This window comes from Podarcis pityusensis (assembly GCF_964106645.2).
Source record: "Podarcis pityusensis genome assembly, chromosome: 2".
Lineage (NCBI taxonomy): Eukaryota > Metazoa > Chordata > Lepidosauria > Squamata > Lacertidae > Podarcis > Podarcis pityusensis.
Genome location: NC_138029.1, coordinates 19,259,865 through 19,331,953, shown reverse-complemented (window position 1 = coordinate 19,331,953; position 72,089 = coordinate 19,259,865). Strand labels below are relative to the sequence as shown.

Sequence of the window (72,089 nt, the reverse complement as noted above, 5' to 3'; positions counted from 1 at the left end):
CACCCAGCCCAAACCCCCTGATGATCTCTTCCAGAATTGAGAGTTCTCAAGTGCTGTCCTGTCCTGAGTGTTCCTTGTCAAGTGGGGCTCGCTGGAAGTGCCAGCAAAGAACACAATGCAACATAAAACTGAGCTGTGTGCTCCCTTCACAGTGCGGATGCTGGCTAATCAGGCAAGCAAAAGGCATGTGGTCTGGTTTCCACATTCTCAGCATACCCGGACTTGAACCAGTGCTGCTGGCCATTCTCCTTTGTGCTTTCCACATTGGCTAGACTTTCCCTTCAGATGCCAGTCTGCCCTTTACATCCTAATCATCTCAGACAGGATATCCTCTGGGGAAAAGGCTCTACACTCGAGACAAACACATTGCTTGCTTAAAGTGCGGGCAGTTTTAACCGGAGAGACCCTGCGGTCTCCAGGGACCTGCATCTATCTGCTGCGTAAACAGCTCCACCACGTCTACTGCTGCCTTTGGAACATGCTGAAGCTGAACCTCTTGCCACCAGTGGCAACTACCAGCTGTATCAGGGCCCCTGCAGTCTGGTTTGTTTTTTGTTTAACCCAATCCATCCATCAAAATCAACGGACCAAAAATAAAAAGGACACAGCACATAAGAATCACAGAGCAAAACAGATTGTGAAGCAGAACATAAGAACAATCACATAAAACTATAATGATCTCAAGATGGCTTTTCTAGTTTCAGGTGGTGAAAGGTGATCCATGTCCTGCCCAGGGTAATAATAATAATAATAATAATAATAATAATTTATTATTTGTACCCTGCCCATCTGGCTGGGTTTCCCCAGCCACTCTGGGCAGCTTCCAACGAAGATTAAAAATACATTAAAATGTCACACATTAAAAATTTCCCTGAACAGGGCTGCCTTCAGATGTCTTGTAAATGTTAGGTAGTTATTTATCTCTTTGACATCTGATGGGAGGGCATTCCACAGGGCAGGCGCCACTACTGAGAAGGCCCTCTGCCTGGTTCCCTGTAGATCTGTCTGGTTCCCTATAGATTTATCCTGCATCTTCTTTGCAAAGAGTCAGATTCCCACTCCAAACCACAGACCCTCCAAGTGTCCCTGTTTTCCAGGGACAGTCCCGGATTTACAGAAGCCATCCAAGTTTCTGATTTTACCCCGGAATGTCCCACTTTTCCTTAGGATGTCTCTATTTTCATTGGAGAAATGTTGGAGGGTATGTTATAGACACAGACCAATAAAAATGATATGCAGTTGTACTATGGTTCTCGACGGGGATCCGTTCCGGAAGTCCATTCGACTTCCAAAAATGTTCGCAAGACACGGCAGCCGTGTCGGATATTCGTCTTCCAAAAAACATTCACAAACGGGAACGCTCACTTCTGGGTTTGCGGTGTTTGGGAGCCAAAACGTTCGAGAACTAAGCTGTTCAAAAACCAAGGTACGACTGTAAACAGAATATTGTTAAGTTGTGGGCGAACATATCAGACGACACAGCGATTCTTCAAACAGCTCTTGTTTATTCAAAGGCCAGAACAGAACTGAACTGAAGAGCTCAGTCAGCCTGCTTATATAGAAAAATGGTAACTGTAACAACTTTCTAAAACTATCCAATCACTGAACGTCACTTTCGATCCTTCATTTGCATACAACTATCCAATCACTGAACGTCACTTTCGATCCTTCATTTGCATAACTATCTACAGTATCCCGCTGCCGGCCCCGGGTGAGAACTTCAGTACATAACAAATATATTACATAAAAAGAATACATCTCAATTTGTAGAGGAGCAGAAATGTATTTCCTACTTGTTGATAGTTTGTTAGTCACAGCTAAAATTTGTGCCTCCTTAGAACCTGGAATGTTGCAATCATGCCAGCGCCAAGAAACTGGGTCAAACAGTGAGAGGGCCCAGAATCTCAACTGACATTGTGAAAGTAAAATGGCACCCGTGAAAACAAGATGCACAGGAATTGGGTTTCCACAGTGTTGTTGCAGATACTTAAAAAAAAGGAAGTGGAGTTAGGAACTTGCCATGATGAGAGCTGTGTGCATCCACGCAAGAAGCGAAAATGGCTGTTCTAAATAGAAACAAGGCCATTTTAACAAGCTGACATTTATATGGTTCTCGGATGAAAACCAGCTGAAGAGGAATCCATATAAATAAGCAAGCTTTTTGTTTGTCTGATAGCAGACAGTGGGGGCAGCCGGCAGCATTACACAACAAGCTTTCACTCAGTTCATATACTATCCCAGAGGGACCATTATAAACTTTGCCCTAATATGTCATAGAACAATAGCCCCAGAGTCAAAGGAACACATCCAACACGAGTGAGCAAGGCTAAGGTCTTTGTCAAAATCAGATACGACCAACACACAAAAGCTCCTCAAACTTTGCGATTACCGTATTTTTCGTTCTATAGGGCGCACCGGCCCATAGGACGCACCTCGGTTTTTTGGGGGGGAAATGAATAAAAAAAATTATTTCCCCCCCCCGCCGTGGCTGCTGCCCCAAGCCTTGTGCACACCTGCAAGAAGCACGGGGCACCCTCCAGAGGGCTCCCCGTGCTTCGGGCGACAGGCTGCCGCCCCAAGCCTCGCGCGCTCGGCGGGACCTCCTGCCGGGCGCGCAAGGCTTGCAGACACTCGCCCGAAGCACGGGGAGCCCTCCGGAGGGCTCCCCGTGCTTCGGGCGACAAGCTGCCGCCCCAAGCCTCGCGCGCTCGGCGGGACCTCCTGCCGGGCGCGCAAGGCTTGCAGACACTCGCCCGAAGCACGGGGAGCCCTCCGGAGGGCTCCCCGTGCTTCGGGCGACAAGCTGCCGCCCCAAGCCTCGCGCGCTCGGCGGGACCTCCTGCCGGGCGCGCAAGGCTTGCGGACACTCGCCGGGGCTGCAGGCTGCTGCCTGCAAGCCTTGTGAGCCCGCGGGAACTCCCACCGGGCTTGCAAGGCTTGCGGATAGCTTCCTGAAGCCTGGAGAGCGAGAGGGGTCGGTGCGCACCGATGCCTCTCGCTCTCCAGGCTTCAGCGAAAGCCTGCATTCGCCCCATAGGACGCACACACATTTCCCCTTCATTTTTGGAGGGGAAAAAGTGCGTCCTATGGAGCGAAAAATACGGTATGTGTCTGAATTAATATTCGTAAACACAAAGAGCCCAAGACTCAGAACACTCAGAGGAGGGCAGAATTAAGCTACAGAATTCACTACCCTACAAGAAGTAGGGATAGTTTTTAATAATAATAATAATTTTTATTTATACCCCGCCCTCCCCAGCCAAGGCCGGGCTCAGGGCGGCTAACAAGCAATAATAAAAACAAGTTGAATGAATACAACTTAAAAATAAGATTAAAATACAACATTAAAACACTGAAACATTAAAATGCAGCCTCATCACAGGAGGAGACAGGAAAAAAGAAAGCGGGGGAGGGAATCAAATGGGCTCCAAACCAAAGGCCAGGCAGAACAACTCTGTCTTACATGCCCTGCGGAAAGAAATCAGATCCTGCAGGGTCCTGGTCTCATGAGGCAGAGCGTTCAACCAGGCTGGAGCCAGTGTTGAAAAGGCCCTGGCTCTGGTTGAGGCCAATCTAACTTCCTTAGAGCCCGGGACCTCTAGGGTGTTGCTATTTATGGACCTTAAGGTCCTCCGTGGGGCATACCAGGAGAGGCGGTCCCATAGGTACGAGGGTCCTTTAAAAGGGGGTTGGACAAATTCACAGGGGGCGGGCGGGTAAGGCTTTCAATGGCTACCAGACACAATTCTACCTCCACTGCTGGATGTTGTCTGAATGGCCGTTGCTGTGAATCACAAGTGGGCACAGAGATACTGCATTCATGTCCTGCTTTTGAGCTTCCCATGGGCATCTAGTAGGCCACTGTGAGAACAGGATGCAGGACAAGATGGTCTTTGGCCTGATCCAGAAGGGCTTTTCATATGAATGGCAGTGGGCACCCTGCAGGGGTGTCTATAGATCCTCCAAGTGCCCCTATTTTCCAGGGACAGTCCCGGATTTACAGAAGCCACCCCAGTTTCTGTTTTGATCTCTGATTCTCCTGCTTTCCCTTAAAGGTAAAGGGACCCCTGACCATTAGGTCCAGTCGTGGGCGACTCTGGGGTTGCGGCGCTCATCTCGCTTTATTGGCCGAGGGAGCCGGCGTACAGCTTCCGGGTTGTGTGGCCAGCATGACTAAGCTGCTTCTGGCGAACCAGAGCAGCGCACGGAAACACCATTTACCTTCCCGCCGGAGCGGTACCTATTTATCTACTTGCACTCTGTTTTCGAATTGCTAGGTTGGCAGGAGCAGGGAGCTAGCAACGGGAGCTCACCCCGTTGCGGGGATTCGAACCTCCGACCTTCTGATCAGCAAGTCCTAGGCTCTGTGGTTTAACCCACAGTGCCACCCACGTCCCTTTTCCTTAGGACGTCCCTATTTTCATTGAAAAAATGTTGGAGGGGATGGAGTTATGCAACTTCCAAGCCAACGAGATAAGTACCTATACAGCCTTTAGAAGACATCTGAAGACAGCCCTGTATAGGGAAGTTTTTTTAATGTTTAATGTTTTATTATGTTTTGATATATGTTGGAAGCCACCCAGAGTGGCCACGGAAAGCCAGTCAGATGAGTGGGGTATAAATATTATTATTATAACACTGGTACATTGGTTCCCAGTACATTTCTGAGCACAATTCAAAGTGTTGGTGCTGACTTTTAAAGCCCTAAATGGCCTCGGCCCAGTTTACCTGAAGGAGCATCTCCACCCCCCATCGTTCAGCCTGGACACTGAGGTCCAGTACCGAGGGCCTTCTAACAGTTCCCTCACTGCAAGAAGTGAGGTTACAAGGAATCAGGCAGAGGGCCTTCTCGGTAGTGGCGCCCGCCCTGTGGAACGCCCTCCCATCAGATGTCAAGGATATAAACAACTATCTGAAGGCAACCCTGTTTATAAAAGTTTTTAATGTTCAATGTTTTATTGTGTTTTTAATATTCTTCTGGGAGTCGCCCAGAGTGGCTGGGGAAACCCAGCCAGATGGGCCGGGTATAAATAATAAATTGTTGTTGTTGTTGAATAGGACATCCCTATTGGAGAAATGTTGGAGGGCATGCGTTTGCCTCAATACGTGCCCAATAATGCCTACCTCTGACTCCAGTCCTGGAGCCATTCCCCATTAGCTCCTCCTGAGGAAACTTCAGCCAATCATTCTCGGCTCCTTACCAGCACTCTCCCTAACAAAAGTCTCAGCTAGCAGCTTATTTCAAATCTCTTTCATCCACAGGATTCTAGAATTGCATAGCACCACTCACATATTTTGGACCACGGCTGAATGGTATGTCTTCATGACATGGGTTTGATTCGGGCAGATTTCAATGTGCGCAGAAGCGATGTGTGAGAGGTGAATGGGTTTTAGTCTCCAGGCCCAACCTACGCCCATGTGTGATTATGGTGCTTTTCTGCATGTACAAATTCCAGTACATGCAGTGGTTGTGACTGTTCCCTAGATTTTATGAGAAGTTCAGGCATCCATGCATTGTATTTTATGCCAAATCAACCCCATGCAAATGATCTGTCTATATCTGAATGTTTAGGGGGCCTGGAGATGGTACAAACATACCAGACTAAGAAGGCTAGAGGGACCAAATAACTCTCCTCCTGGCTCCTGACACCAGTGGGCTTCATGGCTTGAGTGGCTATTTGAATCTGGGTCTCATTATTCCTGCTTTGGAACTTTAATCATTTTATACCCATCTGTGGCGTTTGCCCTCCTAGGTGTGTGACATCATGCTGGGTTCATAAGGAAAGGGTTAACTAATTGTAAAATGACTAACCAATGGGAACCCAATGGGCAGAGTTAACTGTGTATAAGGTTTAAGCACAGAGGGTTTTGGGGGGGAGTTAGAGTTAGGGTGGTTGAGAAGACAGTCTGGAGTTAGAAGAGACAGAGAGGATAAATCTGTGGGTTGGGCTAGTCTGGTGTGAGAGAGTGAGAGAATTTGTTAAGAGGAGTCAGTCAAACAGTTGAGATAATCAGTCAGAGGGTATTAGGAAGGTATAGGCCGGTAAAGAAACTAAAGTTAAGATACTGACAGGAATATTATCTGAGAAACTTGTTAATGTTTGTAAAATAAACTTGTTTAATTGGTTCACTTTTAACAACTGTCTGGACTCAGTGTTTTACCCGAGAGTAACGGGTTGGTGGCAGCGGGGGAGCGAGCACAGTGGTGGCACAGGGATCAATAGACCGTTAAACGTCCGAGGACCCTGTGTGATCGCCACAAAATCTTTGGTGAGAACAACAAGATGCAGCGGGGGGCTTCTGTTGACAAGGGGGGGGGGACTAAGAGCTCACGCACCTATTCTCAGGCCTGGAGCCCCACCCTCATGCAAAGAGGTGTTGCTTCCAGATCAGGGAGGGAGAGGCTGGCAAGAAGCCAAACAGCTGCATTTCGTAGGAACAGATCGTAAATCACAGCTCAGCAGGAAGTCCAGCGGGAAAAGGGATTGCAGTAATTGCGCCCGGGTGTAATAAAAGCAGGAATGAATTTCTCCGGATCTCCTCATCCTTATTGGGCTTTCTTTGAGGTTTGATCATGTCCCCAGTTGGGAAGTCTGGAAGGAATCCTTCGATGGAGTCACAGCTCTGTCCTCATGTGTGTAGGGGAGAATGGGTGTGAAGCTTTCGGAGTAACATTTCTCCGGTGATGTTAAGCGGAAGATGAGCCAGAAGACTCTGTTGTCCAGGCAATGATTTCCCATTTCCCAAATGTATTTCAGCTTTTCTTACAGGCAGATTTGTGGAAGCTATGTCCACCGGCAGCTGTAAGTCGGTAGGGACCAGCAAAAGTCACAGGTCTGGGTTTTGTGTGTGGTAGCTTCTTCATGAGACAAGCTGCCATAGATTTATGACTGTGAAGGCAATTTAATGTGAGTTCCCTGTTGGGCTGCAGCTTTAATGTGAGTTTAATGTGAGTTCCTTGTTGGGCTGCAGCTAACTCCTAAGAGCAGGAATAGCCAACATGGTGCCCTACAGATGTTGCTGGACCACAAATCACATCCCTAGCCAACATGGGAATGACAGAAGCTGAAGCCAAGCATCATCTGGGGGTACAGAGTTGGCTACTTTAAGTTTCTGCTTTCTCCTAGACCAGAGATGTCCTCCTTAAAAAAGCTCAACAGCTCTGGGCAATCCACCCACCCCACGCACACTCCTCTTCCCTCCAGTGACTGGGTAGATCACTGCCCATTTTTTTATACAGTGGACCCTCAGGTTACGTTACTTGAGGTAATAGTCTTCGGGTTGTGAACGCGACAAATCTGGAAGTGGGTTTGCCACTTGCGCATGACCAGAAGCACTCTACACACCTCACGCATGTGCAGAAGTGCTCTGTGGCACCGTGCATGTGCGCAGAAGCGGTCTTCCGGTTATGAAATCTTTGGGCTATGGCCGGGCCTCCGGAACAGATCCTGTTCGTAACCGGAGGTACCACTGTACTGGGAGTAGATCACAGTCTCTTGGGAGTTGGACGTGCCTCCACCAAGAGGTGGTGTCAATAGCCATCCTTTGTTACCCCCTAGGCTTTGGGCAATTATTTTCCTTTCAGAAGGTGTGGCTATTAGTTAGAAGGCAGATGGCCTTCTCGGTAGTGGTGCCTGCTCTGTGGAACGCCCTCCCCTCAGATGTCAAGGAAAGAAACAACTATCTGACTTTTAGAAGACATCTGAAGGCAGCCCTGTTTAGGGGGGTTTTTAATGCTTGATGTTTTATCATGTTTTTAATATTCTGTTGGGAGCCTCCCAGAGTGGCTGGGGAAACCCAGCCAGATGGGTGGGGTATAAATAATAAATTATTATTAAATTATTATAGTGTTTCTTCAGTTTCAAAGCTTTTAACAGGAACATTGTCTCACTTCACCTGACATTATTACTTCATTTGATGCAAGTTGTTTATTTTAAAGTTATATTGTGACTTTTTGTATTGGATCAGATTGTTATAAGGCGTGTGATCTTTGTTGAAGGTTTTGTTGTTGCTTCAGCTTGTAAACTGCCTTGTGGATAGCAATACAGAAAGGCGGTATACAAATTAAAAGGGAAACGAAATATGACATGGGGCAGAAATTAGGTTCGGGAATTGGCACTTCCTGAAGCAATATGTGAACTAAAACATAGCGGTCCTTTGACACTTGCACTTCTCTGCATTTTGGGACGCCGTTCTCCAACCGAGAAAACGTGTTCAAAAACACAGGGGAAAGTGTGTGCAAAATTGCACGTGTTAACGAAAATAATGCATTGTAGTCGGGGAAATGGCTTGCCAAAATGTGTATATTAGCCACCATACAAAAATGTCCCTGTTAGGAGAAATGTGCAGTCGAAGGCTAACAAATGTTTGTGAAGGTTGTTTTTTAAAAAAAATAAAAAATAAAAATGCAGACTGATGTGGAAATGTGCTGAACTGAATTTAAGATCGGAAAAATGGGATTTGTCCATCCCATGCCAGGAGACCTAGGTAGTTGTATATATATTGGAATGAAAGCCAATGGCTGCATGGGCATAGCCAGGATTTTTGCTAGGTGGTCAGGTCTTTTGTTGGCGGGGGGGGCAGAACCTCCGTTATTTTTCTTGATTTCTGTTGATTGGGGGGCAGCTGCCCCTCCCTGCCCCCCTTGGCTACGCCCATGGATGGCTGTGTGATACGACGTACTTCTCTTCATTGTTCCCTCCCTCACCTGTTCCCTCCCGCTATGAAGCGAGCAGAACAAATGCAAAGGGCCTTTGGCTCTTTGACGCAGCTGCGTGGATTTATCCAGTCATTCCATGAGGTGCTCGATCCGAGTGCCAAGTGTAATACTCTAAATGTCAAACACTTGTAATTATGTCACAGCTGAATAAATCTGGGAGGAAGCAAGAGGAAGGGCAGGTCTGTTCTTCTGGTTTACTGCAGGCCGGAGCCAATTTGAGGCATCAACAACACGTTCCCCTGCTCTGGGGATAACATTGCAGACCTGTGTAATCTACTGTTAACATATACAGTAGGAGGAATCTAGAGGTATGCAGCCAAACATTTGGCAGGCTATTTCCAAATTAAAACATGAACTTTTCTCCATGATGGTTGAGTTCTTGGTCACGTGTCTCTCTCCTTTGGCCTGTTCTTTCCCTCCATTTATTTCTCCTCTCAAGACACCTCTCTTGGGTCTTTTCCACCCTTACCCCCATCCCTCTGGGCCACCACCTCTTCCAGATCTCTCTTCTGCCTCCTTGCCCTGCCGCCTTCTCAGAAACTGACTATTCTTCTTTTACCTTTTGTGATGGCCTGGGAATCCGATTCAGAGGCTGAACCTGAGGAATCCCAGCCTGCACAGGAGTCCCCGCCTCCAGGACCAGCTGAGCCGGGGCTGGGGCTTGAACCTGAAGGGCCCTCACCTGTGCCAGATCCTCAGGAGCAGACACCAGCTGAATCCGCTCTGGCTCTGGAGGTGATCAAGGACCCATTGCCTGCAGGTGCTCCTCTCCCAGCCCTGTCAGGGGAAGGTGAGGTTGCCTCTGGGTCCAGTAACCCTCCAGCCTCTCCGGAGCTGCAGAGGCTCAGGGCAGAGAGGCAGAGGGAACTAATTTCTCACAGAAGGAGTGCTTGCCTTAAGGCCAGGAGAGGCGAGTTACCTGTGGGCCGGGACCGCCCTATGCCTCAGAAGAGATAAAGGCCAGTCAGCCCAGTCCCAGGTTGCGGGAGCAACATTGTTGGTAACCTGTTCCTGCCAGCACCCTATCCTGCTCTTCCAGAGTTCCTGACCACGCCCGGCTCCTTGCCTTGGACCCCACTTCGCCCTTGACGGACAGCCTCCATACCCTCGACCTAGGACCGGACTCGGACCACACCGCACGGTAACACACCCCCCCCCAGGACCAGCACACCGTTCCAGGATCTGAGCAGCTCCACCAATCATTGCCTGAGGCTCCGTCACTGTGCAGCAGTTGCTTGATGTTTTGGGTACTGCAAGAATGGGGCCATCTCTGAAATCAGCAGCTACGGAATCAAACCACAACCTTCCTTAAAAAAAGCTTAACAACTTGGGTCTGCACCAGGCACTAGGCTGCTGTGTTTACCTGTGGCACTGCCATGTTCTATGGAAGAAGGATAATAATAATAATAATAATAATAATAATAATAATAATAATAATAATTTATTTATATCCCGCCCTCCCCAGCCAAAGCCAGGCTCAGAGCGGCTAACAAGAGTACAATAATACATTATAAAATCATTTCATTATAAAATCAGTTCAAATCAAATTAGTGGCAACCATTGGGCTAGAGTTCTGTGAGGATTGCCAGAGGAGGGGGTCAGGCTGTGCCTTGGCCAAAGGCCTGGTGGAACGACTCTGTCTTGTAGGCCCTGCAGAAAGACGTCAACTCCCGCAGGGTCCTAGTCTCTCGTGACAGAGCGTTCCACCAGATCGGAGCCACAGCCGAAAAAGCCCTGGCTCAGGTTGAGGCCAGCCTAACCTCTCTGTGGCCCAGGACCTTCAAGATGTTTTTGTTTGAAGATCGTAAGGTCCTCCATGGGGCATACCAGGAGAGGCGGTCCCGTAGGTACGAGGGTCCTAGGCCATATAGGGCTTGAAAGGTTAAAACCAGCACCTTAAACCTGATCCTGTACTCCACCGGGAGCCAGTGCAGCTGGTATAGCGCTGGGTGAATGTGATCCCGCAGCGAGGACCCCGTAAGGAGTCTCGCCACGGCATTCTGCACCAGCTGGAGTTTCTGGGTCAGTCTCAAGGGCAGCCGTTTTAGAGTCTTGCTTGCTTCCCATCACTGGAAAAGTAGCAACTGACCTAAAAAAAACCACCCACCTCCAGCAGATTTGTTCTCCCTCTCTAGATTCCACCATATAGCATAAAGCAAATGCTTGTAGCAAGGTGCAGCAATGAAGATCTGCTTGTGAAAGCAAGTACACAAGATTTGGCCCATTCATCAGCTGGTCATACGTGAAGGATTTTCCCCTCCCTGTCCCCTGCTACAGTTAAAGCCCCAGGACTAAGAGTATCCTCAGTCCAAATGCTACCTTTTTGTCAAAACTCAGCGTGTGATTACATTCCCATCTTGATGTCAGGGTCCAGGATTTCCTGCTATAAAAAGCATTTGCGTGAATGGGCTGGCTATCAACCTGCGACAGCAAGGGACTGTGCAGGGAGCATTGCTTTTTCCAGTACAAGCGTCTATTGAAATTGGCATGTCTTCGCACTGTTTGACTTTCTGTGTCCATTCACAAGCCAAGCCAGCATAATACAGTACATCCAAACCTTATCTCTGGTGTAGAATTAAATCAGTATCTTAGAAATACTCTTAAGATGAATCAATGAGTGTTTATCTCTCCATGTAGTCAAGTGTAGATTTCAGTTTTATAATTGTCTTTTTATTCATCTAAGAGGCGGCTGATTAATTCTCTGCCTCCATATTGAGTGATGATATATTATCAAGCAGAGAGAGTAACTAGGAATCTGGTTGAGACTAACCAAACAGTAGGGACGCGGGTGGCGCTGTGGTCTAAACCACAGAGCCTAGGACTTGCTGATTAGAAGGTTGGCAGTTCGAATCCCCAGAACGGGGTGAGCTCCCGTTGCTCGGTCCCTGCTCCTGCCAACCTAGCAGTTCAAAAGCATGTCAAAGTGCAAGTAGACAAATAGGTACCGCTCCAGCGGGAAGGTAAATGGCGTTTCCGTGCGCTGCTCTGGTTCGCCAGAAGCGGCTTAGTCATGCTGGCCACATGACCCGGAAGCTGTACGCCGGCTCCCTCGGCCAATATAGCGATCCCAGAGTCAGTCACGACTGGACCTAATGGTCAGGGGTCCCTTTACCTTTAACCAAACAGTGGAGCAGGGAGCTCAGCCTGGGTTTTTCAAATTAAAAAATCAACATGGATTACAACCACTGGTCAGGATTTAGCTAAGTTACTGAATGTGCAATGGGACTTGTGCAACGAGACTTCCCCCCTTCTCCCCTCTGGCCCCCAAATCTGCTCTGGAGGGTTGCGGGGAAGCTGAGAACATGTTTAGGGAGACCTATGGGTGCAAGGAGGGAAGAGTAGCCAGGACGTCTCGTTGCATGAGCAGATCTCATCCTTTACTCCAGGCACCCCCAAACTCAGCCCTCCAGATGTTTTGGGACTACAATTCCCATCATCCCTGACCACTGGTCCTGTTAGCTAGGGATGATGGGATTTGTAGTCCCAAAACATCTGGAGGGCCAACTTTGGGAATGCCTGCTTTACTCGTATAAGCCCACTTAGTGCAACATTGAATTAAACTCAATATATTTATTCATTTAGCAAACTGATGGGCCACTTTGCAAGACAAATTCTTGCCAATTTTATTATTAAACCCTTCTTTTAAATCATCATGGATTTGTTGGAATAGGATTAATCTTGTCACAGATTTTGCCCAATTCATAATCTGTTTTAATGATCCATTAAAGCTATTAACGCAGGTTAATTCTGTGTCCAGGGCAGCTGTCTACCAGCTCCATCTGGTACGCAGGCTTTCTCTTTTCTGTTGATATATTTCTTCTCTCTTTGGTGACGTGTAAGCAGCTATCTTACTTCAGCAAAGATGGGATTTGGCGAAAGGGCTTGCTCCTCTCTGATCAGCTGCACATATCCCTTCCCGCCTGCCTGACAGGAGGCCTGCCTCACACTTACAAATCCTTTATACTGGGAGATGGCAGAAAAGAGCCCCTTTCCCCCCTCCTCATCCCATCACAGCAGGGTGCACTGAGCTCTTCAAACAAAAACAAGAAAAACTTTGCCAGAGAAATTTTATTTCCATTTCAGTACAGATTTCTGAAAGCTTCCAGCCAGCAGCCCTTCAGGCCAAGTGTGTGTGCACGCACACACGCACATCGGTGTGCACAACGAGTGAAACATCTGGTGGAGGTTTAGGGTCAAACATATAAATGAGGGAAGCTCAGCACATTTCTCTGAAACGCGCTGCATCGGTGACGTCAATCGAGTGAATCGAGCTCTTCTACACGGCAGTTAAGGGAGCCATTAACTCGAGCTAGTGGTGGGAGTGTTTAGATGGAAAATATGAAGCCAGGAAGTTTCTCCTGATTGCAATGTTGAAGCTATCAAGTAGCATGCACTCCAAAGTGTTTTGGTTTTTTTCTGGTGCGCATCGCCCCCCCTGCACAACCTCCCTCTTGCCATCTGTGATTCTGCAATCTCCTTCGCTCCAGCAGCAGGTCAGGTCCGAACCATGCATTTAGTGTGTTTCTGAGCACAATTCAAAGTGTTGGTGCTGACCTTTAAAGCCCTAAACAGCCTCGGTCCAGTATACCTGAAGGAGTGTCTCCACCTCCATCATTCTGCCCAGACACTGAGGTCCAGCACTGAGGGCCTTCTGGCGGTTCCCTCGCTGCGAGAAGCCAAGTTACAGGGAACTAGGCAGAGGGCCTTCTTGGTAGTGGCACCCGCCCTGTGGAATGCCCTCCCACCAGATGTCAAAGAGAAAGATAACTACCAAACTTTTAGAAGACATCTAAAGGCAGCCCTGTTTAGGAAAGCTTATAATGTTTAATAGGTTATTGTATTTTAGTGTTTTGTTGGAAGCCGCCCAGAGTGGCTGGGGAAACCCAGCCAGATGGGCGGGGTATAAAAAATTATTATTATTATTATTATTATTATTATTATTATTATTATTAAAAGCACAACCAACATGCATTTCATGCAGGGGACCTCCCCCAAAGGATCCTGGGAACTGCGGTTTCTTAATGGTACTGGGAACTGGAGATTGCTGATTAAACTACAGTTCCCAATATCCATTTGGGGAACTGGTGTGTAGGGTTGCCGTATTTCAAAAAGTGAAAATTTGAACACAAAATTGTAGAACTCCCTCCTCCACCATATCTCAAATCCCATACGTCTGGATTTTCCTGTGCATTTCAGCGATTTCTGCTTCTGAGAGCCAGTGTGGTATAGTGGTTAAGAGCGGTAGTCTCGTAATCTGGGGAACCGGGTTTGCTTCCCCGCTCCTCCACATGCAGCTGCTGGGTGACCTTGGGCCAGTCACACTTCTCTGAAGTCTCTCAGCCCCACTCACCTCACAGAGTGTTTGTTGTGGGGGAGGAAGGGAAAGGAGAATGTTAGCCACTTTGAGACTCCTGAAGGGGAGTGAAAGGCAGGATATCAAATCCAAACTCTTCTTCTTCTGATGATGATGATGATGATGATGGCCGGTTCCCAGCTATGTCAGGGAAGTTCCAGGCATATGGCAGCCCTACTGGTGTGTTTTGAGTGCACTTCAAATGTGCAGTGTGGTTGTGCCCTAGCAAGTCAGGGCTATTCAAGGATACACAGCAGTGACTCGGCTATTCCAGGATATTTCTCCCTTTTTATAACATGGCAGTAGAATTTAATCTACTTTGTCCTTTGAGGCCCTTGTTCAACAGACTAGACTGGGTAAAGTTTTCTAGCTATTCACTTTTTTAAAAAAAATGCCAATTTCTCACTTACGTTTTGAATATGAATTTTCAAAGTTCAGATTTGCATTCTGAATGTGAATTATTACCTCAGATTTTCGGACTTGACGTCTTTTGATGTCTTTGGCGTTCACAAGCTGCGAAACACCATTGTATGTCACCTATACAACTCTGTCCCCTACTGCACGACAACTGTCCAACTGGCAAATGCTGAAATACAATTTCAAATACAGATAATCAAATATATTTGTAAATTCTAGGTGAATGTCCAAGGGATAGATGCATGTTACCAACATTCTTTGAGGAGAACTTTAGGGGAGCAAATACATTCCTGCCCTTATCCAGACCCGTGAAAAAAATGGACTTCTGTGGAGCTCTCTCTCTTTTTCCAACATAGTTTCTTCCCCCTGCTGCTGCTAGTAGCAACAAGACCCTCTTGCTGGGCCTACTCATACTTTTGTTTTGTTTCTTAAACCCACTCTTGGCTTTTAGCGACCTCATTTCAGGCACAGTCAGCAGCTGGGAAAACAAGGGCGGCTTTTAAAACAGCTGCTGCCTGAGACCAGGCTGGAAGAGAGTAAAAACTGGGAGGGAAACAGGGTTATTTGCCCTTGTAACTGGGTGGTCTGTGTACAATTGGCCATGTCACAGGAAGGAGCTAGTCAAATTGAACATACTCTTCAAAACAAATGACTCCCAGGGAGGTGTTAGCACTTCATTTATCTCCAACTATTGCACCAGTAATAATAATAATAATAATAATAATAATAATAATAATAATAATAATTTATTTATTATTTATACCCAGCCACCAGTTGCCCTAAACACACACACACACACACACCAACACTGCCATCACCACAAGCAAATATTTCTGGGTGCGGCTTGTAGGAGGGCAGCTCAGTATGTGTCGGAAAGTAAGATTCAGTTCACCTTTTAAAAATGTGTCTGATTTGCATTTTCCAAAACAAAATTCAAAACACTGAACAGAAACACAGGCATCCCTTATTTTCTTTCCCATTTCATAAAATGTAAATACTGCTCGATTTTGGAAAAAAAACCTTTGATTTTCAAAACCCTCCGAAAGTCGCACGTCTCTGAATTTTGCAATGTAGTTCTCCCACCAAGTGCAAAAGGGCATATGCTGGTGAAAAGTGTGCATATAGAGGCCCATATTAGTGAAAATGACATGCAAAAGTGCTTTATATGAGAGAAAACCGCTTTGCAAAATTTGTTATATTGAATGAAAAATGAATACAAAAATGTGTGTACAGTGGTACCTCGGGTTAAGTACTTAATTCGTTCTGGAGGTCTGTTCTTAACCTGAAACTGTTCTTAACCTGAGGCAGCACTTTAGCTAAAGGGGCCTCCTGCAGCCGCCGCACCGCTGCCGCACGATTTCTATTCTCATCCTGAGGTAAAGTTCTCAACCCGAGGTACTACTTCCGGGTTAGTGGAGTCTGTAACCCAAAGTGTTTGTAACCCAAGGTGTTTGTAACCCGAGGTACCACTGTATTAGGAGAAATTCATGGTAAAATGCTAATGAATTTTCATGAGGACTCTTTTTAAAAAACAAACAAATGCACAAACCTATGTGGAAATATGGAGGATTTAAAATAAGTAAGAAAAATGGGAAACTGAGATGAACAAACATGGGCACATTCACCCTAGTGTCTTCTGTGCAAGATGTAATTTGTCCCTTAGAGAATTAGCAACTACTGAATTTTAGTTCACATGAATTATATTCTGCAAATGAACATTCTTTTCCTGTACATACACACGCTCACACATGGGCCACAACAACCTACAGCTCATCATTGGGGTGGAAACTAGGAAACCACCTAGTTCAGTTTATGTAATGTTCCCCCTCCTTTCACTCTGAAAATCCATTTCTCCACAGATTTCAATGTACTGTTCCGGGAAGCAGTCAAGAAAACATTAATCCCTAAAGCCAAAACATGGCTTCATTATTATTGTTCCACCCCTCTGTACCAAACTGCCTCCAAGTGAAACCCTCTTGAGCCTTTCAGAGGGAATGAATCAGTTCCATGATAACAATTTTTATGTTATTTCCATGTCTTTTACTTTTTTAAAAAAACATTTTTATGATTTTAGTATTAACTGTTTTGAAAGCTAGAGCAATCCATTTGTTTGTTTCAGGTCCTCTGAATTTCTATATTAACAAGAGGGAGAGTGCTTCGTTTTCATGCAGTGAATAAACTTTTGTTGTTCTCTCAATTTGTTATATTTCTTTTTTAAACATCTTAAAAATAAATAAATTCAGGATTACTCAGAGTGAGACTTTGATTTGCTGTTTATTCAATGCTGTCGAACTTCCCAAAGAATGATCTGACAAATCTAACATTGTGGAAAGAATTCAGCGTTGCTAACAGAAACGTTCCTGAATTCCTGACTGCCCAACGGAATGATCTCCCCATCTTCATTTCAGTTCTGGGGGGTTTTCATGACCTGCCCTCTGAGTCAACATGAGTGGGGAGCACAGTAGGAGGAATGGAGAGAAAGTTCTCTTGTGCTGGCAGGAGTCCTTGCTCTGGTTCCCAGTGTGGGCTGTGGACTCTAGCTTCAGTCCCACACCCATGTGCCCCCATCTCTCAGGCTTGGCTATAGTGTGTCTGTCTGTGGCAAGGAAGCCTTTGTGCCTTCACCTCTTTGCATGGAGTCTTCTCCAGATTCTGGAACCCTGTGTGATCTGGAACTCTAACCATTTTGGATACCGTGCATTGTTTTACATGCTCGTTCTGATCCATTCTGCTTCTGGCAGAGCTTGTGAGAGTTCCATCTCAGGTTTTTTGTTTTAAATCAAACCCGTATTTTGAAATCGCAACCTCATCTATGTAACCTGCATGAAATCTATCTGCTCTGTCGATATATAAAATCTGCAGGTCTGTCCCAGTTCAGGTTTGAGAGAGGCTTGCAAATAATGGTTCAGGTTTTGTTGCAGTTCAAGAAAATAAAAGTTCATTCTGTGCTTTAGCTCATGTTTGATTTGACACTCCCTCATCCCCAAGCTTACTAGTAAAGCAAAGGGCTTCCTGGAAAAGAGGTGAGAAGAAACGTGGAAGATGATCAAGATATGTCAGTCTGAAGGCAGCAGTGAGCATATTATTATTTATTTATTATTATTTATTGAATTTATATACGGCCCTATACCCATAGCTGTCAACGTTTCCCTTTTTTAAAGGGAAATTCCCTTATTCCGAATAGGATTCCTCGCAAGAAAAGGAAAAAGTTGACAGCTATGCCTATACCCGGAGGTCTCAGGGCAGCAATGACTGTTATTTAAGAGAACAGGATTCTTTCTGGTCAATGCGGTGGACCAATGTGTGTGTGCGATGGGGTTGGGAGAAGCTAACAAATATATAAAATAATAATAATAATAATAATAATAATAATAATAATAATAATAATAATTTTTATTTGTATCCCGCCCTCCCCAGCTGAAGCTGGGCTCAGGGCGGCTAACAACAATCAATAATCCAACATTCTAAAAAAAATTCATTATAAAAATTAATTAAAATCAAATTGATGGCAACCGATAAGCAAAATTCTGTGCAGATTGCCAGAGGAGGGAGTCAGGCTGTGCCCTGACCAAAGGCCTGGTGGAACAGCTCTGTCTTGCAGGCCCTGCGGAAAGATGTCAGGTCCTGCAGGGCCCTAGTCTCTTGTGACAGAGCGTTCCACCAGATTGGAGCCGCAGCCGAGAAAGCCCTGGCTCTAGTTGAGGCCAGCCTAACCTCTCTGTGGCCTGGGATCTTCAAGATGTTTTTATTTGCAGACCGTAAGTTCCTCTGTGGGACATACCAGGAGAGGCGGTCCCGTAGGTAAACTGCAGAAGAAATATTGAACACAACTTATTAGGCCTTTTTTGTGAGCAAAGCATTTAATATCCCCCCCCCCCCCCGGAAATATAGTTTAAATAAGCGATTATAAAAGCAAACCCTATCTCAAAGTACTGTCTCCCCAGAAGAAAAAAATAGCCTTAAATTGTCCTGCAGAGAGTGAACAGATGTTTTTGTTCTTTTAGAAAAAGATAATAAAGAACAGATGTCTTGCAATTACTGTATAAGCCAAGTGTCATTGTTGTTTTTTTATTTCTCCTGTTCCTTCAGGGAAGGCAACTTGGAGAAGGCCACCTATCAAGTTTAATGTATCAAGAGAAACAGCAGTTTGAGAAATCCCCAGGAGGACTTCTCAGCAGCCTAGCCCAATTACATCAGTGCAATTCAAGATGATACTGACTCGAATGGTTTTCAGTATTATGTTTATATTAAAGATTTTAATTGGAAACCAGCGGCTGGTTTTGAAACATGGTGACCAGGCTTCCCTTACATCAGCCTCAGTGTGGATGCAACTTCCTTTTCAAAACAGACTTTAGGTAAGGCAATTGGTAATAGAAGAACAGTCCCACCATTTTAAGCCTAAGAATAACATAGCTAAAGTGCTTGTTAGAGTGGCACCCATGGGTGCCAGTTTACCTGCCAATACCCCTTACAGGGAGACTCTTGAGAGTCCCATGGACTGCAAGAAGATCAATCCTATCCATTCTGGAGGAAATCAGCCCTGAGTGCTCACTGGAAGGACAGATCGTGAAGCTGAGGCTCCAGTACTTTGGCCACCTCATGAGAAGAGAAGACTCCATGGAAAAGACCCTGATGTTGGGAAAGATGGAGGGCACAAGGAGAAGGGGACGACAGAGGACGAGATGGTTGGACAGTGTTCTCGAAGCTACCAGCATGAGTTTGACCAAACTGCGGGAGGCAGTGGAAGACAGGAGTGCCTGGCGTGCTCTGGTCCATGGGGTCATGAAGAGTCGGACACGACTAAACAACTAAACAACAATAACCTCTTACGGTGCCCAGGAAATGTCTCAGTAAACATCCCTTTTAAAATTCCTAAGTGCACCAGAGACTGTTTGCTTTTCCTGCTTAGCTCCTGTTTACATCAGCTCAGCCTCTTCTGCACTAAACACACACCTTAAACGCGCCCACATTTCACTGGATGCCAGGACTGGATGCCCACCCTCCCAGCCATTCTGAATATAGGAGAGGTGCAAAGAGCTTTTCTCTGTGAGTGTCAGGGATCATGCTGAGGAGGAATGGTGGGAGTCTCTGCCTCCCCCTACTCCTGAATTTTCCCAGGAGCAGGAGGACAGTATAGATTTGGTACAGTGGTTTCCAGAGGGGCATAGTTCAGAAGGCAGAAGCTGGGAAATACTGGATGGGGAGCAGCTAGGAGAAGAAAAACTGGGAGAGAGAGTAAACAGATTCACAGTCTCTGAGCATTCCTCCGCTCAGCCCAAGGTCAAGAAGAGCTCAGAAAGTGTCAGCACAGAAAGCACAGAGGGTACAAGCTCAGATTACAAGACATAGTAATGACGTAGATTAATAAGGATGGAAGGGGGTGTAACCCTTAATTGGGAGCACCTCCATTTCTAGGAGATGTATTCTTTGTTCTCTCACTGTGATTATTAAAGTTTCCTAACTGGTAAGACGTTCCTTTCGTTTGATCTTCTTATTTACTGCCACGGGGGGGGGGGGGGGAGAGAAGCAAATTCCCCAAAGCCTGACAGTGAGCAACTCTGGTGGTGACTGACCTTGGTGCCCTTTTCCTCACTGATGGGGTGGGGGCACTTTGTGGTCCTGTCTCTCTTTCTGTTGGTTTGGACATGGCAGCCATTTTGTGTTATGCCACACAGCCACAAGGCTTTCTCAAAATATCAAATTTGCCCACTGGCTCACAGCCCCTGCTATATAGATTACCATACCGTCTGATGAAAATAGGGATGTCCTATTCTATTATTATTATTATTATTATTATTATTATTATTATTATTTCCCATCCATTTGACTGTGTTTCCACTCTGGGCAGCTCCCAACTTATATAAAGACATAATGAAACATTAAACTTAAAAAAAAAAAAACCTTCCCTATGCAGGGCTGCTTTCAGGTGTCTTCTAAAGGTTGTATAGTTACTTATCTCCTTGGCTCAGGGGTCCCATAATTCCATACCCTCCAACATTTCCTTGATGGAAATAGGGACATTCTAACATACTCTCCAACATTTCTCTGACAAAAATAGGGACATCCTAAGGGAAAGCAGGGACGTGGGTGGCGCTGTGGGTTAAACCACAGAGCCTAGGACTTGCTGATCAGAAGCTCGGCAGTTCGAATCCCCGCAAAAAATGGCATTTCCGTGCACTGCTCTGGTTCGCCAGAAGTGGCTTAGTCATGCTGGCCACATGACCCAGAAGCGGTACGCCGGCTCCCTTTGCCAATAAAGTGAGATGAGTGCCACAACCCCAGAGTCGGTCATGACTGGACCTAATGGTCAGGGGTCCCTTTACCTTGAAGGGAAGGCAGGACTTTGCAGGATCAAATCAGAAACTAGGACAGCTTCTGTACACCTGGGACTGTCTCTGGAAAATAGGAGCATTTGGAGGGTCTGGTATGCAAATTACCTACTGAGGTAATAACTTGAAACTTGTCATACACGATCTACCTGATGAGGTAGCCTAACTTAGCTCACAAAGTTGTTCTGAATGTGGGCAGGGGGTGAGGAAGAAGACCAAAAACAAAATCTTTTGCAAAACAGTTAGAGGATGGAGTGGTTGCTTTTTATAGCGTGATTACATCATACCGTGCTTTTCCTTTATTTCATTTTTCATATGTCCTGTTGTGCGGCAATCACCGTCGTCGTCATCTGGAGGAACAATCCCTTCAGTATAATTTATTGCAGAAGTGTGCACAGAACTTAACTTTATGAGAATGTTTGATGACAAAACTAGCCGATGGAGAGCGCAGCAACTCACAGTTTGTTGCTGTAACAACAAATATTTAGTGTGCCCAGTTTTCTGTCCATTATGAGCCTCATATATAAACACTTCACAATACAATCAGGTTTTGCAATAGCTTTTTAGAAGAAATGATGCAAAGGGCAGTCTTCTATTGTTGCACAACTGAAATCCTGTCTGGGTACGACTTTTGATATATGAGCCCATAGTACCAACAGTGAGGAATGTGCCAAAAGGAAAGGTTAGGTTTTCGAAGGAAGAATTGGGTAACAGCTCCCTGGAGAAATTCTTCAGCATGGGAGGGATTTTTTCTCAATATGGGCTAAGGAGAACGCTCACATTGTTCTGGTTTTAAATCTGTAGGAGAAATTCAGTATCACACTAAAACAAGCATTATGTCAGTGCAAGCATTTCTGCTTATCTGATAGAATAACCTCCTCTCCCCCATATGTTGTTCTGGGACCCTCCCACTAGAAGCACTACTTTGTTGAATTTGGCCCTCTGAATCTCAGACTTTTTGATGGGCCCATGGCTAACTTAAGCCCCATTTATTTTAATGGGTTTATTCAAAGGGATGTGTATTTGGGTTTCTATGAGGCAAGACACAGTTATTGCAGCAAGAGACTTTATTTCAAAAATGTATATACCTTGTAACCCTATGGGAGACAGTAAAGTTTAAAATATGCAATAAAGTTAAAAGTAGTTAATACTAACCTTAAAATAAGAAAACCTATTTGAAATGCCTGCTGAAATAAAAAGGTATTCATCAGGTGCCAGAGGTATCTGTCAGTTTGCATGTCTTAGTACAGAAAGTATTGATATGATGTGTAGAGATCTTTCCTAGTCTAATTAATTCAAGAGGGTTCTGGAAGCTACTCTGTGTGAAAGAGACAAACAGAAGGTTCATGATGTTTGGGTTATTCCTTCAGAGAAGCTGAGTACAGCTGGCTTGAACTGGTGCTGTTATCTCTTCTGTCAAGGTCATGCTGACTACAGTGGTACCTCGGTTGTCAAACATAATCCGTTCTGGAAGACCATTCGACTTCCGAAACATTTGACAACTGAGGCTCAAAGAGCGGTCGGCAAAGTCAAGGGAGAAAAAAGAAGCCGTTCAACTTCCAAGGCACGTTCGAAAATGGAAGCAATTGCGTTCAGGTTCTGAAACGTTCAGCTTCCAAGACACTCGAAAACCAAGGTACAACTGTATAAAAATAGGCCAGGAGGAGCTTGGTTTTCACTTTTCTCTTTCTATCTCTCTTCCTTCTGGTGTGGTGTTCTGTACATAGTATGCTTGGTGTTAAAGCTTATGATGAGTTATTGTAAGTTTAGTTTAACTCTGCTGCAACTGGATTTCTTATGGACAGTGCCAATCCTGAATGTATTGGATGTGTGACCATTATGCTTATTTGCCTTCAGTAGCAGTAAAGCTCTGCTGGATGAAATACAATTGCCTCTGGTTTATTTTTTAGGAATCCTGCAACGTGTTTAAGTTTTTACTCTGCTAACTATACATTGGAATCTTTTCTGGATCAATATTGAGTAGAATTCCATGACAATATCTTCCCTCTCCTGTCTCCAGGAACCCCAAAAATCAGCACTGGAGAGAGAAAACAAGGTAAGCAGTGGCAAAAATTTGCCACCCTCTTCTTCCATTAGCAGGTGTCTCTGCTGAAGCAAAAATGGAAGAAGCATCCTCTAGATTTCACCCCTGTGCTTAAGGAAAGGTACCCACGGCAGGAACAGATGAGAGGAGAACCACTTACTCTTAATCTGGTGGGTTTGGCTTCTGAGGAACCAGGAAGCAAAACTCTGAAGGAAGTAAAGGTGCAACCTGAGTCTTCAGGCGTGCATGACAAGAGTGTGTTTCACGTTACGCTGGAAATCTCTCGCAAAACCACAAGAAGCCTCCGTTAACAGCACCTCTGGTGGACCAGGGTGTTCTTCCTGGCTCCAGAACACAGTGCAGATGAGAGGATCAAAGTTTCTGCTCCATACAGCTTTTGGGGTCTTTGGCCTGTGATCCCCGGCCAATGGTTTTCAGGGTCAGATCACAGCCCCTGTCACTCGCTGCTCCTTTGTTCTCAAGCAGAAAGGCTTTTGCATGTGCTATTGAAAAGATGAAACAATTGATGACATGCATATGGCCATTTAGTCTTTGAGAACTTCAAATAAATTTACTCCGGCAACTTCAAGTGCAATTCAAGACAGCCACCCTAAAAAAAATGGAAGTGCACTGTTTGCTTAAATGAGCCAGCCTCCCAAAGTCCCTTGAAAACGAATTTAGCTGAAGTCACTGGTGTTATGTACTGAAGTTCTCACCCTGGGCCAGCAGGGGGATACTGTAGATAGTTATGCAAATGAAGGATCGAAAGTGACGTTCAGTGATTGGATAGTTTGTATGCAAATGAAGGATCGAAAGTGACGTTCAGTGATTGGATAGTTTTTGAAAGCTGCTACAATTATGTAGCAGGGTGACTGAGCTCTTCAGTTCGGTTCTATTCTGGCCTCTGAATAAACAAGAGCTGTTGAAGAATTGCTGTGTCGTCTGATATGTTCACCCACAATTTAACAACTACGTTCAGGATGAGCTTTTTTTTAATCCTAAGATATGAGAACAACTGGGTCTCCAGTAAACAATGAAACGTTACGTGTGTCTTAACAGTTCTACGGAACTGTTGCAAGAAGGTACAAAATGAGTTATTCTGCAAGTGTTTTAAAAACTATGAAGACTAAAGTCTCCTGTTTCTTATAACGGCAAAAACTGACATATAGATAATGTTGCACACTGGAAATTGAACCATAATTATTTTGATTTCTCCAGAAGCAAGATAAAATCTTTGTCCTGCAGCATCCACCGCCAAATGCTTGACGTCTATGTTTCTGCCTTTTTCATTGATGTAATTTTTCAATTTCCTGTTTGCGTCCAAGCTTGATTTATTTTCCATTGGTTTTTGTATGACTGAGAACGTTTAAAAGCTTGGCACTTGGGCCTCTCTCTCTCTCTCTCTAACAAATTATTTTGTCTGCATAAGTCTATTTTGCTTTTTGATCACCTCATTGTTTTCTGGAAACAATGAAGCAAATGAGATTGAAAGAACAGCTGTGAACAGCTGGGCTCTTTGACCAGGTGTCTGAGGTTTTGAGCTTCCAGCCTTTTAGGAGTTAGTCATTCTTGGGAGACTCCACAGAATTAAATCCAGATGGACATAGATTTCCCCTGTTGTATAAACTGGGTCAATATAAGGCGTATTTGCTTTACAAGACATTGGAGAAAACTTTAGTTATTATGGAATTAGTAGATATACCACAGATATGTCATGTGGTCAGCCAGATGGGTGCGGTATAAATAACTTATTATTATTATTATTATTATTATTATTATTATTATTATTATTGCCTGTGGGGTTCTCTGGACCCTATGAACACTACCAGAGTGCATTTTTTCACCATATGAAACTATTCTTTTCATACACAGGGAGCTGTGTGCCCTGTAATAATTGGTCAATGTGTTGTTGTTGTTGCTGTTGTTGTTGCTGTTGTTGTTGCTGTTGTTGTTGTTGTTGTTGTTGTTGTTGTTAATAAACCACCCATCTGACTGGGTTACCCCCAGCCACTCTGGGCAGTTTCCAACAAATTGAAGCACAGTAAGATGTCAAACATTCAAAACTTCTCTATGGAGTGCTGCCTTTAGATGTCTTCTAAAAGTCAAATAGTTGTTTACATCCTTGACATCTGATGGGAGGGCGTTCAACAGGGCAGGTGCCACTACCAAGAAGGTCCTCTGCCTGGTTCCGTGCAAATTCACTTCTGACAGAGAGGAAAAAGCTAGAAGGCCCTCAGAGCCGGACCTCAGTGTCCAGAATGAATGACGGGGGTGGAGACGCTCCTTCAGGTATGCAGGGCCAAAGCCACTTAGGGCTTTAAAGGTCAGCATCAACATTTTGAATTGTACTCGGAAATGTACTGGGAGCCAATGTAGATCCTTTAAGACTGGTGTTATATGGTCCCGGCGGCTGCTCTCAGTCACCAGTCTGGCAGCCACGTTCTGGATTAGCCGTAGTTTCCAAGTCAGTTTCAAAGGTAGCCCCCCATGTACCGTGCATTGAAGTAGTCCAAGCGGGAGATAACCAGAGCATGCACCACTCGGTATATGCATTACAAGAAAGCAGCCACTGTACCTCTCATGGCTTTTCCTCATTAAAGAAAAAAATCATTACTTTCTGAGATGAGCTGTGACCCCAAATACGGTGTCAGTTGTCCAGCTATGTTCAGATGACCTCTTCCCTTGAGCCCCATGTCAAAACTTCCAAATTAGGTTGGCCATGTTAGGCCTTTTGAAGTCAGCTGACTGGTTCTCCTGTTCCCCACCCTTTGCCACCACAACCCATGGTTAACTGTTTCAAAATGAAATACAGTGGTACCTCGGGTTAAGTACTTAATTTGTTCTGGAGGTCTGTTCTTAACCTGAAACTGTTCTTAACCTGAAGCACCACTTTAGCTAATGGGGCCTCCTCCTGCTGCCGCCGCGCCGCCGGAGCACGATTTCTGTTCTCATCCTGAAGCAAAGTTCTTAACCTGAAGCACTATTTCTGGGTTAGCGGATTCTATAACCTGAAGCGAATGTAACCTGAAGCGTATGTTACCTGAGGTACCACTGTAGGCCTTTAAAAGCCTCTGGCTCTTTATATGTTATGGGTACATTCAGGAAATAGTAGCATGCGAATAATGGCCTATAAAAATTCACTGGAGTCTCTGAGGGCAACTAAAATGCTGCCAATTGTCCAAAGGCAATGGTCTCTTGAAGTCCAATCCAAAACAAATAGCCCGTGGAAACAAGAATGTGGACAGGCCAGACACCATGAGGAAAATCATCGTAGAATGTGATAAAATCAGGCACCTAGAACAGTGGCGGAGATTGTGCCAGTGAACCTGCGTATCTATAAGTCACCCTGTATTTAAACTGTTTATACATGCTCTCTCACACAGTTTAAAGTGGATAATTATCAGAGATAATTAAACATAATTTGAAAAATAGCAACCCAGTGCTGAAACCCCAGTCAGCATCAACGACAGCGGGACCCCCATGGACATGAATGGGATATGGTACAGCAGAAAATACACTCTCTCATGTTCAGAAAATGAACATGGTCAATTTTGCAGAACTACATATGCGGAGAAGCTGAGATTGACTACGGTTGTGCAGTATACATGCCTCGCATTATCTCAGGTCGTCTTGCTATGTTTCCAACTTCCATCTGCCCATGTATTTGTTTTGAGCTTCTGACAGGGCCCCCAAACATTTTCAATGAAGGGGCCGTGCTCCCCCGAAGTGTGACGGCGGCCGCGGACGTATGCTGTGGTGCATGGTGACATTGTGTACACACAGTGTGTTGAAGTCATGTGGCCCCGGGCCCCTGCAATCATGGGAGCAAACTGGAACCACTGGATAGGCCACTATGGGTAGCTATCCACATCTGACAATATTTGAACCAACTGGATCATGGGGAGCAGTCATGGAGCCAGAGGTCAGCATCATTGTGAGGAACCTGCTGAGGCACAGGACTCAGTGGGAAGCTCATGGCCAATCCCTGGAGCCCTCCTTAGTGCTGAGGCTCCTCCTCATTGCCCTTGCAAAAGCATCATTCACCTGATGTCACTATGGGATACAGGAATATAAGAATCTGCCTTTAAAACCAATCAGATTAAACCAAATAAACAAGGAATATTCAGTGTTATGTTGTAGGGGATGCCAGAAAACCAGGAATTATGTTCACATGTGGTGGGATTGTAAATATGTTTTAAGGGGGGGGGGAATGGTGTTTAAGGAGATAACAGAAATCAGTGGGTTAAAACTGACCGAAAGTCCAGAGGTAGCATTATTATCAATTTATGATGGGGTGGAGGGTTTGCAGGCTATGAAGAACCTGCTCACAAATTTATTGACAGCTGCATGAATTATGATAGCTACAAAGTGGAAGGGGCAAGCAGAATATAAAATGGAAGAATGGTATACAGCGGTGTGGGATATAGCTATTAATGATAGATTAACATGTGCCATTAAGGTAAGACGGGGAATATGCAGGATAAGTGATTTTGAGGAGATATGGAAGGTGTTTGTAGAATTTGTTGAAATGGAAAAGGGTCAAACCATCGCAAGAGGTGTTGAAATTTTGGGAGATTGGATAGTTACAATGGAATGGTCTTGGTGGCGGGGTGCACAGTTTTATTCTTATTTATTTGTGATTATTACTTTGTCAAAATAAAATAATAATAAAAGGAAAAAGGAAAGGGAAAAAGAAAAGTCAACAAGAAAGAAAGAACGAACCTTTGGTGTCCCTGGCTTAGTATTATTGTCTACAATGATTGGCGGGGATTCTCCAGAGTTTCAGATAGGGAATGTTCACAGCTCTACCTGGAGATGCTGGAAAGCATCCTGATAGGAAGAAACTGCCTTATCCCAAGCCAGACCATTGGTCCATCTAGCTCAGTATTATGGTAGCTCTCCATGGTTCCATCCATACCTGGAGAGGCAAGGAAGTTGAACCAGGGACATCCTATATGAAAGGCATGATGCTCCGCCATTGAACTATGTCCCTTCTCCCAGCTAAGGTGTTTCGATCTTTCTAAAGAAAGAGCAGGTTATTAGTAGGGGATGGGGTGAACTAAATAATAAAGAAATCGCAAGCATTGCAGATGGATTTCAATTTAATGTTCGTATTCTGCTTTTCTGTTAAGTAACATCGAGCTCAAAGCGGCTCACGATAACGACAGTGCTAAAAATTAACAGTCACAATTGTGATCATAATATCAGAACCGCAGTAGCATGTAAATAAAGCAAAAAAGAAACCTCTTAGGAACACGCAAGCCTACTAGTCTGCGCACAGAATTGGAAATGGCTTCTGAAAACTGCAAACAAGGTCAACCGGAGGCAGTCAAAATTTCCAAACAGAAGGCTAAGCTCCAAAAAACTTTACTCCCTTCCAATGAACCCAAAAAAGATATCTTAAATGAAAAGGAGATGCTCTTTTTAGCCTCCCTTGAGCAGATTCAACAGTCCCAGGATGCGTTAATAGCTAGGTTACAAACCATTAAAAAATCCTTACTCCGCCAAGGTTTTTCTGCTCCTTTGGAATTTAATTTTGCTACTAACACAACAAAGCCCTTATCCAACGAAGACTGGACGCAGTGCCGGTTCCTGTCCCCCGAAGAAGTGGGTTCTCCCACACAACCCTTAATACCTCAAACAACAATACACCAGGTAGACCTTGCCATGCCGATGAGTAGGAACGGTTCAATCTTTGTGGATGCCTCAGGATCCTTAGATGGCATTCAGGTGGAGGATTGAAAGACAGATACAGCGAGGGGACACCACGCCAGGGAAACAAAACTCACTAGGTTAGTACCTACCACAAATGATCTCAACAGCTCACTCCACCTCTACAAAAACATTCATTCCATCATCCTAAAGAACAAACGGAGGAGTCTACCTTTGTTCCCCTCACCACCATATTTTCACATCTTATCGTGGAATGTGGCGGGCTGGCTGTCTAAGCAGGGCGATGCTGATTTTCTGGATTTTCTCTCAAAATTCCAGATTATTTGTCTACAAGAGACCTGGTGCCTAGACTCTCATCCCCCTTACTTACAGGGTTATGCGGCTTTTGCTACCCCTGCAAAAAAACTAAATAACCGTGGCCGACCTAGCGGCGGTTTGGTCACTTTTATTCCTATAGAGCAAGGGTACAGGGTGCGACAACTGCAGTGGATGAAGAACAACAATTTTCAGATTTTACTTATCTCCAATAACACAGGAGGAGATCTTCTATGTTTCAACGTTTATATTCCCCCCATGTGTACTTCCTCTCAGACAGTACAAATCTGGGAAGATTTGGAGTCATGCTTGGAGAAGGCCAAAATAGAATTTCCTGACTGGAACATCCTGCTGGCAGGTGACTTTAATGCCAGGATAGGCAGCGACATCAATTCGTATGGCTCCAAAACCCAGTTTTTACCAGAGGCAGACTGGTTTATCCCTTGGAGTTCTGATGAAAAGGTCTTGAATAAGGCAGGTATTACATTACTGGAGATTGCTTTTAAGCATAATTTGTACAACCTGCATGGTACTTACATGGATAGGTCAGGAGGTTTCTTCTCTTTTATCGGCCCTCGTGGTGCAAGTGTGATTGACCATATCCTGGTCTCTCCAACAATTTTGGAGAGGGCACAGGGTCTCAGCACTTTTAACAGAACTGAGAGCGACCATCTTCCTAGAGCAATATCACTAACTCCCCTCGAATCAGGGGGATTACAACATCTACATTGTGCAGCCCCTCCTCAAGCACCGGCCCCACGCAGGCGTAAATGGAACAGCGAGCTGGAGCTTAAAATCAATCAACACCTGCACTCTCCAGATTTATTGGTTCTGAGAGACCAGTGTCCTTTACCTAACTTTGATCCTTTTTCACTATATCAGCGGGTCTCAGAGTCCCTTTTCCCATTTCTTATAAACACCAGGCCTCCCAAACAACATAACAAATCGGGGGTCTGGTTTGACAAAGACTGCCGGAAGCTAAGATCCCTGCTTAGGAAACAACAAAATAAGGTAAAACAGGAGAGGACTTTGTCATCTATGGTAAATTTCCACAGATGGCGCTCTCACTATAAAAACACCTTAAAACTCAAGAAATCCCTTTACAGGAAGGAACAATGGGAGGCACTTGATAAGGCGATTAAATCGCGAGACGATAGAAAATTCTGGGCAATAGTAGCACAGGGAGTCTCATCCAAAGGAAAAATTGTAAACAGCAGTATTCCATCCGATGTGTGGTATCAACACTTTCTCAAGCTATACACACTCTCAAATACTGCTAATTTGAGTCCGTTCCTCCCATTGAAGAATGAGCATCTAGCTAGTTGGGATCCTGTTACGGAATCAGAGTGCCTACAGCTAATTAAAACTTTAAAAAATGGCAAAGCTCCTGGTGAGGACATGATCCCCCCTGAGGTTTTTAAATCAAATGCCCAATGGTGGGCCATCTTTTTGGCCAAACTTTTTACGGCAATAAACAACACATGTAAAATCCCAGCAAACTGGAAACTAAGTGTGGTAGTCCCTATCTATAAGAAGGGAGACATTCAAGATCCAGCAAACTACCGCCCTATAAGCCTTCTGGACATCGCATACAAACTTTATACCCGGTACTTATTAAACAAGCTGGTAGATTGGGCGGACCATTCTAACCTGTTCAACCTGGAACAGGCAGGATTTAGAAAGGGCCACAATACGATAGGTCACTGCATGGTACTACAGACCCTGGTAGCTAAATATGCAAAAGCGTATAAGAGCAGACTCTTTGTGGCCTTCGTTGACTTGACATCTGCCTTCGACTCAATCTGTAGAGATAGACTATGGAAAAAATTATATGAAACGGACATTGACAGACGACTTTTAAAAATTCTCAGAGAGTTACATACAGACATTACAGTCAAAATCAGAACTGGGTCATCGGGAACTCTTACGGACCCGCTGCCATTGGGGAAAGGGGTCAAACAGGGATGCCTGCTAGCCCCATTTCTTTTTAACTTTTATATAAACGACATTGTTCAGTACATGGCAAAGTACAAGTCATCGGCTCCAGCCCTTGAAGGTAAACGCCTGAATATTTTGCTATATGCCGATGACATGGTTTTAATGGCACTCACCCGAAGAGGCTTACGCAGCATGCTGGAGGGGATCGCAGCCTACTGTTCCCATAATTCACTAAAGATAAACCATGACAAAACAAAAATTGTGGTGTTCACTAGAGCTCGCCACACCTTTAGATGGTCTTTAGATGAACATGTGATTGAACAGTGCCCTTTTTTTAAATATCTGGGTGTTACATTCCAGGCTACATCTAGCTGGCTAGCCCACTTTAAGGCTGTAACCATCCTAACACGAAGAACAATTGGTGTTTTGCTTAGTTTCTTCCATACCAGGGGAGGACAATTGGTGATCCCGGCATTAAGAGCTTTTGTTGGGAAAGCTATTCCCCAGATGTTATATGGGATAGAACTCTGGGGGTGGAACCAGAGGCTGTTGGAACGGCTTGAAATTTTGCAAAACTACTATCTCAAGAGGATTCTAGGCCTTCCTCAAGGAACCCCAGCAGCTTTCTTGAGGGTGGAGGTTGGTTTACCCTCTGTGTCTGCCAGGGCCCACTTAAGATTCCTACGATTTTACATCAACCTTGCAAACACTTCAAACACCTTATTGGCCAAACAAGCCTTTGTATCTTTTCAAAAGAACACCACTTGGCGCCAAAACTTATCTGAGATCCTGGTTAGATACACCCTACCGGAGTTTAATATCCTCAAACGGTGGAGCCCGGACAAACTCCGGAAATGGATCCTGGAGAGAGACGCTCTGTTAGATACCACAAAAATACAGATCCCAGGGTCCTCCCACTGGTTTCCCCGACTGAAAGCAGTCAAAATCTGCGCCAATTACTTGGCGAATATCACCAATCCCACTCTTCGGAGAGCCTTTACTATGGCCCGTTTTCAAACCATTCCTACGGCCTATCTGTCAGGCAGATATGCAAAAATCCCAGTAGAGCAGCGGATATGTCCTTGTTATATGAGAACCAAAGAGGATCTCATACATTACATGTTGTATTGTCCCATCTATTCGGCCTTCAGGGATGCGATGTTACAAACTATTCCCAAATCAATAGTCAACTCTGAGGACCAAGTAAAGTTTTTACTGGTGGACGCTGATCCACGGATTTCTCACGTGGTAGCGGTCTTTGTGGTGAAGGCTATGAAAACTAGGGTATGGTTCCTGGATGAAACGGTGAGGTCCCTCCCATTGCTCTCCTAACCTGTTGTTGTATCTTCTTCCCTGAATGGTGGGGTTTATTGGGTAGTTTCCTTGCTGGGACAGCATGGCATGAATTTTAGCTTACTTTTATAATCTTTTTGTTTATCTTTTAATAATGTTTTATGGTATTTTGTGTAAAGGCATGGACCTCACAAATTTAATAAATTTGTTGTTGTTGTTGTTAAAAAAAAAGAAACCCCACAAATTTGTCAAACAATGAATGCAATGTAGCACAAACTCATAGTGATTTGATATATCAGAAATATATATATATATATATATATATATATATATATATATATATATATAGTCTCTCTGGGAAGGGACTTCTCCCAGGCAGCAAGATATTCCATTTTTCTTTTCTTTTTTAGCATCGGCTTCTTTTTCAGTCTTTATTGCAAGATATCTGTTTGCACAAAATGTCTACAGAATTGTTGTTTTATTAAAAAGCTTGGCAATTCAAAAGCAAATGAATAACCTTTCGGAATAATCTTGCCGTTGTTCAGTTTTGTTTCATGAATATTCGTGAATAGTATTTTGCACAGCACGGAATTGCAGTGTGTGTGTGGAAGAATTGAAAAGACAATCATGCAATCTTCCTGCTCAAACACATTTCAGGATAGGTGTGTCCTCCATGGCTCAGAGGGATGGTTCCTCTTCCAGTTTAAGACGGGTTAAGATGGGATCTTTATGGAAGTGATCACTTGAATAGCCGCTACTTTCTCATGAATTGTGTATATACTGCAGATCAAATAGATAAGAATGCACCTCTGAAGCAGGAAATGGTTTATCCACTGCACTTAAACATTTCCTGAGAGGACAGGGCTGTAGCATAAACCATGAACAATAACAGAGGAAAATGGTTTCTCTCTTCAGATACTGAGGAGGGAATAACAGCATTGACCAAAAGCATGTTTAAAATAATGGATTTCTTTCCTAACTGGGGGTGCATATGTTTCTCTCGTTTCGATGGTGAAGGACTTGGCTTGAAAAACCACTTCTGAATGAGTGTGGTCTTATGTTGCCACCTGCTGGTTTGAAACATGCCTTGCAGCTTGTACAGAGTTGATTTGTTCGACTTATATTTGCAACAGCTGATCCTTACTTGATTTTGCACCAGAAGAACAAAACCAGATGAAGACTGTACAAGACACAAATCTTCCCATCTTCTGCCTTGATAAGAGTATTTGCCTTCACCTTCACCTTCACCCTGGCCTGGGCCAGGGCTTTCGCGTTCGCCATCACCTAGGCCCGTTCTTTCATCTTTGCCTTCGCCTTGGACCGGGCCTTTGTGTTCGCTTTCGTCTTTGTCCTGACCCGGGTATATAACTTTGCCTTGGCCCTGGCCTTTGTCTTTGCCTTCTCCCTGGCCCAGGCCTTCACCTTCACTTTCACCCTGACCCAGGCCTTTGCCTTTTCGCCGTTTGCCTTTTGCCCTTTGCCCTTTGCCCTTTGCCTTTTGCCCTTTGCCCTTTGCCTTTTGCCCTTTGCCCTTTGCCCTTTGCCTTCTGCCTTCTGCCTTCACAATGGCCTGGGTTTCGTCTTTGTCTGAGCCTGTGCCTGTGCTTTTTGCCTTTTGCCTTCTGCCTTCTGCCTTCTGCCTTCTGTTAAGTCTACTGCAACTGGATTTCTTATGAACAGTGCCAATCCTAAAATTATTGGACTTGTGACCGTTATGCTCCTTTGCATTCAGTAGCAGTAAAGCTCTGCTGAATGAAGTATTAATTTCTTCTGGTTTATTTTTGGGAATCCTGCAACGTGTTTAAGTTTTTACAATGCTAACTATACACTGGAGTTCTGCTCTAGATCAATATTGAGTAGAAGTCCATGACACAGGGGCCATGGTCATGCCATATGGGAGTTGTAGTCCATCACATCCAGAGAGCATCAGGTCAAAGAACATTGTCCTATGCCATGAAACTGAGCCCCAGGCACAAGGGGACAGGATTAGCTCCCATCTCACCAACGCCCATGAGTAAACTATTCACTGTCAATGGCTGCCAGAGACAGTGATACGAGGAAAATGTAAGGGCAGCAAAAACTGCCCTGATTTGATACTGCATGGTCAAGGTTGCATTAGGAGCAAGGCCCATGGTGGGGTGCAATGTGTTCAGATTTACAGAATTTGCCACCCTAAGAAGCCCCTCAAATCTATGGGACATATCTGCATCCTATCCCCCATTCTTGTATTTGTAAAAGCCAAAATGGAAGGAAAAGGAGGAAAGACTGCCTTTTTATTATTTATAAATTGAAAATCATATTTTAAATATTTTTATTATTATTTTATCCCTTGTTCATTGCTGCCCTGGGCTCCTTTGGGAGGAATTATAAATTTAATAATAAAAATGAATGAATGTTTACCTCGGCTTTTACATTGACAAAATGCCCCAGGCAGCTTACAAAAGAGCAACACATTCACAAGAGCAGTAATAAAAAGGCTGCTGCGAGGAGTGGATTGGAGCACTAAAATCAAATTTTAGCAAAACAGTAGAATCACATTCCTTGTATGCATAGATACAAGAGAAATTAAGGGCCCCAGATGTTGTCTTTAGAATCCGGATGGTGCAGTTATTGACTTCATTTTGGGCCAAGTTGGTGTTTTTGTTTCCTTGCAATCATCCCTCCCCCAACCCACACCCTGTTCTTAGAGTAGATTAAATTTTGAGTCTGTTAACCTTGATCCTTAACTTTCCAATAACTTTAGAGTCAAAATAAAACTTCTGGGTTACAAACTAAACATCACTGCAGTGCCTTCCCTACAGTGGTAGGGTCTGAAATTTCTAAGGGCATGCAATACATCTCTGGAATGGACCTTCTTTTTAAACAGCCATAAAGCTTTTGATACCTCAAGGATCATGCTATGTAATTACAGGAGTTACTTTTTATAAATCAGTGGCAGATATCCTTCATTTTACTGAGTTTCTAAGGGACAATAACGGCCATTTCTGCCCCCTCATCTGCAGTGTTTGGATGCCCAGTCTGTTTCTTTCTGTTGCAGCATATGGTATAAGCACATTCACCAGAGTCATTTTGATGATTTAGGATATGCATCACTTGTCTCCCATTCATATAACGTACTTTACCCCGCCATTGCCCTTTGCTTATGGGTTAGAGTCCCAGCTTCTGTGGAAGTGAGGGTTGAGCAAGGACATTGTTGAAGTTGAAGTCTTTTATTTGGCAATTCCACTTTGCACCTGTTTTCACCTTCACCCCCATGTCTGTGCCTCTCTCTTCCTCTTGTGCAACCTCCCTTGTATACAAACCACCTCCAAGGTACCTCCAGCATCTTTCTCCTCCCACTCAATGCAACTACTAACCACCCTAAGCATAGCCTGAAAAAGCGACTCCACCGCTATTGTTCAGCCCATACCCTGAAGTCCAGCTCTGAGGGCCTTCTGGCGGTTCCCTCACTGCGTGAAGTAAAGTTACAGGGAACCAGGCAGAGGGCCTTCTCGGAAGTGGCATTCCCTGTGGAATGCCCTCCTGTCAGATGTCAAGGAAATAAACAACTCTCTGACTTTTAGAAAACATCTGAAGGCAGACCTGTTTGGGGAAGTTTTTAATGTGTGATGTTTTATCGTGTTTTGAATATTCTGTTGGGAGCTGCAAAAAGTGGCTGCAGAAACCCAGCCAGATGGGCGGGGTATTATTATTATTTTTAAGAATAAGAATAATTCAACTGGGAATGTATAACTTCACAAAAGTTATCCAGTCCTATCAGGTGTGGCCCTGATTTCAGTGAGTTTGGTACTCATGGTCCTTCATCTCCCAGGTCCTTCTCAAGAACCTCTATGACGCTGCCTCATACTGAGCCAGACCTCTGCTTAGTATTGTCTACACTGATGACAGTGTCCAAAACCTCCAAGTGTCCCTATTTTCCATGGATGATCCTGGATTTACAGAAGCCACCCAGCTTTTCCTTAGGACGTCCGTATTTTCAACAGAGAAACGTTGGATGGCATGGTAGGAGGTCCCTATTTTCATTGGAGAACTGTTGGCGGGTATGGTAGGGCTGCCATATGTCCTGAATTTCCTGGACATATGGCAGATGGAAACAGTGTCCAGGCAGAAATGTCTGGCAAGTCTAGATTTTCCTTAAGAAAAACCCAAAACTTCATGTTTGTTTGTGTTTTTGAAGTTTTGCCCCCAAAAAAGCACAACTTTTGTGTCCGGATTTTTCACTTTTTGAAATATGGCAACAAATTTTCTCTTTTTGAAATAGGACGTCCCTATTTTCATCAGAGAACTGTTGGAGGGGACCATCTCTATTTTCATCGGAGAAATATTGGAGGGTATGGACTAGGACATCCCTATTTTCATCAGATAAATGTTTGTGAGTGAGGTGTCTTACGTAAAGGTCTTTCTCAGCTTTCCCTGAAGATGACAGAAAATGAATCTGGGATCTTCTCCATGCAACAAATATGCTCTTCCACTGAGCTACACAGCCCTTCCTCTCTAATCCTAGACTACTCAGCTAGACTACTCAGCACCTATGTGACATCTCTATCTGCCCAGGCTCATTGTGACATCATAGTATATCAACCGCCCATGGCTGGATGATGCTCATTCAGCAGCTTAGCAACTGCAGATACCATATTTGTAAGCGAGCAAATGAAAATAAATAAATAATAATAATAATAATAATAATAATAATAATAATTTATTGTTTATACCTTACCCATCTGGCTGAGTTTCCCCAGCCACTCTGGGCAGCTTCCAATCGAGTGTTAAAAAGAATACAGCATTAAATATTAAAAACTTCCCTAAACAGGGCTGCCTTCAGATGTCTTTTAAAGATAAGATAGCTGCTTATTTCCTTCACATCTGAAGGGAGGGCGTTCCATTGGTCTGGCACCAAGACACTGGTCTGGCACCAAGAGAACTGTTGGAGGGGACATCTCTATTTTCATCAGAGAAATATTGGAGGATATGGATTAGGTCATCCCTATTTCCATCAGATAAATGTTGGTGGGTGAGGTGTCTCACATAGAGGTCTTTCTCAGGCTTACCTGAAGACGACCGAAAATGAATCTGGGAATCTGGGATCTCCTTCATCTCCTGAGATACAGCCCCTCTTCTCTCTAATCCTAGACTACTCAGCTAGACTACTCAGCACCTCTGTGACATCTCTATCTGCCCAGGCTCATTGTGACATACTATGATGTCACAATGAGCCTGGGCAGATAGAGATGTCACAGAGGTGCTGAGTAGTCTAGCCCATGGCTGGATGATGCTCATTCAGCAGCTTCGCAATTGCAGATACCATATTTGTAAGCAAGCAAATGAAAATTAATAATAATAATAATAATAATAATTTATTTATTTATTTATACCCCACCCATCTGGTTGAGTTTCCCCAGCCACTCTGGGCACCTTCCAATCGAGTGTTAAAAAGAATACAGCATTAAATATTAAAAATTTCCCTAAACAGGGCTGCCTTCAGATGTCCTTTAAAGATAAGATAGCTGCTTATTTCCTTCACATCTGAAGGGAGGGCGTTCCACTGGTCTGGCGCCAAGAGAACTGTTGAAGGGGACCATCTCTATTTTCACTGGAAAAATATTGGAGGGTATGGACTAGGATATCCCTATTTTCATCAGATAAATGTTGGTGGGTGAGGTGTCTTACGTAAAGGTCTTTCTCAGCTTTCCCTGAAGATGACAGAAAATGAATCTGGGATCTTCTCCATGCAACCAATATGCTCTTCCACTGAGCTACACAGCCCCTCCTCTCTAATCCTAGACTACTCAGCTAGATTACTCAGCACCTCTGTGACATCTCTATCTGCCAAGGCTCATCGTGACATCATAGTATATCAGCCGCCCATGGCTGGATGATGCTCATTCAGCAGCTTAGCAACTGCAGATACCATATTTGTAGGCAAGCAAACGAAAACACTGGTCTGGCACCAAGGTGACTCGGGTTCAAATTAATTCCCTGTTAAGTGTGAGCAATGTGCTACTTTTATGGCTGGAAAGTACCTGCATACTCGAGCAAACACTGAACAGGACAATGGAGCGTTCAGAATAACAGTGCGCTAGTCAAAGTACAAAACACTATACGCAGACAGATCTAAGTCTACAGTTCCCAGGGCCTTTTATTTTTTTTTTAATGAGCTTGAAGTAAAAGAATAGAAGAATAATCATAATAATCATTGCTGAGAAACAGGATTCTGACTTCATAAATGTGAACAATAGAGCAGGCACAGGCTTAATAACAAAGAAAAGATGCAGGTCAAGTCACAAAGGATACTAAAGATGTAAATTTTCTATTATTATTAGAAGTCTGCTATTTATCATCTTCTTCTCCAATGAGAAATATGTACAGGAAACATTCCCAATGTATTATGTCCAATGAATTTCCTTCATGATCTACATACCGCACAAGTGTCCTGTTTTAACTGGGACATCCCAGAATTACAGGAACCACCCTGGCTCCTGATCCCATCCTGGGATGTCCTGAGATTTCAGCCAACGGGGACCAAAAGACATGAATCTCTTGCTTCTGCACTCTATTGGCTCTGCACCTTCTCTTGCTGCCCAGAATCTGCCGGTCAGTCTTCTGTTGCCCATTGCCAGAGCCGCACAAGGAGGGCCTCAGTGGTGTACTTCTGGAAGCCAGATGGCAGCAGTTAGCAGGTGAGTGGACAGGTGGTGTCAGCAAGCCAGCAGATGGGGGGGCAGCAGGATGGTGATAGTGGGGTCCTGATTGGCCCTCCTGAAATGTCGACGGTATGGATCTATCAGCCACCTTACGCTTCTCCAGATTTTTAGAATAGGAACTGAAGCTTGTGTAGAAAAGGTGTCAACTGAATGATATTCCTTATCAGAAAGCATAATAAAAAAAAGACTACCATAATCACCTAACAACTTTCCTTCCCCCAGTTGCAGAAGGAATGGGAGAATGTGGATGCTGAGTTCTCCTGCAGGCCCTGAAGACTGAACAAGATGCCCAGCTTACCTGTATGTTGCCCTGTGGGACAAATAGAGATTGAATGACTTCCCCAAGGTCATAGAGAAAAGCTTGTGGCGGAAACAGGACAGGTTTGCCAGAAGCCCCATTCTATTCTAGTATATAAGCCCTCTCATTTCCTTAAAATGCATCTATGATATTTCCCTGAACCTGCTTAATCCTTTCACTGTAAGCTGCTGAAGCTTTGCTTATATGAAGCAGGAGCCTGTTGCAATAATGCTTATGGCTGCTGCTGCTGCTGCTGCTGCTGCAGGAATGAACTCTTGATTCTCAGTAGAGTTCCTGCGATTGGCATGAGTGTGGCTTTAGTATCGCAGTTCCCACAGTGCCAGATCTGTGACCAAAAGAATCAGAGAGTCAGCAAGCTATCATGCCAAGTCTCAAGCAGAGCCCAGTGAGACATATTGTAGGAATATTCCCAAGAAATATAGCCAATAATCTGGGATGGTGGGAATTGTAGATGATGATGATGATGATGATGATGATATGCCACCCATCTGACTGGGTTTCCCTCAGCCACTCTGAGTGGCTCCCATCAAAATACTGAGAACACAAAACAGCATCAACCATAAAAACTTCCCTAAACAGGGCTGCCTTCAGATGTCTTCTAAAAGTCAGGTAGTTGTTTATTTCCTTGGCATCTGAAGGGAGGGCGTTCCACAGAGCGGGTGCCACTACCGAGAAGCCATCTGCCGGGTTCCCTGTAACCTCACTTCTCGCAGAAGGCCCTCTGAGCTGGACCTCAGTGTCCAGGCAGAATGATGGGGGTGGAGACACTCCTTCAGGTATACTGGGCCAAGGCCATTTAGGGCTTTAAAGGTCAGATGCCAGGGACTCTGCTGGGGAGGGCTGCACTGAGGAGGAATAGTGGGAGTCTCCCCCCCCCTTGCTCCTAATCTGGATCCTGAATCTTCCCAGGAGCAGGAGGACAGTATAGATTTGGAATAGTGGTTTGCAGAGGGGCATAGTTCAGAAGGCAGAAGCTAGGAAATATTGGATGGGGAACATCTAGGAGAAGAAACACTGGGAGATAGAGGGTTAACAGATTCACGGTCTCTGGAAAGCATCCATCCACTCTCCCCAAGGTCAAAAAGAGCTGAGAAAATGGCAGAACAGAAAGCACACAAAGCACAGAGGGGACAGGCTCAGATTACAAGACGTAGAAGTGATGTGGGTTAATAAGGACGTAAGGGGGTGGGATTCTTAACTGGGAGCACCACCATTTCTAGGAGATGGTTCTTTGTTCTCTCACTGTGATTATTAAAGTTCCTAACTGATAAGAAGACTCCCTTCCCTTTGTTCTGCTTATCTACTGCCACTGGGGAAGGAAACCAATTTCCTGAAGCCTGACACTGACACCAACACCAACACTTTGAATTGTGCTTGAAAACGTACAACACTTTGGTCCTCCTAGTTGAGACTATAAATGGTAACTGCACCTAACTTGTATATAGTGGAACACTGCGCAGAATTTTCACAGGCTGCATTTCGTGGCACCTTGGCCATGATGTTCACATTTCCTTTTCCTGTATACCCATATTTGTGTGGGTATCTTTTTGTATATAATACCTTCTGGCTAAGGATAACATGCCGTGCATTTAATGGTGTGGGCTGTAGTCCAAGTACAGTTATGCCACAATAAATCTGTTTGTCTCCCTGTGCCACACAATCCTTTGCTTCTTTTTTTGACTGCGCCAGACTAATACATCTAACCCCCTCTATAATGCGTCCCTTTTAAAATCAGCAGTCTTAAGCACCAATGTTCTTACAGTGCTGATAACAGACAACAGGAGACTGTCTGGCAGCTAATCCCATCCTATCCTATCCTTTACCTGTCTTGCTGAGCTATTGTCCTGCATATGGCACACCCAGACTGCTGACGTCTTTGCTTCTCTCCTTCCCTTCCTTTTCCCACTAAGCTTTGGTGGATTTCTTTCTCTATATCCTCCAGCTATTCTTAGCAGCCCCACTGCGATCTGCTGGCAAAAGCAGCTAAACCAATCAACCTGTCTTGTTAATGATGATGACTAACCACCACCACCCCAGTCAACACAGTGGGTTGGTGTGATCAGCTGGAATTGTTAACAACCCAGTGCAACAGTTTTGAGAAGTTGTTTTTTAGGGAGTTGTTTTGCTTCCTTAGCAGGCTGGTCAAGATCCCTGCACAGATATGAAACCAACAAGATCAAGTTTAGCAAAGATATACAGGTCCCGCTTTCTGAGCACAATGCATTCCCAGGAAATCATTCCTTAGGTGAGTGTTCACATAACGAGTCAATGATTTCCATTGATTTCTATAGGGAAATTTCTAATGTGTTCCCGACTGTGGAATATTGACCTCAAAATAACAAAAAGCAAAGACAAAACAGGAAAACCCTCTGAAACTTTGTAAAAGGCAAACAATGAAGGGGGGGAAGGCTCTCTTGTTTGTCCAATCTCTCCCCCTCCCTCCCCACTCCCTCCTTCCATGGTTTCTGGCAAAATGGCTGCTGTGGACCACAAAAAGGCATGGCTTGTTTAAAGCCGCTAGTTTGTTTATAGTACTACACACACCTTGGACAGGCCTGAATCATCCCTTTGAACCAGTAAATAAATCCAAAGTTGTGTTATCTCTGAATACGAGGCTGTGTGCATCAACAGTAGTTATTTCTCACAAAAGACTGCACTTCCAGTTATGACCACCAGATGGCCTATGAATAAAACACTCATTACCTGAAGTGCACATCCCCAAGTAAAGTGAATGGTTTTGAAACGGCATATATAGCATTCATTTTCAGCAGGTAAATTAGGTCTTAAACCACACCCGGGGATCAGCTTGACTTAAGGAGGACTGCAAACAGCAGTGCCACCACTGTACAAGTATATGGGGGGGGTGTAATAATGAAAAAGCGGACCCCCTCAGTGTGGTCCTATGTGCAAAATGTTTGAAGACTACTGTTCCAAAGAAACTCAGAAGAGAACATGGCTAGCTTATCAATGAATGAGTGCTCTAGAACTGGTTTGACATTCTCCTTTTATGTGAGATTTTATAGCCACACAAGAGAATGGGGTTCTTTGAAGGGCTCGTCTACACTTCTACTCGTCTAGCCACTGCCCCCCAGGGAAAACCTGCTTTTTTAAATCACCAAATCCAAGTAAATGTCAATCAGGTTTTCCATGGATTGTTGTTTGGTCTGATTCAGCAGCAAAGAGCAGGTTTTGTTGGGAAAAGTGGAGGGAAACCTCTTATGCCAATGCATGGGTACCAATGCATCCCAGAAGTGTGGATGAAGCCTGATGGGTGTTATTGTTTGATATGGATTTAATTGGGACTTTTTAGTCAGCATTGCTAAATGGCGTTGCTTTCGTTCCATGATAGCTTATTTGTATTAAAAATTCAAACGCATCAATTATAACCATTCTGCATGTATTACTAGCTAGAAGCCAATGATGTCAATATGCATTTCATTCCTAGAGATGGGGGAGAAATTTGGTTTGAGTTTGAACATGAGCCTACCAACTTTCTGAAACAATATTTGAACCACAGCAAAGCCAAACTTAAAAATTCGCATTTTCTGAATTTTGCAATTCTGTTCTCCAGCCACATAACAAATACAAATGTGATTGCGCTAGTGCAGGCATAGGCAAACTCAGCCCTCCATATGTTTTGGGACTACAACTCCCATCACTCCTAGCTAACAGGACCAGTGGTCAGGGATGAAGGGAGTTGTAGTCTCAAAACATCTGGAGGGCCGAGTTTGCCTATGCCTGCACTAGGGTAAAGGGTGCATAAAAAGGCATATGTTGGTGAAAATAGCATACAGAAAGCACTATATTAGGGGAAATAGCCTTAATGTGTATATTAGAAAAAAAATGAATACGAACACCTGTATATTGGAACAAATTGGTGAGTTTTCATGAGGACTTTTTTTTTTTTTTTTAAGGAACTTACATGAAAATGTGGGGGAACTGCACTAAAGGTTGGAAAACTGAAAAGCTGAGAGAATCCAAACTTGTCAGATTCGCCTATTTCTCCTCATTCCTTTGTCTGGTGTCTGAGAGGCTCTGATTAGAAGATTCGTGATTTCTGAATTAAATTGTATTCAGCACCAAACTAATGAGACAGCCCACAAATAAGCCTTTGTGGAAGCAGGTCCCTCTGGAGGCAAATGGAGCACCTTTCACTGTGAGATGCATTGCTTGAGGCTCAAACATTTTGTTTTCCGTCCTGAAACAACCTACGCCTAATGCTCAATTTCACTAAGTTCCTCTGACCCTGCCCTTGCACTGCAAAGAAGCTTATACTTACACCGGCTTTAGAGCCCCCTTATGACCTCTGGCAGAGACAAGGAAACGATTCCATGCAAACCACCCCAATTCTGTTATTTGCATGCTGGGCATCAGCACCTAGCATGGTGGGGCAAATGCCAGGGCCCATGGGCACATAATGGCAGCAGCCAGAGCAGCTTCTTCTTCTTTGGCGATCACTCGTAGCTGAGTAAGATCGTCTTCCATGAAAACAGTTTTAACAGTGAGTCCGTAAGTGTCTGTGGAGGGCAATTCTGGATCCACACGTCCTTCCCCAGTGGGAAAATAGGTTTCCAGGCGGGAGTTGATCACGGTGAGGGTTTTCCAAGTGTGCCTTCCTCTTAGCACGTGTCTCCCTTTCATCCTGAGTTCGAGTGTCTTCAAAGCCCATGACACCTTTGGTAAAGGCTGTTCTCCAACTGGAATGTTCGCAGGCCAGTGTTTCCCAGTTGTCAGTGTTTATACTACATTTTTTTAGATTTGCCTTGAGAGAGTCTTTGAACCTCTTTCGTTGACCACCAGCATTACACTTTCCATTTTTAACTTCAGAATAGAGTATAGTTGCTTTGGAAGACGATAATCAGGCATCCACACAACATGACCAGTCCAACAAAGTTGATGCTGAAGAATCATCACTTCGACACTGGTGATCTTTGCTTCTTCCAGTACACTGGCATTAGTTTGCCTGTCTTCCCAGGTGATGTGTAAAATCTTTCGGAGACACCGTTGATGGAATCGTTTGAGGAGTTGGAGATGGCGTTTATAAGGGGTCCAAGTTTCACAAGCATTCAGTAACGTTGGTAGAACAATAGCTTTGTAAACAAGCATTTTGGTTTCCCTGCGAATGTCCCGGTCCTCAAACACTCTACACTTCAATCGGGAGAAAGCTGCATTCGCAGAGAAGAAGAAGAAGAAGAGGAGGAGGAGGAGGAGGAGGAGGAGGAGGAGGAGGAGTTTGGGTTTGATATCCCACTTTATCACTACCCGAAGGAGTCTCAAAGCGGCTAACATTCTCCTTTCCCTTCCTCCCCCACAACAAACACTCTGTGAGGTGAGTGGGGCTGAGAGACTTTAAAGAAGTGTGACTAGCCCAAGGTCACCCAGCAGCTGTATGTGGAAGAGCAGAGACGCGAACCCAGTTCACCAGATTACGAGTCTACTGCTCTTAACTCAAGCGATGCTGGATTTCGGCATCAATGTCGGCCCTTGTGGGAAGATAACTGCCCAGTTAGGAGAAGTGATCGACATTTTCCTGTGGAGCAGCACTCAGCAGAGCACAGCAGTGGAGTGGAAAGTAGCTTTGTTCCTCTTGAATGGCCTTGGGCATCCCTTCTACAGGTTGATCTTCAGTGCCGCACCACCAGGATCCAGGATCTACGTTGTCATCTTCTGTGCTCTGCCTGTGGGTGGGACTCACCCTTTCTCATCCAGCCAGTCCCTGACATCACCGCTGCCTACTGGAGCTGCAGGCAGAGTGTGACTGGTTTGCCTATACCAGATGCAGAGCCAAAAAGGGCACTGCAACAATGACAAACAACAAGAGGTGAGAGGCAGAGGGCACCAAATTTTGGTGCTGCAACTGCTGCAGTGGCAGGGATAGAGGCACCAGAGAAATACCCAGAGAAGCAGCTGTAACTGTTTAAATGTATTGAGACTGTGGACTTCGAAAGTAAATTGGGGGATTTATAAAGACTATTTTTGTTTTTAAAAAGTTACAAGTTCTGGCTGTTACTGTGTCCCCCTAGAGGAGATTGGACATTGTTACAACAATAGTAAGAGGAAAATTCCACTCTATGTCAAAACAATTGGTCGGCTGTGGGAGCGACCTTGAATGTCTATGAGACTGTTATGGCAGAGGATAAGAAGGCGGAATCGCAGGAAAAAATTACTAGATCTGGCAGACATTATCGGATAGATACTGCGTTGCCGCGAAGGGGCTCAACATCTGGAGCATCCGGAGCATCAGGGGCCCCACTCCCACAGTCTAAATCAAAAGTTATGACGTCAGAAGAAGTTTTGGCACAGGCTCTGGCAAAAATTAATGAATCTTTGGAAAGCCTAAGTAAACAGGTAATTGAGACAAATAGACAAGTAGCAGAAACAAATAGGCAAGTAGTTGAGACAAATAGACAAGTTGTGGAAGCATCAAATAAAATTGATTTAAATACTGCAAGTATAAATACCTTGGGACAGAAGGTGAATGCCAACACAGAGACTATCGAAAAATTACTACAGGAATCTGCCTTGATTCGACAAACTGCACAGGAAGCAAAAGATATTGCAATTGCTACTCAGGAGAAAATTCCACCTGTATATAAGAAATTGGAGGACCATGATGTGACATTTTCCATGTTTGAATTGAAAGATAGACAGAGAAATCTGAGAATTAGGGCTGTTCCAGAGCGGGAGAAAGATAATTTGGCTGACTTTCTTACACAGGAATTTACAGATTTTTGGCAATTGGACCCGGGGAAGGAAGAATTTAAGATAGTGAATGCATTTAGGCTCGGAAGAAGACAAGGCAAGGGCAAGGTGAGAGACTGTTTGATTACCTTTCGAACAAAAGAAGAGAGAGATAAAATTCTGAATTTGCACTATCAAAAAACTTTGGAAATTGATGACTCAAGACTAGTGATTTTTAAGGACATCCCAAAGCATTTGCTGGACTTAAGGTCCAATTACGGAGACCTAGTGACCTTATTGAAAAGAAACAGAATTCTTTTCAGGTGGGAATTTCCGCAAGGCCTGTCCTTCAAATATAAAGGGAGAAAGATAAAAATAAAATCAACTGAGGAAAAAGACAGATTCTTGAAAGACCACGAGGAAGATCTACTGAAAGAAGGGGCATCTGAAGAAGAACCAAAAGGCATACTAGACATATCAAATTTATCTTTTGGACTGCACGGTCCAGAAAAAGTGATACTACCCACAGAACAAGAAGCGGCACTTGGGGCAGTTGGAGGTAAAGTGAAGTAGCCCCCACCATGGCTCTGCAACTATTAAGCTGGAATTGTAACGGTTTGAATTCTCCGCGAAAAAGAAAAAGTGTGTTTCATTTATTAAAAAAAGAACAATTGGACTTGATTTGTCTACAAGAGACAAATATAACAAGGGCACATAGGAAGTTATTGATTAATAAAAGATTAGGACAGGAGTTTGTCTCATCTGACAAAGTTAAAAAAAGAGGAGTCGTGATTTATGCAAAGGAGAGACTTTTACCGAAATTTATCTTTAAAGATGATCAAGGAAGATTTTTGGCAATTGAAATTCAACTACAAGGAGAGAAATTCTTAATCGTGGGAATTTATGCAGCGAACGAGGGGAAATCTGAATTCTATAAAAAGTTGCATGAGACTTTATTGGATCATTTGGACTATAATTTGATTTTGATGGGGGACATGAATGGAGTAGTATCTACAAATATGGACAAGGCTCAAAGACATATACTGCTTTGGTGTTTATATTCACTTCTAATTTTTCCAAAATATCAATTATATTCCTCAAATTATCAGACAGGTGTCTTCCCGGGAGAAAGCCCGCTTGATATTTGTTGACGCGGAGAAAGCTTTGGATAATATCTCTTGGAGTTTTATGAAGAAGAATCTGCATGGGATGGGGGTAGGCCAAGGTTTTGAAAATGGTATAGGTGCAATATACTCTGAACAAAAGGCTAAATTAATTGTAAATAATGTGGTTATGGAAGAATTTAAGATAGAAAAAGGGACACGACAGGGGTGCCCAATTTCCCCACTGCTTTTTATATCGGTCCTGGAGGTTTTGCTAAATATGATTAGAAAGGACCGGTTGGTTAAGGGCATACAGGTCGGAGCTAAACAGTACAAATTGAGAGCATTTGCAGATGACCTAGTATTGACGTTACAGGAGCCAGAATCTAGTACTAAAAGAGTTTTAGAATTAATTCAGGAATTTGGTCAGGTGGCAGGTTTTAAATTGAACAAGTTAAAAACTAAGGTTTTAGAGAAAAACTTAACACCGATTGAAAGAGAGAGGTTTCAGAATGAGACAGGATTGAATGTGGTAAAGAAAGTGAAATACTTGGGGATTAATATGACAGCCAAAAATGGGAACTTATTTAAAGATAATTACGAAAAATGTTGGACGGAAGTGAAAAAAGATTTAGAAATTTGGTCAAATTTGAAACTCTCGTTGCTGGGCCGTATTGCTGTGATAAAGATGAATGTATTGCCTAGAATGTTGTTTTTGTTTCAGACATTACAAATTGTAGATAAGATGGACTGTTTCAAGAAGTGGCAGAGAGATATTTCTAGATTTGTCTGGCAGGGCAAGAAGCCCAGAATAAAATTTAAGATATTAACTGACGCCAAGGAAAGAGGTGGATTTGCCCTGCCAGACCTTAAACTTTATTATGAATCAGCAGCTTTCTGCTGGCTGAAAGAATGGCTACTTCTTGAAAATACAGACATTTTGGATTTAGAAGGTTTTAACAATGTATTTGGATGGCATGCATATTTATGGTATGATAAGGTCAAAGCACACAAAGCATTTAAAAATCATACTGTTAGGAAAGCATTGTTTAATGTCTGGATAAGATACAAAGACTTATTGGAAAATAAAACCCCAAGGTGGCTGTCACCAATGGAAGCAAAAGCTCTGAAAAGGCTCAATATGGAGGCCAAATGGCCGACATATTGGGAAATTTTGGAGCAAGAAGGAGATAAATTGAGACTGCAGAGTTTTGAAAAATTAAAAAATAAAGTGAGAGATTGGCTCCACTACTATCAGATAATGGAGGCATATAATTTGGATAAGAAAATAGGCTTCCAAGTGGAAAAGTCAAAATTAGAAACAGAATTGTTAGAACCCAAAACTAAAAATTTGTCAAGAATGTATAACTTGCTGTTGAAATGGAATACTCAGGATGAAACGGTGAAATCTGCTATGATTAAATGGGCACAAGATGTTGGACATAATATTATGTTCGCTGACTGGGAACAGTTATGGACCACAGGTATGAAGTTTACGGCATGTAATGCCTTAAGAGAGAATATTATGAAAATGATATACAGGTGGTACATGACCCCAGTCAAGCTTGCAAAAATTTATCATTTGCCCGATAATAAATGTTGGAAATGTAAAGAAACTGAAGGTACATTCTTTCACCTTTGGTGGACGTGCCCAAAGATTAAGGCTTTCTGGGAAATGATATATAATGAACTGAAAAAGGTATTTAAATATACCTTTCTGAAGAAACCAGAGGCCTTTCTCTTGGGCATTGTCGGCCAACTGGTGCCAAAGAAGGACAGAACCTTTTTCATGTATGCTACAACAGCAGCAAGAATACTTATCGCAAAGTATTGGAAGACACAAGATCTACCCACTTTGGAAGAATGGCAGATGAAGGTGATTGACTACATGGAATTGGCGGAAATGACTGGCAGAATCCGAGACCAGGGAGAAGAGTCGGTGAAAGAAGACTGGAAAAAATTTAAGGACTATTTACAGAAATATTGTAAAATTAAGGAACTTTAGAAGGATGCTGGATAGAAATTAAGAGGTTTTTAGCTGTAATGCTTTAAGAGACATGGAAAAAAAAAAGGTTAACAATTGGGTAAAAGATTAATGGTAAGGATTTGCTGAACCAACAAACTGAATTGGAATACAAAGAAGGGAGGTATGAGGAGGTCTGGGGAAATAAGAGTAAGGAAGATAGGTTATGGAACATTAGTGTGTTTTTAACTGTTTTATTTTGTATGTTTTTTCTTACTTTTTGCTTTTTTGCTGTAATTTATACTTTTTTCTTTGTTTTCTGTATTTTTGTGAAACTTTAATAAATATCATTTAAAAAAAAAAAAGAGAAAATAAATTATCTCAAACCCAAAAAAAAAAAAAAAAAGAGAGAGAGAAGCAGCTGTAGAAGCCACTAGGATGGGACAGGGTGGGAATACAGAAGGCAGCTTGTGCAAGGCCTCCTCAGATGTTGTCTAGCTTCTATACTTACTCACACTTCCATCCTCCAGCCAGGCAAGGAAGAGGCTTTGCCAGAGTTCAAGGACACAGTTCAGCCAGGCAAGGAGGGCGCAAAGCAGGGCTGGTGAGGGATGAGGCCTGGGGAAAGGGGGATTGGCCTGGGGAAGAGTCCCATCATGGGCCAGATAAAGAGTGCTTGAGGGCCTTATTGCATTTAGAGATACAATGAGGTCAAGGGTACATTATTTCATATGTGGTGGACCTGTATAAGGGTAAAAGAGCACTGGGAAATAATTTATAATGAATTGGGGGCGGGGATATTTAAAAGCACCTTTAAAAAAACACCCAGAGTCCTTTTTGTTGGGGATAATTCAGATGGAAATTCCCAGGTGTCAACAAAGGTTATTTAGGTATGCCACTACGGCGGCCCATGTTTTGTTAGCCCAAAAATGGAAAATGAGCGAGGTCCCAACCAAGGAAGAATGGCAACTTAAAATGACGGAATATGGGCAGCTTGAGGACCTAACATACAGTGGTACCTCGGGTTACATACGCTTCAGGTTACAGACTCCGCTAACCCAGAAATATTACCTCGGTTTAAGAACTTTGCTTCAGGATGAGAACAGAAATTGTGCTCCGGCGGCGTGGCAGCAACAGGAGGCCCCATTAGCTAAAGTGGTGCTTCAGGTTAAGAACAGTTTCAGGTTAAGAACGGACCTCCGGAACGAATTAAGTACTTAACCCAAGGTACCACTGTATAGAATAAGAGAAGACGAAGAAGAAGAGTTTGGATTTGATATCCCGCTTTATCACTACCCGAAGGAGTCTCAAAGCGGCTAACATTCTCCTTTCCCTTCCTTCCCCACAACAAACACTCTGTGAGGTGAGCGGGGCTGAGAGACTTCAGAGAAGTGTGACTAGCCCAAGGTCTCCCAGCAGCTGCATGTGGAGGAGCGGGGAAGCAAACCCGGTTCCCCAGATTATGAATCTAGCGCTCTTAACCACTACACCACACTGGCTCTCCAGAAGAACATTTGTTTAAAGAAGATTGGAAAATGTTTATTGAATATATGAGGGGAAATTGTGTACACTTGAAAATGTTGGCAGCATTAAGATAAATTCAACAGTGTGAATAAGTTTTGATAGAAGTAATAATGGAATACTGAATGGTTTAGTTTATATATAAAATATGCAGGGATTTATGTTATGCAAAATGAACCATGGAAAGAGAAAAAGGAAAGACACTGATATTTTAAGGTTGTCTAAATGAATATTCTAAATTGTAAAACATAAAAATTCATAAAATTGATATATTAGGAAACAAAGGGTGCTTGAGGGCCCCATTTGGCCTCTGACACTGAGGTTTCCCACCCATCAATGTAAGTTACTGTCATTATCTCCCGTTTTGCAGACGGAGGTACTGAGGCAGACAGAGTTGTTTGCAAAAGGCCACCTAGTGAATTCAGAGAAGATTTGAGATTTGAACTTGGGATTGCCTGATTCGTAGCCCAGTGGTTTCATCCGTTCAATATTCCCAAAAGTATATTCGATTGCAGGACCAGGAAGAAAAGGAGAAGATCTTCTTTGTGTATCTACTCTACAGACTGTAACCTGCGTCAAACTTTTTTAAAATGTCCCGACCTGGGAACTGTAGTTTTATGGTGTTCTGGGCACCTTGAAGAAAAGAGATGCAGTACTCTCCCTCTTAAAAGGACAATTCCTAAGATCCTTTGAGGGAAGTAGTTATAAAATGTGCAGCACAAACAGTGCCAGCCCAAGACGTTTTGCTCTCTGAGGTGAAAGCCAAGGTGGCTGTCATCTCCCCACATCCGTATTCCATTTTTAAAATTTATTTAAAGAATGCATATCCCACTTTTCACTATGTCTCAAAGCGACAGACTGGGGAAGGAGGAAATAAAACATATAATAAACAAAATTCAAAACAGGTTAAAATTTCAGAAAATAGAAACATCAGAGCAACATTCAGAGACCTGAAATGAAAACTGTTTTAACCTGGCACCTGTGGCTGAGCAGGAACGGTGCCTGCCTGGAAGACTTCCGCGTTAGCGCCTCCGGCAATGGTGGATTTCCTCTCATCGGGAGGAATCCGCTTCGTGAGAATTAGGGTCTGGACCACAACGGCGAGGCGGAGACCCACCAAAAACCACAGGCGGGAGAAGCCTGTGGACGTGGGATTCGGCTGGCACCTTCTGCGCCTCCCCTACTGGGGAAACCCAGTTTCGGGGATCCGGAGCGACGTGGGGTGAGCGGCGCGGTGCTTCGAATCGACTGCTCTTTTCACAGAGTGAAGCCGCATTGCTGTTGCCGGAGAGCGCTGACTTTTTCCTGTGAACAATTGGATTTTAAACAACTGCCCGTGAGTAGAACGGAAAATCGGACTGTGAAACTTCTTAATTTGGCACTGAAGCGGGAAGGTCTAAACAGGAAGTCCGCCTTCCGCTTTTGTAAATAGATTGAAGCAAAGACATTGCAAGCTAGAGTCTGGAAAGTCGTTTGTAAAGGACTAAATTTCCATCAGTTAAAATTACTAAACCCCCCTTGGAAGCAGGAGAAGAGGGGGGAAATCTTAGACTGTTTAAACCTGCAGAAGAGAGAGTAAAGAAAGATAAATTTCCACCGTCTTGAACCTGGGAGCGGGGTGTCAGAGACAGACGTTTTGGGGAAGTTCATTGACTGTGGATAAAATGTTTTTTGACAGTTAAAAAAGAGAAACATTTTGATTCCAATGTTCCCTTTTGCACTTAAAAGGAACAAAATATCTGAAAAAAGAAAGAAATTTTGTTGCTGGATCTGCTTTTAAAAAAAGACGGATACAAACAGAAATTGTTTCCTCTAGAGGGAGCTTGTGAAACTGTTGCTGGAGTCGATCTGGGGATTTCCACAGTTGTAGAGATTAAGATCGTGAGACCAGACATTGACCTTGAACAAGAATGTGCCCAGAAGAAGCTTTAGTGCTTGCTTTTTGCAAGACAAGTGCTTTACTAGAACAGTTACATGAGAAGATGGATTTGATGACTGTTGCAGTTGGCAATTTTGGACAAACAGTGAATACCTATATAGAAACCACTCAGGAACCAACCCAGGAATGTGCTTTGACAGGGCAAGTTGTGAAGAAGATAAAGGAGGAGGTTGTTGCTGAACCTCAAGTAATAGAAATGGAGAGAGCTGCTGCCTTGCAGGAACATAAGTTGTTGTTTCTGACGACTGAACCTGGAGAAAGTCAGATTTGGAGAGATGGAGTACTGTTTGGTTTGGAGATGGGAAGTTGGATAGACCCCCCTATGCAGGGATGTTTTGACTTCTCGGATTTGGTTTTGGGCCAGGGGGAGTTTGGAGTTGTGGGGGCCCTTAACCTTGGAGGGACTTTGAAACATGCCTTCAAATATCTTTTGGATGACAGTGCTGACTATGGAGAATGGGCTGTCTTGTTGAGAAGGGATAAAGATATTGTCAAGTTGGAGTCTCCCCGAGAGAAAGGAAGGAAATTAAGAATAAGATCAGCAGAAGATAAAGTAAAGTGCAGGTATAAACATGAAGAAGACCTGCAGAAGGGACATGGAAAGGACTTAAGAGCTTCGGATAGAAGGTCACCAGGTTGATGGACTAAATGGATGGAACAGAAAGGGCTGACAAAACCCGAGACCAGGAAGAAGAGACGACGGATGAAGATTGGGAGAAAGTTTTAAAAATTCATTCAGAAAATCATTGTAAAATTAATGAGTACTAGAAAAATGTTGGAATGAAACTATTTGGCTTTAGTAGAAATGTTAAAAAGAATTATGTATAAATATGTTTTGTTAAAAAGAATTAGGTATAAATAAGATTTAAGTTTTAAGCTTTAGGGTTTTTTATGGTAAGATAAGGTTAAAATAGATTAAGGTAATTTAATGACAGAATATTGTGAAAGATGGAAAGGATTTGCTGAGATAATTAATAACTAGAATACAAAAAAGGGAGGTGTGAGGAGGTCGATGAAACAAGTTAATGAAAGATAAGGATTTGGGAATATTGGATTTGCTTTTAAATTTTTTGTTTATTTTTGTTTTTTTGATTCTGATGTATTGGGTGTTTTGTTTTGTTTTGTTTTTGTTTTACTTTTGTTTTTATTGACTTATATTGTTTAATTTCTTTTTTTGTATACCTTTTTTCCTTTTCTTTTTTCTTGCTTTTTCCTTTCTCTTTCTGTAATTTTAAATTCTCAATAAATATCATTTAAATAAAAAAAAAAAAAAAGGAACGGTGCCTGCCTGATATCTAGTGGAAAGGAGTTCCATGGAATTGGGTCTGCTGCGCTGAATACACAACTCATCATTGACACAAGTCTCGCTTCTGACAGCGCTCCATACGTGAAAGCATCCTCTGCTGTAACCCTGGAGAGCAGGCGAGAGATACTGGGCAGGCTTTGTGGTACACACAGGCCTGTCCTCCCATGCCATGCCACTGCTCCCTGCTCCAACGGCATCTGCCGCCTGAGGCAGCCACCTCACTCCGCCCAATGGTAGGGCCAGCCCTTAGTGTAATACACTCTAAAGAACCCTTCAGAATCAAAGTTTCCCCATAGCTCAAAATGAGCCACTGCCCATTTCCTGGTTTGTGTACCACTGCAAGACGGGAGGAGAACCGGAGCAGGAAAATAGATGATGGTTAATCTGGGTCTTTTTTTCCCAATAGCGCATGTCTGCCAAGGTTGAGCGCCAGGTCGTGGGGGGATGGGGAGAAAACATCCATCCGAATATTGCACTGCAAAGAAACATTCAGATGCAGCTCCTGCCACTGTTGGCCATGGGGTATTAAAAGAGGGAGCTTAAGTTATTAAACTGAGCAGCTTTAATCATGCAGTTCAAGGGGGGGAGGACCTATTGCTAGAGGAGTGCTCAGGATTAAAGTATTTTTACCGCAAACCAATACCTCTATCAGTTAGCTACTGCTCTGCTAGCCTGTGTGAGACAGTGTATGTGCATATGTCTACCTGCAGCTCCTTTCGCAGAGATCCTGCTAAATATTATGGGATCCGATGGATTTTTATTTAGAAATTGACCCGGTTACCTTGAACCTGATCATCCTGGTAGCTAGCTATGTCATCCTGCTCTTGGTTTTCCTGATTTCCTGTGTGATGTATGACTGTCGAGGGAGAGACCCGAGTAAGGAATATGCTCCTGAGATCCCAACGGAGAACCAGCCTCCGATCCGGCTAGTGGTGATGCAGCAAGGGAACCCCAACACCCGCTGGGCGAAAGGACCTTTCCCCACTTATGAAAACCCTCCTGGCCCACAAGGGAAAAGGACTACGATTGTATAAATTCAATTGCTCCAGGGTGCTGGTCCAAGACTGCCTCACCTGTGCCATGTTTACATCCTGCTTGCACAAGGAGAACGCAGCAAGGTAAGTCCAAGCTGGCAACTTGGGTTTTCGCGTACTCTGCAGAATGGGGTGATCTTTTGTCCTAAGTTCACTTTCATTCCCACGTGCAGCAACAAAGAGAGGTAGCTTTAACCCTCATCTGATTCAAAATGCAATTTACCGTATTTTTCGCTCCATAAGACGCACCTGACCATAAGACACATCTAGTTTTTAGAGGAGAAAAACAAGAAAAAAAATATTATGAACGAAACAGTGGGTGTATGATTTTTGTGGTTCATGCTGTGGCCACAGACATGTGATCTGATGGTGACTTTGGGGTGACCCAATGCAAAGATCCTGAGGATCCATGTGGATCTGTGCTTTGTAACCACATTTTTGTACCATTGCAGCCCCATGAAACAGTGGATGTGTGATTTGGGGGGGGCAGGCTGTAGCCATGGGCATCGTATCATATCGTAAAACCTTTATTGGCATCACATACAACATCCAAAACAGATCAATACAGAATTACCATTTCCCAGTGGCACAAAACATTTGCTAAAAGAAAGGAGGCATTCACTCCATAAGACGCACAGACATTTCCCTTACTTTTTAGGAAGAAAAAGGTGCATCTTATGGAGCGAAAAATACAGTATTTCTTATTTTCACATATGGCACCCCTTTTTGGCAGGTGTGTAAAAGAAGAAGAAGCAAGCATCAGCCACCAAACTGGGCAGCCGTGCACATGATATCAAAACAGAGTAACGACCCATCAAAGATATAAAAAGAAAGAGATGCAGGCAACAGAGTTAAAGGAAGCAAATATAAACTTTTCTCCGGGAATTGTTCTCTCTGCTGCTGGGCGGGAAGGGTGCAGAGACGAGGCATAAGCACAAACCTCGTCAGTTTTGAGGATGCCAAAGATTGCAGGTCTAATGTGACTTCAACAAAAATAGACATTCTTTGACAAGCAGCTGGAACTTAGGGCTAGGGATAGGGCAGTGGAGGGGGACACTTTTAGCTAAGTTCACACTGAAAGACGAACTTATTTAATTTTCGCTTCCTCAGCGTGGGAACCAAAATGCAACTTTCCTTCAAAACCCGCACTTCAAAATGTGATGTCTACAAAAAATGTGTTGCCTTCTGCATAAAATGAAAATATTTGGGAAAACAGCTTGCAAAAAAAAATGTGTTGTATTCGGGAAAATCACTTGGCAAAAATGTGTATTTTTGGTAGAATTGTATACAATTTGATGCTGATGAAAGGTCGTGAAGATTTCCCTCCCCCCAAAAAAGAAAAACTGATGTAGAAACGTGGAGAACAAACACAGGGTTGGAAAAATGCAAAAGTGAGAGAAACCGGAATGGACAAGATTCGCTCATCTCTAAGTGTCACCCGTTCACAGTTAGGAAGTTTAACACTAGGTATAATGTATAGAAAACAGTACATTAAAAGGGGGGTTATGGTCAACCCAGGAGTCAGCATTTCTGACAGCTTATTTAATGCTAGCCAGGCACCTATATTTTAGATCAGGGGTCAGCAACATGCAGCCCATGGGCCAGATGCAGCCCACGAAGACTGTTTTACCAGCCCACGAGCCGCCCCCAAATCGAGCCACCTGCTTGGCGAGTCCCCCGCGAGCTGTGCTAAACTGGTGCAGCACAGGGAATCACCAGCGGTGCCGGAAATCGCATCTGTCCACGCGCAGATACCAGAAATCTCATGTGGACAGGCACAATTTTTGGCATCTGGGAATGCACAGAAGCAATTTTCGGCACTACGGACATGTGCAGACGTGATTTCCGGCATTGCGCTGCGCCGGTCCGGCCCATGGATGATTTCTGTGGGAGTGATCCGGTCCATGGCCGGTAGGCCTTGCCGACCCCTGTTTTAGATGCTTGCCAAAGACCATCTTTCCTTCCAGGCTTTTTATTTCTGCTGCAATTTTCCTTATGGCTGTATTATTGTGTTTTACAAGGCTAGCAGCACGGGGGGGGGGGGAAACAGCAATCAAAACATAATGAAATACTATAATAATAAAATGAGCAGTCAGAACAGGCCACTACTGTCAGAGAAAATCCAATTCATCAGCAGTAAACAGAACACACAAAGAAAAGTTCCATCTGTTCTGCATCCCTAAAGGGCCCTGGTGCTGGGAGACATGATGATGACAAAGCCATACAAGTCTTCCTAAAGGGGGTGTACCAGAACCTTGGTGCCACGGCTGAAAAGGCCCTGGGCCTCACCTGCCAAACAAGCAATATTTTCCTAAGGAAGGGCCAGTCCACTGGGAGCAGAACAACCCTCCCACCTCCGCAGCAAGGTAAACACATACTCAGCAAGGAAAGAGTGACCCATGCCTGACTGGTTTCTGCAGCTCCTCATCAGGCAACGTTAATTTATTTGATTCTGTTCCTGAATTGCTTCCCAATTCTGCCTTGCTTTAGGATGCTTACACAGGGAGAATGCCAGCCACTTCCTTTGGGAGGGCTTCTTCTTACCAGGTGTCTTTTTTCAGTCTATCAGCTTCACGACATTAGAAACGTGATCCACCTAGCTTAGTTTTGTCCACTCCACATTGATGGTAGGTAGCCCCTCTCCTGGGTTTTGGGCAGGAGCATACCCTCCAACATTTCTCTGATGAAAATATGGACGTCCTATTCCATAATGATGGTGGTGAAGATCATTTTACTATTTATACCCACCCTCCCATCTGACTGAGTTGCCCCAGCCGCTCTGTGTGGTTTCCAACATAAATAAAGACATAATGCAAAAATCAAACATTTAAAAGACTTCCCTATGCAGTGGTACCTTGGTTCTCAAACTTAATCCGTTCTGGAAGTCCGTTCCAAAACCAAACCTTTCAAAACCAAGGCGTGCTTTCCCATAGAAAGATTAATCCATTCCAGACTTTTAAAAACAACCCCTAAAACAGCAATTTAACATGAATTTTACTATCTAACGAGACCATTGATCCATAAAATGAAAGCAATAAACAATGTACTGCAGTCACACAAGCAAGCAAGCAATCAGTAGCTGAACTGGGTTCCACACAGTCACAAAAAAAGAGCTGCAAAAACAAAAACGCAAAATAAATAGCAAAAACAGACAGACCTCAGCGTAACACTCAAAATGGAAGTGTGGCACTCAAATCAGAAGCGTGGCACTCAAAACAGAGCACGTTCAGCTCCCAAAAAATGTTCGCAAACCGGAACACTTACTTCCAGGTTTGCAGAGTTTGGGTTCCAAGTTGTTTGTGTACCAAGGCATTTGAGAACCAAGGTACCACTGTACAGGGCTGCCTTCAGATATCTTCTAAAGGTTGCATAGTTACTTATCTCCTTGACTTGGGGGGTTGCATAACTCCATAAAAGGTAAAGGGACCCCTGACCATTAGGTCCAGTCGTAACCGACTCTGGGGTTGCGGCGCTCATCTCGCTTTATTGGCCGAGGGAGTCAGCGTACAGCTTCTGGGTCATGTGGCCAGCATGACTAAGCCGCTTCTGGCGAACCAGAGCAGCGCACGGAAATGCCGTTTACCTTCCCGCTGGAGCGGTACCTATTTATCTACTTGCACTTTGACGTGCTTTCGAACTGCTGGGTTGGCAGGAGCAGGGACCGAGCAATGGGAGCTCACCCTGTCTCAGGGATTCGAACCGCCGACCTTCTGATCAGCAAGTCCTAGGCTCTGTGGTTTAACCCACAGCTCCACCTGCGTCCCGTTTCAGCTAATACTGATCAGTTATTACTGGAGATCCTAAGTTTGTTACTAGAGTTAAGAAATGGCAATACATCCCCCCCACCCAACAGGGCAATCAACACCAAAATTACTTTACAGGGGAGCAGGTTCAAAAGAACCTGGCAGAAAGCCCACACCATAAACTGCAGCCAACAAATGATTTATGTTGATTGTAAGTTGCTTTGGGATAAAGTGACCAACTAATGTAATAAATATAATAAAATAAATAATGCTAAGGGGATTGATGTTGACTTTTCATCCTTGGTAGGTGTGGAAACACCAGATAGTTTATACATCTAAACTTCCTCATTCTCTTTCTGGGTTTCAGCACTAAACAATAGTTGACGCAGAAAGGACAATGCACAGATCACATGCCAGCCAGAGGGAATTTCTATGAATAACTACTAATCTCTGCAAAAATGCTTTTTCAGAGTCAGATTGCAGCATTGGGTGACATAAGCTGAAATATCCTGGAGGAATGTATTAGTGTGTGATTGAATCAATCTTCAACAGCCATTATAGAAACTCGACTCAGCCAATTACACCAAATTTGAAAATAAATGTTGTAGTTTTACACACAGGGAGAAAGAGAGAAAGAGAGAGAGAGAGAGAGAGAGAGAGAGAGAGAGAGAGAGAGAGTTCTGAAATGAAGGAATTCAACCTATCACCCATCCTGGTGATAGGTGACAGACTTGGGTGGTAGCTGATTTTGATGATTTGGAGGGTGTTTTGGAGGGGAAGGTGTTCTGTGCATGCTCAGGGGTACTGCATGCATTCTTTATTTCCCGTTTTAAGACTAGTCATGTTACAGAAAGCAGTCTGGCCTTGAAGTTGCAAGGCTGGAGATGATGGCTACAGCTTCTGATTGGAGGGGAACGTTGGCAGAGAAAGCCCTTCGGAATCTTATCTGGAGGAGTTAATTTTGTTTCTGGTCCTCGGCTGTGCAAGTCTGCGGTTTGGCGGAGGGCTGGGAGAGGTCACATTTAAAGCATGGGCCATCTGGAAGGAGGGGTACAAAGTCCCAGGGAGGATAGGACCCTGTGGCAATTCTTCCACCCCACAATCCCAACTGAATATTGGCAGATCCCCCCTGTATTCAATGCCCCACCATCTATCTATCTATCTATCTATCTATCTATCTATCTATCTAATCTATATCTATCTATCTATCTATCTATCATCTATCTATCTATCTATCTATCTATCTATCTATCTATATCTATCATCTATCTATCTATATCTATCTATCATCTATCTATCTATCTATCTATCTATCTATCTATCTATCTATCTATCATCTATCATCTATCACATTTATCAGCTTTTCCTCCAAGAGGTTTGAAGTGCTGCACATGATTCTCCCCTTCCTGATTTAATCTACACAAGAACCCTGTGAGGTAGGTCAGACTGAGAGGCAGTACCAGGCCCAAGGTCACCCAGGTGAGCTTCATGGCCGAGTGCAGATTTGAACTGTGGTCTCCCAGGTCTGACACTCTAATCTCAACATGGTTGAGAAGAAGCAGCTCAAGACAAACTGCTCCTTTGCCTTCTAATGGCCCTTCCCCATGTGGAGTCAGAGGTGTTATTTTGAATGATTTGGCTTTCAGGAAGAGCGTGGACTTGCTAGGGAACATAAAAAAGGATTTTGACAAACTGGCTGCTCTTTTTCCCGGGACAATGTTGTTTTGGTCCAACCTTCTGAAGAGAAGGGTTTGACGTGGCTCCCATAGCCCTATGGCCATTGAAAAATCCAGGAAACTCTTAAATCGCTATATGAATGGCTATGTGATCCTGCATGCTGACATCTGGTTCAGCGAATGTTCTTTATTTTGTGATGACGGCATTCACCTTTCAAATCTTGGCAATAATATTTGGCTGGCCGACATCATCAGAAGCCTTAGGGATTGGTTGCAGCTGTGAGGCTATTGGCAACGAGCCTCTTTGGGCTCGGGTGGCGGTTAGGCATTGGAATATGTTTGTGGATTGGAGGGCAGGGTGTGGCCATTGCCTATCCCTCCTCTTTATGGGTATTCCGGTAAAGGAATCTGGCGGTCGTGGATCCCCCCTTCGCTGAGGGGGTGGAGTCACGCTCTGTTGTTTTATCCAATGCCTAAGCCAATACCTCTCACATGCTGTAATCAATAAAGTTGTGGCCTTTTTTAGTCCATCAACCTAATATACCATGTCCATGTGTCTTTCTTATTCTCAAGCAGGTGGTGGGTCCTTGAATCACAACTCTTTGTCTGCCTCCAGGATTCCTACATCCAGAAATCTCCTCTGGACCAAAGGATTGGTGCAGACTTGGGGTCAGAGAGGCTATAGAATCATAGAACCACAAGGGTCATATAGAGTCCAGGTATCAGCAAACTTTTTCAGCAGGGGGGCGGTCCACTGTCCCTCAGACCTTGTGGAGGGCTGGACTATATTTTTGGGGGGGAGAATGAACAAATTCCTATGCCCCACAAATAACCCAGAGATGCATTTTAAATAAAAGGACACATTCTACTCACGTAAAAACATGCTGATTCCTGGACTGTCTGCGGGCCAGATTAAGAAGGCGATTGGGCCGGATCCTACCCTTGAGCTAGACCAACTCCCTGCAGTGCAGGGATCTTTTGCCCAACATGGGGCTTGAACCCATGACCTTGAGATTAAGAGTCCCATGCTCTACCAACTGAGCTATGAAATGCTTGGGGGGGGTGATTTTCAGAAGCCCTGGTGGTGGAGGAGACATGGGAAGATGGTCCTTCAAGCTGGATTTTATTTTATTTCTGGGGAGGGGAGGGGGCTTCTTCTATTTCCATGAATCAAGTCCAGCCTTCCCCAGCCAGTTGCCCTCCAGATACTTCTGAACTACAGCTCCTGTCACCCTTGACGACTGGCCATGCTGGGTGGGGTTAATAGGAGTCCAAGTTCAAAGTCATCTGCTGGGTTGGAGCACAGCTGATCTAGTCTCTTCTCTTGCCATTCAGCTACGTCTGAACCTAGAGCAGTGCCGGATTTACATATAAGCTAAACAAGCTATAGCTTAGGGCCCCACTCTCTTGGGGCCCCCCAAAAAAATGTAAAGGAAAAAAACTCGATATACATTTCCAGAATATAAGATAAAAACAAATAAAATAAAACCTCCATACAGCAAAGAGTGTTCTCACTAAAGGAGAGCACGTGTTGCGGATGGGGCCGGACAAAGCACCCTGCAATGACTAGGCAGGAAGGGGGCCTAGTGCTGGTTGGTGTTTATGTTGCTGGGGAAAATTTGTTGTTGCAAATTTAGGGGTGGGATCAGAGGATATTTAAGCAGGGTCCACAGCAAGCTACTTTCTCTTTCACTGTGGACATCGGATCACCCACCCGCCCTCCCTTGTTGGGGCTTGCGCTTTGACCTTGCTATGCCTGTCATGGGGTCGTCCGCATTGGTGCGGGGGCCTGGTAGGAATTTTTCCAATTGGCTGATTAGTGTGTGCCTTTTGGGTTTTGCCTACTGCTTAGCAAATCGTCACAACTTGTAAGGTTGGCGGATAGGCATTTGTTTAAAGTGGTTGGTGGAGGGGTATGGATTGGCTGTGCCTGCCCCTCCAATGCTGTTGCTGCACGGGAATTCCGTTAAAGGAATTCAGGGGCTTACCATCCTTTCGTCCAAACCCCTGGAATCGGGTTCGGGCCGTGTAAGCCCCTAGGAGCATGCAGGGAGAAGCTGAGGGTCTGTGTCGCAGCTCCAGTCATCCCTGAACTTGTTCCTCCACACTGGCTTTCGCTGGAATCCGGGAGCCAGTGCTGTCCCCAATGTGGGGGGGGGGGGGGGACAGATAGTCATAACCAATGCCTAAGCAACCACTCACAATTTGTATGATAATAAAGTTGTGGCCAAAATTATGCCAAAAACCTTAAACAAAAATTATGTGTGATGTGTGAGTTATTGGGGTAAGGGTGTTTTGGGGGACCTCAGCACGCAACAGTGTTTGGTGTTCTGTAGGCTCCTATGATGTAAGTAATGGGCCCCGCCTGCTAGCCTGCTCCCTAAAATATCATTGGTTTGCTCATTTCTATATATAGCATGCCTACATTCAGCTATTTATAATTATTAGTAGTTTGCATCATATAATAACACCTATTATTTCATGTTATAGCAAGTTTCTAGAGACTAGCTTATGAGGCTTTGTAAATTGTGTTTCTAAAGGAACTTTTGTTATTGCCAAATGCCAGTGTGTTTGCATTATTAAGTTAGCTATGAATAAAAAATCATTTTAAGTTAGAGCTTAACAATTATTTCACGATTAATATCCTTCTTCTTAACTGTATTTCACTATTAATATACTTCTTAATAAATTGTATTTCAGTTCAACAATTACCTTGATAAAATACGTATTTTGTTATGTGAAATTGGCTTTAGATACCTATTAGGTCCATAAATGACCATATAGCATATATTCAACACAAAGAAAACAGCGACAATCTGTTGTTGACAAAGGGCAGCTGGACATATAAAGGGTCCCATTAGCTTCAGTAGCTTAGGGCCTCATCAAACCTAAATCCAGCCCTGACCTAGAGCACGCAGAGGCAATTCAGAACGCCACGCAGGTGAGCTCCCTTGTACTCCCCACCATTGCCATGCAGACACACAGGGAGTGTTCTGGGACAAGCATTCCACTCACCCAAATTATGAGGCAAACATGCCCTGACACAGAAGGATTTTACAAGAGCAAACGAGGCTCTCTCTGTTTGTATCTCTTCTGTCTCTCCTAATCTCACTGTTGTTGACAGGGAAACAGTGATGAAATGAGAGGGGGGGGGGCTAATCAATCAGAGATCAGTTTTGCGGTGCAGTTTGGGAGACTTTGCCCTGACGCTTCAGAGGTCACTGAACTAGATGTGCTTTTTTGTCGTTGTTTGCACAGAGCTGTAGCTATCTGAACGAAAGCACTTCTACCCTGATTGTCATGGATGGCATTCAGCTATGTTTTACTCAGAGAATACACACTGAAATGCATGCCCATGACTAAGGTAGGTCCATTATTTCTAATGGGTCTTCTTCTGAGTAAAACATAGCTGAATAGGTGCAGAACAGAAGAATGCTATGGAAACGTCAGTGATACAAATTGTTAGAAAGCTTTCTACGGTGGTACCTCGGCTTACATATGCTTCAGGTTACATACGCTTCAGGCTACAGACTCTGCTAGCCCAGAAATAGTACCTTGGGTTAAGAACTTTGCTTCAGGATGAGAACAGAAATCGCACAACGGCTGTGCGGCAGCAGCGGGAGGCCCTATTAGCTAAAGTGGTGCTTCAGGTTAAGAACATGATCAGGTTAAGAACGGACCTCCGGAATGAATTAAGTACTTAACCCGAGGTACCACTGTATTATTTTGGGAGGTTGTTGATGTTTGATGTTTCATTGTGTTTTTAATATTCTGTTGGGAGCAGCCCAGAGTGGCTGGGGCAATCCAGTCAGATGGATGATGATGATGATGATGATGATGATGATGATGATTGGCACACTCTAGCCAGTTTTGTGCTCACCAACCCTTTGTGCACACTAACCCAGAAGAAAGCAGGGCTACCTAGTTAATATAAAGGTAAAGGGACCCCTGACCGTTAGGTCCAGTCGTGGATGACTCTGGGGTTGCGGCGCTCATCTCGCTTTATTGGCCGAGGGAGCTGGCATACAGCTTCTGGGTCATGTTACCAGCATGACTAAGCCGCTTCTGGCGAACCAGAGCAGCGCACGGAAACACCGTTTACCTTCCCGCCATAACAGTACCTATTTATCTACTTGCACTTTGACGTGCTTTCGAACTTCTAGGTGGGCAGGAGCAGGGACTGAGCAACGGGAGCTCACCCCATCGCGGGGATTCGAACCGCGGAACTTCTGATCGGCAAGCCCTAGGCTCTGTGGTTTAACCCACAGCGCCACCTGCATCCTTAGCTAGTTATTATACTCATCGTCAATTTCTTATACACGGCACAAAAATTGAGGATGGCTGAATCTTTGTCTTTGTTTCCACTGTCGGCATCATTTTAGCATTTTTCTGCCCATAATTCTGTTCTGTTTCCATATTAATCTGCAATTCTCATATCAGCGCCTCCTCAAAACATAGATTAAAAGCATACGTTAATTTTAATTTGTATTTAAAGAAATACAAATTAAAGGGAAAGATAATACAAGCATTCACGGGAGGCTAAGACATGCTTGAATCAGTTCTAGAAGGTGGAACAGAATTTGTGGGAAGATGACCCCCCTACACACACTCATTCCTAATAAAAAAAAATAGATTTCCCCCTGTGGTTCAGTCAGTTCCTACCTGCCCAGGTACTGCTTACCTGTCCTTCGCTTATAAGAACATATTAAGAGAACCCAGGGTGATCAGACCACTTATCCAAACTAGCGTCCTGTTTCCCAAAGTTTGCTTCTCCACACACTGACCTCACATCTAACCTGACTTTATTTTTATCCTTACATTAACCCACCTTTCTCCTCCAAGGGGCTCAAGGTGGTTTCACGGCCCCATCCCCACACCGGTTACCATCTTCTTCTCACAACAGCCATGTCAGGTAGATTAGGTTGAGACACTGTGACTGCCTGCCTCACGCAAGGTCACCCACAGAGCTTAATAGCTGATTCAGGATTTGAACCCTGATCTGCTAGGTCCAACCCCCTAACCGCTATGTCATACTGTTTCTATGCCACAATTGACTGCCTTGATGGCTTGGCTTTGAAACACCATGGATAACATAACGAGCCTCATTCAGCTGCCAGGTTTGGTCCTATGACGCTGAGGTGGAGCACATTTTTTTGGAGAGGTTTGGAGTCTTATCAAACTACATCACTGTTTGTGTTTGAAGAGACTCTCTCTATCATTGCAGGCAAATATTTGTCTGAGAGCTTCTCTGAAAATAATGAAAGAGTAGAACTTTGTCCATTAGATAGTTGTGCACATAGGTGATAATTTTTTTTAGAAAATGGGGGGCACAGCCCGCCCCACACTTCTGCAGAGTACACCTTCCTCCACTTTTGGGAGGCAAGATGGGGGGGGAAGGGCAGCTCCCAGTTGTGGGGAGATGGCTGCCCAAGGAAGGGAGGGAGGGAAGCACCAACTTGTGGCCAATATGTGAGGGGCTGCCCCCTAAATATTTTATTTGGGGTGAAGGGACCAGGGCCTATGGTTATGCAACATTAAGACCAAGCAATTCTTCTTACTGCAATCTGAACTAAAACATCTCCTCGCTGTGTGCCAATATTACAAGTTAGATATTATATTATAACTTAAGCTGCTGCATATGAATTTAGGATTGGTTCTGAGACAGCATAAACCCTCACCTGCTAAGGCAGGAAGTGCCAATCTCATTTGGCTAATGCTGTTTTTAAAATTTTGGAGAATAATGCCATTTCTCTCCGCTACAATTCCTCAGGTCCAAATGTTTAGCAATGCTTTGCTTTTTCAGGGCAAATCTTGAGTTGTGGATCACGCCGCCATGGGGTTGCATTTTACAGGCTCCCTCTACTGACTCCTAGCTTTCAGCCACAGTAATTTATTTCAGTATAACTAGATTCAACATCCCAGTGTTGCAAAAGCAATTCAGGGATCTCCACATTTTGGCTGGGCTTATCGACTAGCCTCTATTTACTGCCACTTTTGACCCTCATCCTCTGGCACACACAGAGACCTTGGAGAAGTATGACTGATCCCCCACTTTGGAGACCGGTGAGAAGCAGGGTGGGCCTCTCTTCCTGATCTTAATACCCAGTGTCTGGTATAAAGAAAAATGTAGCATCCTTGCCCTCACCTCACAAAAGTGAGGCTGGCATGAAGTGAGAGATGCATGTATTTATTTATTTATTTAATAATAAATAAATACATGCATGTAAATTCCCCCCTCTCTCCGCGAAGCAGGAATATTCTGGATCTCTATGTTGGGCACAGGGTGGAAAGTGATGGTTGTCAGAATAAGGTCATCACTAGTAAGTGCATATGTGGACTCCAATACAGTGGTACCTCGGGTTACATACGCTTCAGGTTACATAAGCTTCAGGTTACAGACTCCGCTAACCCAGAAATAGTACCTCGGGTTAAGAATTTTGCTTCAGGATGAGAACAGAAATCGTGCTCCGGCGGCGCAGCAGCAGCAGGAGGCCCCATTAGCTAAAGTGGTGCTTCAGGTTAAGAATAGTTTCAGGTTAAGAAAGGACCTCCAGAACGAATTAAGTACTTAACCCGAGGTACCACTGTACATCATAATGCACCACTTATTTCATGCAACTTTGTGTGCCCAGGCAATGTGACCCGCCTGCCTCTTATCCCACGCAACAATTGAAGGACTCAGAGAAGCATCTTGGGTTCAAATTAGGCCACAGCTTTATTGATTTCAGTTGTGAGTTTGGCACAGCATTGAGTGTATCCAACATGATCCAGCCCTCTTGCTGGATAATTATGGTGGGGTCAACCCTGATACAGGATGTCCTATGACGTACATCAAATAGCTACAGTCCGACAGGTTTGCCATGCTGGGGAGTGCTATGACCCAGTGGGGTCTTTAGCATATGCGCCACTGGGGTGCAAAGATCTGCCCAGCACCCCGTTGTGAATGACAAGCGCCGCCACTGGCGCAGTACCTCTTTGGTAAATGAGCGCACAAAGTCAAAAGTCCTTTAATGGAACAGTAGGTATACATTTTGGTAGTACCTAGGTATGCAGTGGTACCTCGGGTTACAGACGCTTCAGGTTACAGACTCCGTTAACCCATAAATAGTACCTCAGGTTAAGAACTTTGCTTCAGGAGGAGAACAGAAATCATGTGGTGGTGGCGCAGCGGCAGCGGGAGGCCCCATTAGCTAAGGTGGTACCTCAGATTAAGAACGGACCTCCAGAACGAATTAAGTTCTTAACCCAAGGTACCACTGTATATGTATTTTGTTTTTCTAGCTTGATCAAAATTATTTATTATTTCATAACAGGTAGATAGTTAAGAGCTTAGGTGGCTTCAGCGGCAGGCACCTGGCGCCCCCCAGAATTTGGCACCTCAGTGCCCTTTACCCCTTGCACCCCCGGTTAAAGACGGCCCTGCTACGACCCTCAGCCCCCACCTGGGCATATGGTCACAAGCTCCTCTCCTGGGATCACTTCAACAGGCTACACTGCTGCCACGTAGGGGTTTTGGATGAGGCCTATGTCTCACCATGCAACCAAGACTCTACCCAATGCCATAACTGGCAAAGTTGTAACAATTTCCATGAGGAAGACAAAAATAAAACCCAACAGGCCCAATTAGCCTGAGGGTGAAATTCTTCACTGGCCCCAAATCTGGCAACCAAAGCGATCTATAGCAAGGTCAATCGAATACTAAAAGGATGAGAGAGGGAGATCTGAAAGATAACTGCACTGCTAGGTGAGACTTTGTCTGGAGTCCCTGTCAGCTCCGCCCCTCTGAAGTACCACCCATGGGGCTGGCTGTGATTGGCCAATTTGTAAGCGGGCCAGTTTGAATACCCCCAGCCATGGGAGAGTTAGCTACATCTCCCATCAGCCGTGGGAGCCCAGCACATGAAAGATGGAAGATGGTGGCAATGTCCCACCAAGCCGCAACTGCTGGCCAGCTCACAGACGAGTAAGTGGAAATTTCCTTGTGAAGCAGTCGGTTGTTTTGCCCCTGAACTTTATTCTAAATCCTTCTGGATAAAGTTAATGCAGGACTTAACTTGGGAAACAGTCATGTGTTTTTTAACTTGGATGAAACTTCTTATCTGTCCGGTTGATTCAATGGGAGGATGCTTCCGGTGCCTGTTTCTCTCAGAGCCAGTGTGGTGTAGTGGTTAAGAGTGGTAGACTCGTAATCTGGTGAACTGGGTTCGCGTCTCCGCTCCTCCACATGCAGCTGCTGGGTGACCTTGGGCTAGTCACACTTCTTTGAAGTCTCTCAGCTCCACTCACCTCACAGAGTGTTTGTTGTGGGGGAGGAAAGGAAAGGAGAATGTTAGCCGCTTTGAGGTACTCCTTCGGGTAGTGATAAAGCGGGATATCAAATCCAAACTCCTCCTCCTCCTCCTTCTTCTTCTTCACTGCGACAACGAGAGCTAGATACTTAAGCGTTTTAAATACCAAGAGCCTCACCCACCTACCCTGCTCAAAAAGGTACTTTTATGTATGAATGGAGTGTGGGTGTTCATTTTGGCAGATGGAAGCACACCATCAACATAACTGGTCGTGTCACTGAGGCTGATAGCTTGAGACATGGATCATTAAGCTCTCAGCTTTTTGACAGTTATCCTGTGTGGGCAACACTGAAGTAGAGCTTAGTTTTCCATCTGTTACAGTGAGATGGAACAATTCAACACTTTTATTCCAGTATGTCAATATATATGAAGCAATCTTAGCTTGGGTGCATCTTCCCCAACTATAAGTAGCGTTCATTGCTTACTGTTGCAACTACCGGCACACATGGACCCAGGACCACTGGCTATCAGTACCACCACTGCCCCAAACATATTTATTCACTGTTGTGGCAAACAGCTTTCTTCTGCTGTTGCATAAATCATACACAACGAACAGGAGAATGACATGTTTGAAAATGTGCACCTTCAGCACCAGGGAGCGAACAAGTGATATTCTCACAGGCTGCAGCCTTAGAGAAAACATCTGGTTAGCACTTAAATCCAAAGGTCAGATTGGCTACAGGTGGGCTTGATTTTATAAGTGAATAGCGATTGCGCCTGCTACTTAGAATCCTTCAAGACAAAAGTGGAGTCCCACTAGGTCACGGGCGAGCCAGTTCACACACTGATGCAACTGGCCAACTCATCGGACGGCACCAAGGACCTGTCGTGTTCCTGATTGCCGCTGCTGGATGATGTAATGTGCGATTTGTCTGACACACGAATGTGTCTGATCCTCCGTAATCCTTCCAGCACACAAAGGAAGGAGGTGGGAGGATTGTGAAGATCAGGTGTGCTTGTGTAACATATCACAGGGGCAGGTGAGCGCACCTGAGCTCGAGTTCCACCATATGCACAGCGATTGATGCCTGTTGCATCAACACGTGAACCACTTCATCCCTGGTCAGGAGCCCAGTGCGATTAGCACATCTGACATTTAGGTGCACTGCTCAACAAACGAACCATGCTACAAATAGGTCAGCCTCTCTAGCAATTACACTAAAATCTTCTGGCTGTTTTCCAGACAGCTGGGGCTTTGTCTGCACAGAGGATGATTGCAACACCAGCATTAGGCAATTGGAAAGAACCCAACTCAGCACCTCCCTGTCCCCTACGTAGGCTTGGTTGGCTAATGAGCAAGAGTGAGTTGATGAAGCTAACAACTGCACCTATATATTTTGAGTTCACGGGCTGATGGAGAAGGGTTGCCAGTTTTCAGCCAAGTGATTCCCTTTTTTCTTTTCAATTCACTGCTGAATCAGGAGACGAGGCCCCCCTCGTTATGACCCCTCCATTTCTGCTTCCCACGATCTTTCCTTCGCACCCCCCACAACTCCCAATTTGTTCATATTTGTTCGTATTACGTAACTATAGCGTGCCTGCAGAAGAAAGTCTGAAATTACAATATTTAATGTATTTTTAATCTCTTGTTGGAAGCAGCCCAGAATGGTTGGGGAAACCCAGCCAGATGGGCAGGGTATAAGTAATAAATTGTTGTTGTTGTTGTTGTTGTTGTTATTTTATATAACATATTATTTTATTATTTTATATAACATATTATTATTATTTTATATAACATATAAAACACATACATATACATTTACACAATACACACACACACACACACCACACCACCTTATTTTCATAACATAAAATATACCTACAGTACTCTATATAATACCTACCTATACGTACTGTCCGTGTGGGGGTAGGTGTGTAGGTATGTTGATATGTATAGTATATTATTATTATTATTATTATTATTATTATTATTATTATTAACATATAGAGTGATCACCCTGAGGCTGCAGCCCTAAGTTTGGAAGTGGATGGATTCAATTCCGTTTGCATTTAAAGGTGAACCCACCAAATCTGTACTTTCTGAAACAAAGATGAACAGTGAGCCTTCAGAATGTGCACCAATCCAAATTTTGCAATGTAGTTCTCCAGCCAAAAATGTTTATAAAAATACAGATATTAGGGGGATGTGTACATAAGAATAAATGAGTTAAAATAGCATACAAAATCCATTTTCTTAGGGGAAATGTGTGCATTAGTAAAAACTCCATACAAATGTGTTAATTAGCAGAAATTTGCACTAAGATGCTGACAACTTTTCACAAGCTTTATTTTTTAAAAAAATAAAAATAAAACCCACAAATTGCTTCAGAAATGTTGAGAATGGAATTGGGGGTGGGGTGGGAATGAGAAACTTAAATGTCCAGATTAATCCATCCCTAATCGTAAAAAAAAGAAAGAAACCTATTTGGGAATAAATACAATTTAGACTTATTTTGAGTAATCCAGATTAGACTATGTATTGGACTGAAATACTGATGCCCACTGCTGCAGGTCCCATTTGTAGAAAAAGGATTAACAAAATCTTACATACTCAGGAATGATACGTAAAAGATGGAGGTAGCATCACTTTCTGTGGTTCCGTTGGGGTCAGGACCAGCTCTTGTAACACTATTCTAGGCAGAATCAACAGAAGTCTAGTGTCCTGATCAAGGTAAGGAATAGTCCCACTCTATTCTGTCTTGACCAGATCACACCTGGAGTCCTGTGCCCAGTTCTGGGAACCAAGGTTTAAGAAGGATATTGAAAAGCTGGAACATGTGCAGAGGAGGGCAACCAAGATGATCAAGGGTCTGGAAACCAAGTCTTATAAGAAATGGTCAAGGAAGTTGGGTATGTTCAGCCTGGAAAAGAGGAGATATGATAGCCACCTTTAAATATCTAAAAGGCTATCCCATGGAAGGTGGAACAAACATGTTTACTCCTGCTGTGGGGGCTGGGACTCAAACTTTCTGAAATAAGACTGTTTGACAGTGGAATGGACTCCCTTGGGAGGTGGTGGACTCTCCTTCCTTGGAGGTTTTTAAGCAGAGGTTGGATGACCTTGGGCTAGTCACACTTCTCTGAAGTCTCTCAGCCTCACTCACCTCACAGAGTGTTTGTTGTGGGGGAGGAAGGGAAAGGAGATTGTTAGCCGCTTTGAGACTCCTTCGGGTAGTGATAAAGCGGGATATCAAATCCAAACTCCTCCTCTTCTTCTTCTTCTTCTTCTTCTTCTTCTTCGGACACTTTAGTTGAGACTCCTGCTTTTCAGGTGTTTGGACTAGATCAGGGGTAGGCAACCTAAGGCCTGGGGGCCAGATGCAGCCCAATCGCCTTTTGAATCCGGCCAGCGGATGGTCCGAGAATCAGTGTGTTTTTACATGAGTAGAATGTGTCCTTTTATTTAAAATGCATCTCTTGTGGGGCCTGCCTGGTGTTTTTACATGAGTAGAATGTGTGCTTTTATTTAAAATGCATCTCTTGTGGGGCCTGCCTGGTGTTTTTACATGAGTAGAATGTGTGCTTTTATTTAAAATGCATCTCTGGGTTATTTGTGGGGCATACAAATTCATTCATTTTTATTTTTATTTTCAAAATATAGTCCAGCCCACCACATGGTCTGAGGGACAGTGGACTGGTCCACAGCTGAAAAAGGTTGCTGACCCCTGGACTAG

The 72,089-nt window shown here is 44.0% G+C and overlaps 1 protein-coding gene and 3 long non-coding RNA genes across 4 annotated transcripts; 2 read left to right on the top strand and 2 right to left on the bottom strand.

Annotated features, from left to right (window-relative positions):
* Positions 1 to 27,946: 27,946 nt before the first annotated feature.
* On the bottom strand, positions 27,947 to 32,395 carry LOC308471448. Its single transcript, XR_013982970.1, has 2 exons — positions 32,318 to 32,395; positions 27,947 to 28,106 (listed from the first exon to the last, which is right to left on the bottom strand). It is a non-coding gene; the product is annotated as an uncharacterized lncRNA (long non-coding RNA).
* A 149-nt stretch (positions 32,396 to 32,544) lies between these two features.
* LOC308471447 lies at positions 32,545 to 36,712 on the bottom strand. Its single transcript, XR_013982969.1, has 2 exons — positions 36,472 to 36,712; positions 32,545 to 32,861 (listed from the first exon to the last, which is right to left on the bottom strand). It is a non-coding gene; the product is annotated as an uncharacterized lncRNA (long non-coding RNA).
* A 1,037-nt stretch (positions 36,713 to 37,749) lies between these two features.
* On the top strand, positions 37,750 to 43,288 carry LOC308471446. Its single transcript, XR_013982968.1, has 4 exons — positions 37,750 to 38,758; positions 39,005 to 39,163; positions 41,236 to 41,346; positions 43,016 to 43,288. It is a non-coding gene; the product is annotated as an uncharacterized lncRNA (long non-coding RNA).
* A 10,789-nt stretch (positions 43,289 to 54,077) lies between these two features.
* SMIM36 (small integral membrane protein 36) lies at positions 54,078 to 54,801 on the top strand. The gene has a single exon (XM_080996104.1). The coding sequence runs from the start codon at positions 54,364 to 54,366 to the stop codon at positions 54,646 to 54,648; it is 285 nt and encodes a 94-aa protein (XP_080852230.1). The 5' UTR covers positions 54,078 to 54,363; the 3' UTR covers positions 54,649 to 54,801.
* The last annotated feature ends 17,288 nt before the right edge of the window (positions 54,802 to 72,089 follow it).

Bases quoted from the DNA above. Each gene is read 5' to 3' on its own strand.
- SMIM36 (XM_080996104.1), top strand. From the start codon at position 54,364: ATGGATTTTTATTTAGAAATTGACCCGGTTACCTTGAACCTGATCATC.